Source organism: Pteropus medius, unplaced genomic scaffold (genome assembly GCF_902729225.1).
Source record: "Pteropus medius unplaced genomic scaffold, Ma_sr-lr_union100, whole genome shotgun sequence".
Lineage (NCBI taxonomy): Eukaryota > Metazoa > Chordata > Mammalia > Chiroptera > Pteropodidae > Pteropus > Pteropus medius.
Genome location: NW_024349803.1, coordinates 9,472,993 through 9,545,081, shown reverse-complemented (window position 1 = coordinate 9,545,081; position 72,089 = coordinate 9,472,993). Strand labels below are relative to the sequence as shown.

At 42.1% G+C, this 72,089-nt stretch overlaps 1 protein-coding gene and 3 pseudogenes across 1 annotated transcript; 1 reads left to right on the top strand and 3 right to left on the bottom strand.

Annotated features, from left to right (window-relative positions):
• The first annotated feature begins 8,745 nt into the window (after nucleotides 1-8,745).
• Nucleotides 8,746-8,864, top strand: LOC120582564 (uncharacterized; annotated as a pseudogene).
• A 15,343-nt stretch (nucleotides 8,865-24,207) lies between these two features.
• LOC120582644 (uncharacterized) lies at nucleotides 24,208-24,323 on the bottom strand (annotated as a pseudogene).
• A 1,057-nt stretch (nucleotides 24,324-25,380) lies between these two features.
• Nucleotides 25,381-25,496, bottom strand: LOC120582612 (uncharacterized; annotated as a pseudogene).
• A 9,877-nt stretch (nucleotides 25,497-35,373) lies between these two features.
• Nucleotides 35,374-70,418, bottom strand: IL20RB (interleukin 20 receptor subunit beta). The gene is given in 9 exon segments (XM_039837238.1): nucleotides 35,374-37,034; nucleotides 42,116-42,258; nucleotides 42,776-42,805; nucleotides 42,808-42,858; nucleotides 47,961-48,111; nucleotides 50,221-50,345; nucleotides 54,217-54,407; nucleotides 55,965-56,091; nucleotides 69,562-70,418. Coding segments are annotated over 9 exon segments (1,233 nt in total). The 5' UTR covers nucleotides 69,632-70,418; the 3' UTR covers nucleotides 35,374-36,689.
• Between the last annotated feature and the right edge of the window lie 1,671 nt (nucleotides 70,419-72,089).

Sequence of the window (72,089 nt, the reverse complement as noted above, 5' to 3'; positions counted from 1 at the left end):
CAGTGTTCTGAAATTTCATAATGTGTCTTAGAGTCAGTTATTTTCCCTCATTGCACTTAACGTTCAGTGGAACCTCTCAGTTTGGATACTTATTTTTAATTCTTCAAAATTCTCTTTTGTTTATTTAATGATATTTTCCTCTCTATTGTATCTTTTCCTTCATTCAGAGACTTTTATTTGGATGTCGGACCTCCAATATTGGTTCTCTTTCTTACATTATTCCTCCTATTTTCTATCACTAGAATTTTTTCTTCTACCCTTTGAGAAATATCTTCCAATTTTTCTTCTAACCTTCTATTGAGTTTATAATTTTACCTCTCATTTTTAATTATAATACTTCTTTATTTCATAGTAATCTTTTCTTATTTTGTAGATGTAATACCTTCTTTTAGTTCTCTGAGGATATTAATGGTAGTTTTTCATACTTGTTTTGCAGACTGTTTACTCAAAAATGCTTGTATCTATTTGTTTTTTTCTCTATCTCTTACAGGTAAGATTTCTTCATAGGGTGGTTATCCTAACTATCTGCTCCTAAGATTTTTAAAAAGTAACTGGAAGTCCCAAGTGCGTGATGGAATTTATGAGCCATCACCTTCACAATTGGATAATCTGGCTGGGCTGTTTGTCAGGGGACTTCTGGTATCAACGTCTTTAAGTCTTTCCTCTTATTGCAAGATTATATCCTGAGGTTTTGTGTATTTCTAACACACTATTTTATAGTACCCTATTTGAGACAGCCCTGACTGAATGCAGAGGGCTGAGATTAATGCCTGTGATGCTCTCTCCCTTCTATGTATCTGTAAGAATATGTTATTCTATCAATGCCAAATCCCAGAGGTGATGAGGGACATGAGAGCTGCATCTCATTTTTGTAGAGTCATATCACATGGCAACACAAGCCTAAAAAAAGGAAAGATGGAGCCTCCAATGCAGCTGTCATTAGGAATCAAGTCTGCTTTGAACTCTAGTTCACTCATGCTCTCCCTCCAGAGGCAACATGGAGTAGCGGAGGGAAACATGAGCTTTAACTCCACAGACCAAAGATGATTCCTATTTCTGACACATCCCAGACATGTGAGCCAATACTAATTACCTAGCCTCTCTAAGCGCTAATTTTTTCTTTGGAAATCTAGCTTCAGAGTCAATCCAATTGTCCCTCAGGATTCTGGACTTCCTCTGCCATTAGCTTAAGCTACACCATAATTGTCTGCTTGTTTGCCTCTCACTCAATCCTGATCATCAACTCCTGGATGACAAGGGCTAGGTCATTTATCACTGAGCTGCATAGGCATCCCAAGACCTACAACTCAGTGAATATTGGATCAGTGTTCCTTCTCTTCCTTCTCATGTTCCCTATGAACTAGGGACCAGAATCTCTTTGGAAGACTTGATATTTTCAGTTTGCTCATAGGTAAAGAATGAGCACAGGGGGAGAAATAAGAAGAAAGAGGGAGAGAAAGTGATGGACTTAGAGGCAGAGGCAACCAACTGGAAGAAACTTGAGAAGAGAAGGAAAAATATTACAGCACATATTTTTTTTAAATGAAGGAGCATTGATTTTAAAAAAAATAAAGGAGGATTTTGGAAAAGGAAAGCCAGATGATACAAGTAAATTTGGATTCCAGAGAAGAAAATATAAAACTTCACAGTAAAGTTATGTGATTAAAAGTCTATACCATCTTAAGGTGGGTAAGAGTAAGCTTCCTTTTTATACTGACTCTTATATTGGTTTTGCCCAAAATCCTCCCTTCCAGGTAACTGCTTTTACTCCCCTCGCACCCACCCCATTCACGTGGTTTTCTCAGTTGGGCAGGTAGAGTCAGCCATTTTCTGCCATGACTCTACCTGCCCATCTTTGCTGCAGCTAATTGGGCTAGTGGTGGGCATCCAACATGGTCTGGGCCAATCAGAGCCCTTCTTCAGAACTTTTTTCATTAGTGTAGACTTAAAAAAAGATAGATGCAGGTGCTTCCAGAAGCTGTTTCTCACCATGTAGAGAAAGCCCATCTGCAGACAGAAGCAGAGAAGAAGTACTGGCCATGTCCAAGACCATGGATCAAATTGTTGCTGACGTCCCACTGTTCCCCTTTTCAAGGTATGGTAGTTCAATCTTAATTGATGTCCATGAGCCAATAAATTCCTCCTTTTGCCAAATTCTGTTAAAGATAAGTTCCTGTCACTTGCAACCAAAATGGTCCTAGCTAACATAAAAAAAAAAATACTGCGATAAAAGAATATATTGTTCACATACTTAGAAACATTTATATATATGCAAAATATCTTTAGTTGTGCCAAATCAGGCCTAAGAGGAGGATGTTACTTACCTGTGTTTGTTCCCAGTGACACCTGGGAAATTTAACATAGCAAAATCCTTTCTCTAAAAGTCCATGTTCTAATTTCCGACTGCCTTTCCTTGCCATTGATTTCCATTTTGGTCTCTTTATCACCAGTTCAAACCTTAGAGAGATATTTTCTTTCCTTCTTCTTTGACATCATGTCTAAAATATCATCACGTCCATACTGTACAAGTTTGGAAAGAATATTCATTCTCATGGACTTGTACCCATCCTCTGTCTTCCAAATATTGAAAATTAAAAAAGGATAAGTTTCCAAGTATAGTCAAAATAGAGTAAGTGTACTTTGTCCTCTCTCTCTCACTGAATGAAATTAAAAATCCTGGACAGAATGCATAGAGCAACTATCTGAAGACTGAAGAGTAAGTGGTGGCAAGTAGATAGGGGAAGGAAAGCAGAACTCATAGAACCACTAAAAAAAAAAAAAGTGAGTTTTCAGGTTTTATTTTTCTGTATCTGAGCCTAGATTCAAAGGCAGTCTGAAATCTGGGACTGTGTACCAGATGAGGACAGAGAGAGCTCAAAGAGAAACCACCCGTTTCTGATCTGAGGTATTCGAAAGCCCTTACAGGTGTGGGAGAGTGGGAGAAATTTTCTGGGTTGGTTGGTTTGTTGATTTTTCCATTCTCTCACTCCTGAGGCCCCAGGCAACTTCATTACAATGCTACATGAAGGCTACAGTAGCCAAGTAGGCACCTAAAACTTCAAGAGAGGAGTACCCTTCTCTCTGCTCAGAGAAATTGGGTTCTATATAGCGTGGGGAGAATCCCTATTGCTTTTTCCTCTATGTATTCATTCATCTCATGGCTCTAGATACGCAGTGGCAGGAAGTGCATGGCAAAGTGGGGAAACTAAAGGCCCAGCTTTCTAGCCAGAGGACCGGGAAGGGAAGACCTTGGGGACCAGAAAGTGTCAAGGAAGGAAGATCCAATCTCCATCTCCAGTGACAGGTCCTGTCAGGTCTAACCTTAGCAAATCATTGTGGCCTCATTCTCCTTGACAGTGATTGGTTTGGATATGACCTGGAATGTGATTCTGGCCATCGAGAAATGAAAGGAAGGCTGCTGGGGCAGGAGCAAAAGGCAGATTTTAATATAGATTTCTCTGCTCTTCAAGGGAGAGAGAATGTCAGGCATCGTATCTGTGTACTAGAACCAAAACAGCTGTATTGGAAACACGATCAGAGCTGGAAGAGGACAAAGCTGACATTCTGAGATTGGCAGAATGGAAAAATGGAAAGAATCTGGAGCTGTGGAATTATCTAGTCTAGAGCTGTCTGATCCATGGGCTTCTTGTTGTGAGAGATAATTTTTTCCTGGTATTTTTTTGGTTGGTTGGTTGGTTGGTTTGTTTTGAGTGAATTGAGGCAGGAATTTCTGGAAACTGCAGTCAAGTTACCTAAGAGTAATACTTTATAAGGTACATAGTAATCAAAAAAAAGATTGCTAGACCAAGGTCAGATCCTCACCCACCCAACCTCGCCCTCATTTTATATTTTTTTAGGTCCATTCTCTGAACCCTGGGGTGGAGCATTACTTAAATCTTTCTCAATGTTCAGAGGATGTATTAACTTCAAGGAAAAGTAAGAATACTATATCTGGAAGGGGGAGGGAGAGATGACTCCCACTCTTTCAGGCCATCCACAGCTACTTACAGCATCCCTATAATGGCTCCCTGTGCAGGAAACAGGCCCTGTCACAGGTGACAACTCAACTGCAGTAATAATAATAGTACAGAAATAGTGAGATCAGCTCTCCAGGGGAAACTGAAAACATCTTATGTGTTAGAAAAAAATTCACTGTCTGGATTACACATATCATAAAGTTTTAACCACCATTTCATTATCTTGTGAAATAGTAGATGTTTGACAAATATTTAAATAAATAATTTTATAGTAAACGTATCCCATTCATTTAAAACTCACAGCTATTTACATCTATCTACATTTTTTTGAGACTCATCAGAGTACAGACACCATTTATATGAAGTTGTAAGAGCAGTGATTCTATTCTGAATTCTACTTTCCTTGAGTTTAGCATCTTGATGTAAACATATGTTCACATATGAACACAATTCACATCCTTTTCAGTTTCAGTGGTCATGAAGAATTCTGATACATCATGGTTCCCACCTTCTGGACATTTTGTTCACTTTCCATCTTCTCCTATTATGAACACATGCCATGAGCATCTTTGTATAAATGACTTTTTTTTTCATTTGAACTATTGCTTTAGGGTATATTCCCAAAAGTGGAATTACCAGGTCAAAGGGTATGCACTTGATCTTAGCCAAAAGGCCGAGGAGTGGTAAGTCAAAGGGTATGAATGCTTTCATAGTTTCTACTACAAATTGCCAACTTGCACTTCAGAAAAATAAAAACAAATTACAGAGTGGCCAGTAATGTGTGTGGGTTTTCCATGTAGAACCTAATATGAGAGATGTTATTGATTTTATTGATTTTTACTAATTTAATGTTGGCACTCTATACCTATTCTAATCTGTATTTCTTTAATTATTATTCAGGCTGAACATATTTTCATCTTAGTTTACTATTTGTAAAAATAAAAAAAGACATTTTGATAGAGGAAAAAATATATTCGCTATGACAATATGGCAACATTATCACCTGTAAAGACGATACTAATGAAAGATGTTACGTGTCATTCTTTATATGTAAACAATACCTTCAGATCCTTTTATAAATTGTCAAGTAGAGTCCAAGTCTTAACCAAAAAAATTGCATTATTTGGTATCTATAAGCCTTATTCATAATAATTAAGATAATTTTCTAATTTCTTCATTTAGTTTAGTATTTTTTTGCTACCAAAAGTTAAAATTCTTTTATAATTGATTTGATTCACCTTGTTTCTGATGATATCTTCTATTGCTTTAAATATTGCAAATATATTTCTCCTCCATTGTAGGAAAAAATGTGCTATTTCATCCTCCTTTGATTTTTTTATGGCTGTTTCATGGTCATTTGTAAGGTGCAAACCTGAGGTAAATTTCATTACTGCCTGGACTTCTGACATATGTGGCCAAATTCTTCCCTTATAACAGTAACTGAAGATAAGAACACACAGTCATTTAGTTCTGTGAGTGGTGAGTTGGTGCAGAGCAATTCGAGTTCAAGATGCTATAGTACCATGCTTCACCCTCCTGCAGGTTTCCTTACAAAGCAGAAACACAAAGTAGAAGGGTGTTTGTAAGTATCATGAAATGAAGAAAATGTACACACGTGCTCACACACACACACACACACACACAAATTTTAATGCATATCTTTCTGTATTCTTACAACTGCATGTAAATCTATAATTACCTCAAAACAAAAAAGTGTAATTGGAAAAAATTTTTAAATGCATAGAAAGTTAGTAAGATATTTCTTTTAAATATATAAATTTCCAAATTCACACCCTGACTCTCAACACAAGTCCAGAAGCATGGAGGATTGTTATTCTTTATCATTAATTACGATATTCAGGACAAGGGCCACTAGGTGGTGATGTCTTTATTCTCAACCTCCCATTGTTTGAAGATTCAGCTTCCAAACACTACAGAGTTAAGGCCAAAGGCAGGTTTAGAAGTGCTGGTTTTTAACCAAATTGCCAAATATTTATTAAGGGTCACAAGCAATCTTGCTTGAAAGTGGAGCACCAGCTGTCAAGTAAACAACTTGTAGCAGAGAAAATTAATATTTTAAAGCTGCCAACAGCTTCTTTCCATGCTACAGTTTAATTTTTGAAGCTAGGAAACTGTCACTTTGGTAATCAAGTAGGTTTTGCATCCTAGAGTTTAAGCTGGAATTTGTCTTTAGACAGGTATTCCCTTTCTTCTGAAAGTGCCTCTGTGGTGACCTTTTTAGTCATGCAGACAGAGCTAAAGCCATTTCTTACCCTTTTTTTTCTGTGGACAGCACTGAACCAGTCAGGGCTTTGGATGTTAAATATTCTGTTCACTAATGAAAATTTGGTTTATATTTTAGCAGGACTGTGCCTTTGCAAATAAATTATTTTAAAATATGAATTTAAACTGTCCAGTCCCTGAAAATCATTGCTTGTTCTTGAGAAGTATTTCCTTTTTATCTATCTCCAGTGTTTATTCCCAATAGATGCCCAGTCCAGTCCCTGCCAGGAGAAAATTCAGGCCTGATAGTCTTCTCACAGTGAGGAAGAAGGACCTGGGCTAGGTTTGGCAGGTGCTCCCTGCAAACCACCTGCCCAAGTGCACAGGGTTGCAGCTGGTGCCAAGGCTGACCTTGGTCTGCCTCACTTCCTGGCCAAGGAGACATGAAGACCCCTGGAGGGCAAACAGGCTCTGCCCAATGGGTCACCTTCTCTGAGCCACCTGTTCCACCTCTGCTCCATTGGCCTTCCTCAGCCTGGACCAACACCCTGGCTCTGCTGCTCCTCACATTCCTGGATCATCTCTCTCGAAAGAAATTTCTTGTAAGAAATCTCCCTACACCCAGAGCCCCCTGCATTTCCATGAACACACACACACACACACACACACACACACACACACACACTACCCCACCCAGATCCTCTCAGCTTCCTTTTACCAGTCCCATGTGTCATTCCCTAGATGCCTTCCCATGTGCTTTGCAAGGGATCTCACTCTGCAGACTTCAGAGGATGCCTCCCTGGGCTGTTAGAGATTTTACCTAGACACGATGATAGACAGAAGTGCCTGGGAGTTCATGGCCCTGGGCTACCAGCAGCCAATGCACGACTGGTGCAGAAGTATAAAAGCCAGCCCCTCTGCCTGGATGAGAGACAAAAAGAGGGGTACTTTGTGCTCCAGAGAGCCCCAAAGGATCAGGCTGATGCCGCACCTTCACCTAAAATCACTTTCTTATCTAACTTCCTCCTCTTCCCTATCCAGCTTGTCCTCCCCTAGGAGCATCTCCTTAATAAGTCACTTGCATACTCTCTCCCATCTTAGAACCTAGGGCACTGTCACACACTCTGATGACACACAGGACCACTGGTCTGAGCCCACTTGACCATGTGTGCGTTCTCAGGTTTGTGTACACACACGCACATTCAACAGGCATGTAGGTGTATAAGTATGTAAGCGTACAGGTATGTTACTTGAGAATGAGTATATGTATATTCTTGAGAACAAGTGTGCTTACCTGTGTTTGCATGTATGTCCAGATATACGTGTGTGTTTCTGTTTGTAAATGTGTGTATAGGTGAGGAATATGTGTGTACTAATATGTGGGCATACAAGAAGCAGTGGGTGTGTGTACACACACAAGCACATTTGTGTCTAGCCCTCATCCTTGGGGGTTAAGGGCAGAAGTAACTCGAAGCATCTGAACATCTATCTCTATAGCCAGCAGAGTTTACGTCCTTCTGACAGGCCAGAAAACAGCTAGGTCCTGGGTCACTGTGAAATGTCCATAAACAGCTTCATTTCTCAGTTAAGCAAACATCAGATCCACCTCCATACAAAGCCCACTAACACATAAATGAAAGACTTGGGAAAAAGAGAAATCCTGTGGTAAATGACACCTGGGCCACCAGGACTGAAGACACCCATTCCACTTGACTATTTTCAGCACATTTAAGTGCCTGTCAAGCTAAAATCCCTTCCACTCTCACCCAAAGGGGGTGGCTCACAATCTTCCACTTAGCTTTACAGACTTAGTCAAGTTGCTCATTCTCTCTGCCTCAGCTCCCTTGTCTGACCGTGAGGATGATTATAGCATCACTAGGTAATAATAGTATACTTACTCTGTTAGTTTTGTAGGGCTACCAGAACAATGTACCACAAACTGAATGTTTTAAATGACAGAAACCTATTGTCTCATAGTTCTAGAAGCTGAAAGTCTGAAATTAAGGTGTTGGCAGGGTTGGTTTCTTCTGAGGCCTCTCTCTTTGGCTTATAGATGGTTGTCTTCTCCCTATGTCTCTTCACATCATCTTCCCTGTATGCATACCTGTGTGTCCAAATGCTCCCTTTTAATCAGGACACCAGTCCTTATCGATTAGGACCCACTCAAATAATTTTGCAACCACTTTTACATCTTATTATTACAAGACATGAAAGGTCTGAAGTTGATATAATTCTTCTTCCTCCTCTATCATCATCATCATCATCATCATCATCATCATAGCAAAAATAGGGCTTACTATATGCCAGTACCAATCTAAGCACTTTACAAAAACTAACTCATTTTAAACCTTATGACACCCTATAGGTAAGTGTTAGTGTTTGGATTGTGTGTCCCCAGTACTAACCTCCAGTAGCTCAGAATGTGACCTTATTTGGAGATGGGTTCTTTACAGAGATATTGTAAGACAAAATATAAAAAGCTTTATAATAGAACACACAAAAGGTGAAAGAAAAGGTAAAAATTCATCTAAAAACATTTACTCTTGTCTACGGCCATGTTATCCTGAACAAGCCTGATCCTGTCTGATCTCAGAAGCTAAGCAGGGTCGGGCCTGTTTAGTATTTGGATGGGAGACCACCTAGGAAGACCAGGTGCTGTAAGTGTAAAAAATAAAAAAAAAATAAGGGATTGTAAACTGACAAGTTCCTTGCAATCTGTGAGGTCAACCAACGGTTGCTTCACTTAAATAAATAAAAAAAAATTAAAAATAAATAAAAATATTTACTCTCTGGTTGTCGTGAGACCAATTTCTGCCACTTTATGGAGTATTTGAGCCTAGTTTGTATATTGCAAAACTTAGCATACTAGGTGGGCAAAATGAACCCACTGTTAAACATCTCTTAAAACAAATGTTTGTACTATCACGCCTACAAGATACACTTTTTCCACTGCTGCTCATGATAAACAAGCAAAACCCACCCAGTCTGAAATTATCAGGAAAGAGACAGAAAATGAAGCCTTCCTTGCCTCTAGGCATCTCTTTTTCCATTACCTCGCAGCTCTGAGATCAGAGAACCCAAGAGAAAGGAGATCTTTGAATGCTTTGTTGAGTTTCAGGCTCAGGGAAGCTTCCAGGATAAATACTATAATTGCGTATATATATTGTGTGAGCCAATCAGAAAGCCCTGTGTCCACTGCTGGCCAGAGGAAATGGAAATTACTTCCTCCAGGACCTGGGTAAGAACCCAGAGGCTGGGCTGGCCAAATGAACAACACAATGGTGGCATCTGGTGAGAGACCCTGGCACTGATTCCAGTGCGCTTCATCCCCAGCTCTTCTTCTGATCACTGACCAGCACCTCCAATTTGCCTCTGTGGCCCTGGGGTGGCATCTGCACCCACAGGCCAGGACTAGCAGTCACTGTGGCCTCAGGCAGCCGGCTATTGCTTCGAAGGGTTAGGTGAACATAAATGCACATACTTAATAGAAATGGCTTATTTAGGACTTGGATAAATATTACATCAGATCTATTTGGGGATAAGTCACAGAAAATCTAATAGATTCAAATAAATAGAGGCATTTATTATTTGCTAACAAGAAAATGGGAAAAAGATGATCCTAGGGTTAGTTTGGTATCTTAATGATACCACCAAGGAACCAAGAGTGTCTATTTTTCCACACTCTCATCTTTGGCTTGTTGGCTTTTTGCCCTCATGCTTGCAGCCTCATGGTTGCAAGATGGCTGTTCCTGGTAACATCACCTCCTCCTTAAGGGTGGAAGAAGCTTCCTACTATTGCTAATTTCTTGGTTGTTTTATCCATCTGCTGTATGTTTTTTAAGTAACTCTACCACCTGCTTAAACAATTTCCTGCATTAAATTCCTTCTGTTGCAATAACAAAGCGATTTTGTTTTCTCAGTTGAAATTTGACTGGTCATGTAGCTGACACAGTAATAAACTCATATCCTTAGGGAACAATGCTTTAAAAAACGCATACTTAAGGAGAACATGAAGATAATTTTTGGTATTACTTATTACTCAAAGTAGGTAATAAGAAAATAATATTGAAAATTACTTGTGTGATCACATGGCAGTGGTAGTACCCTTGACAAGTTAGAAGGCAGAAAAGCCCAGCACCCCTTCCAGTTTGTTCTGTACAGGACACCTGCACGAGGGGATATGTGGGGGCTCAAATTGAACCTGTGCTTCATTCACCACACTATGCACCCTGCATGGAACGATTCTCTCAAGGAAAGGGCAATTTTTATAACTTGCACAAAGATTACTCAAAGGTTTCTCTAATTCCCATTGGCTAGCCTCAGTCGTGTCTAGAGTTACCAAAATTCATGGCAGGCAGCAGGATGAAGAGGAACACAAAGAAATACCAACAGAGCATAAAATGAGTCCCACTTAAACCCTGAAGAGTTTTGTTTAAGGTTTTTAATGTTCCAAGAACACAAGGGGAAGGGACTTTTAAGAGGGAGCCCCCTTGTCCAGAGGCAAGGCTGAGGTATAACGTGTGGGGAGCCCATCCTCTGGAGGAGCAGACAGAGGTAGTGCCTGAGGCAGCCCTGCTAGGAGATGCCTCATTAGAAGGGGACCCACACTTTTGACAAGTGGCCTAGTTCTCATAGCAGCAGCCTTCTTTTTTTCCTTTTCTCTGTCATTTGAGAACATGGCCTGAGAACTTAAAAAGTTAACTTTTACCTCTGATGAGCTTAATAATCCCCGCTACAAAACGGAAAGACGCTAGACCCCCAGACATACCTAAAGTACACCCAGTTATTTCTGGGGTCCACAAAGGGAAGACTATCATATATTCACAAATGGATCTATGTGGTTGCCACCAAGCTTCAGCTTTCCCTTCCTCTCAAACCCACATCTCAATGTCCATCTCCTCTGCCCATAAAGCCTCTTGCAGGAGCCTCACCTTCAGTGCATAAAGGAATGCTTCAATCAATGCCACAGGTGCTCTGATGGGTGCTCCCAAAACCACCATCCTTGGGTGCCCTCACAGTATTGGGCCTCATGCAGAAGTAGGGAAGTGGTCTCCTTCCCAAATCTGTGCCTCATTTCATCACCTAGACCCCAAAGTAGCTCTGGCAGCACCCAGAGTCTCACCAATTGGCCCCATCAAGTCCTAGAACACACCCCACCCTGACCTGGGCAACCTGGAGAAACCTGGGTGCTTGCAGGAATCTCTGTGTATTCTAGGGTCCCTCAGCCCCCCAGCCCATAGGGCCTCACACCCAGTCTGTTGAGCTGAACCTTGAGTGGACACCATACCACCCAGCTGATCTCCTCCTCTTCTTTCTTACCCACTTCTACAACCAGAAAATCCTCAATGCTCTTCCAATTGCAAAGCAAAAACTCCCAGATACTGATGTGTCTGAGAGAGAGAAACAGAGAGTGCTGTCTACATCAGCAGCCAACCGAAGACCCTCTGGTATATTTGGGAGGGAGGGCTCTCTTCATCAGGGGAGGGCACGACATAGGGGCTGTGCAGAGTTAAAGGGAATATAGGTGGAGCTGGCAGAGACATGCAGCCTCCGGTTTGACCTTCAGGCTTCTAGGTGGCACAGCAGCAATGTGCTAGGCTGGTTCTAGAGAGGCAGATACAGCCTCCTTCCCAAGACCGGGATATCCCTCTCCTCTTTGCTCTCATCTCTCCTCTCATTTCTCCCTTCTCCGTTCCTTTCTCTTCATTTTCACTGGCCTCTTGCTTCTGCTCCTTAGCTTCCAATTCCTTGTTTCCCCTCTACCTACCCCCTTGTTCCTCTTTCTCTCTAATACCACTCTAGGACAGAGCTCTTTTCTATGTGCTATTAGAGACGAAAAAAAGAAATGTGCGATGCTAGCTACACCCTTAAAAGTTAGTGACATAAAAATATTTGCTTGCAGAGACAAGCAAAAGAGTAGGGTTGAGTCAAAGCTGGGTTTGACTCTCCAAAATGCTCTTTCTGCATTCGCCTGTTAAGGCAGCCTTGGGGGAGGACATGGTTCAAAGAGATAACCCCATGAGATGATTTGGATCTGTTCAGAAGACAAAGGAAGGGTTTTGGAAACTTGGCTGATGTCTGCTCAGTAACACAACTGAATTTATGTAACAAAAAATAAAAAGCAAAGAATTTTCTATAAGGAATCCATCCATTTCTTTTTTAAAATATTATAATGTTCTGTTTGACAATGTTTTTAAAGGAAAGTCCTTTTAAAAGTCTCACACAAGTCTTACTGTTAAAAAAAAAACAAACTATCAAATACAAGGCCAGAAAACTATAAGGAGGACCATAAAAACTATAAATAGTTTAAAAATTCTTCCAACAAATGTGATAAACTCAAGTTCTGTATTCAGACAGAAGGGAGTTAGACAAGAGAAAATTCCTTCTTTGTAATTGGGGAAAGTCCATTCTAAGGCTTTCCGGGGTTGACATGCAAGAGTGTTTCTCTTTTTGTGCCAGTAAAGACAGACTTGGGCCTATGGAGTATAATCGTTTTCTCCCTCATACAAAGAGGCAGGGAACTGGGCTCTTGGGGAAAGCCAGCCACTGTCAAAGAGCATGAAACTTCCCCAGCTGTCTAAGCGCTACTGCAACCAATGTTCGAGCACATCCCAGACAAGCCAAGCAAGAGTCCGTGTCATCTATTCCAGTCTGGGAGGAGGTACTAGGGATGGGTAAGCAGAAGCTAATTGGTTCTTTCTGTTTTTGTTTCTTTAAATCTTACCCAAAACACAGCAATCTATCTAACATATATCTTATTAATAAGAGTCAACTCTATAGTGTTTTGGATTTTAATAGCGCTGAGGAAAAGGAAGCTAAATTCTCTTTCAGCTTCCTCTGGTTGTGGGAAGCCTAGCTGTGGACCCCTGTAACCCCTAGCAGGTACCTGAATTGGAAGCACTCTGCTTAGAAAAACACCTAGAATCACCCAGCTAACCCAAGAGATAACAGCGGATAGCACAACTCCTACTTAATCAAGGAATGAGGGGCAGGGGGGAGGTTGTCAAGAAAATATCTATCTAATCAGACCAATGACTTAGACAAAGCCAAGGGAAAATGGAAAACAGCCCACGTTTTCCTGTTGCTATCCCATAGCTGCTTCCACCACACCTTTGGATTAAGAATGATGGACAGGAGAACTACCTTCTGTCAATTAATTCCAGAGTATAATTTGTAGCCTGGGCCCATCCTGGAAGATCCTCGGCTGCTAACAAACCATGACACTGCTTTAATTTCTCCTTTGCCCCCACACTTTATTAAAACCTAGAGTGGGTTCCATCAAATATCCCTTCAAGGGAAAAACAGAGAGAGGCAGAGAAATGGAGCAACATTTGTCTCAATGCAATATGAAAGATTAGAATTTGCTGGATAAAGAAGGAGAAAGGAGGGGGGTAGGAATTCTTGTGAAACACACACGCACAGGGACACACACCCACACAATTTCTCTTTTGCAATGACCTCCTTCTGCCCCATCCATCAGCCTGGGGTTGGCTTATTCTAACTAGCAGTTTCCTTTATTCTGTATAACAGGCCCATCAGACACTATCTGCATGCCAATTATTGGCACAGACCCCTTGATACCAAAAAATGGAAATTAGCTGTCAAGGAAAGGCTTCAGCCAGCCAGGTCTCTTTCTCGCTCTCTATTTCCAGCTCATATCCACACTCACTCTGCTCAGCATCTGGCTCTCACCAGGGAGTCCCCAGTGGAAAAAGTCATCTAAAAAATACAAACATATTTTATTGTTATTAGTATTAGTTGCTGACTTTCTCAGTACAATGTGAAATTCACCGGTGGGCAAAAGCTGCTTAGGGCAGAAACGGGTGAGAGAGGTTGATTTCTGATAATTGCATTTCTTTGGGAGCAGATCAAGGCGTCCCATGAAAGGACATTCAAAGAAATGTGAGGATAAGGGCAAAAGAAAACAGACAAGGAATGGGATTCTGTAACCAAGATAACAATCAGAACTTTCGCACTTAGGCAAGGGCCTAGGCAGAGTTGAAGGGACAGAGGTGAGACAAGCTTTATGAACAAGCCTGCATTCTGCTTTGCATCCTAATCAGCTCTCACAAAGCCAGGCTGTGGCCAACCTGGAGGGCTTCCTATGGACACAGAAACACTCTAGTGTGTTTTCAACCCAACCCAAGCATGCTACCCACAAGGTTTCTTTCCTGCTGCTCCCAGAATCTCCAAAAGAGCACATTGTATTCTATAACTGCTCTTCTCTTCTTTCCAAAAAAACTCATAGAAAGAGGGAGTTTATTTTCCACCGTCAAAAGTCCAGGGTTCATGTTAAATTTGGTGGGATGAAGGATTCCATATGGATCACTGTGACTTCAGAGTGGTGCCCTGAAAATTCAGGGCATCTTCTTTATTCAGAGACACATCTAACCCAACATCAGAGAGGCCCTTATCTTTAAATTTTTTAGTGACAGATATCTCTGCATTAACAATTTTAATTGTATGTATCCATCCAACAACAATTTTTTTCATTAAATATTTTCATTATCACACAAAACAGTATCTGCTTAAAATCTGGATTCCTTCATTGGCAAGTAAAAAATACTTTTACCTTTAAATAAACTGTCTCTTCTTCCCATGCATTCTGGGAGTTAAAATGGTCAGTGAGGCAAATCTGGGATTTTTCAGATGCACAATTTTTGAAACATGATATAAAATAGCTTACTCATCCAACAGAATGCCTACTATGTTCCTGGCACCTAAATGTGCAACAAAGACTTGTGAGACGAATGAATGAATGCCACAGGTGAAGTTAGGTTCTGCAAATAGGTTGGTGAATAAGACACACACCTTGACCTTGAGGAGCTCAAGGTCAGATCTTTTGTAGTTGTCTTTCCCTAGAGGATGGCTTATGTGTTCCCTCACCCAAATGCTCTTCCTTAAGCTCCCAGTTTTGAGTTACTGGATTTCTGAAAAGATATTTATTTTGTCATCACCTAGAACTGCTCCTGATGTCAAAACAAAAGCAACTCGGTTTAGGATCTGATGACATTTCATGCTTCTAACCGCTCCCTCCCTTTGCTTCAGGGATATTTCAAGATGCATTCCTGGTTTTTCTCCTACTCCTCCAACTTCTTCTTGTCCTCCTTTGAAGATTCTTCTTCCTCTCCTTAAATATTGATATTCCTCAAGGTCTGTCCCAGGTTCTCCTCCTTCTTATATATTCAAGCTCCAGAGAAGGCAAGGAGAGTCAAAGCTGACCTCCAGGTTTCTGGCTTAAGCAACTGGACAAATATAGATCATTCTAGTTAGGCATCTTTGAAAGGAACAGAAATCAACTCGACCTATCTCAAGTAAAACAGGAAATTTATGAGGACACAAAGTATCTTAGAGAAATGTAAAGAACTCCTAGGCTTAGGGAAAGGGAACACCAAGTCCATCCCAAGACACAGACACTCTCACATCCTCCCCTTCCCTGACTACCTCTGCTCCATTTCCATCTTCCAATCAGCTGCACCTGAGTTTACCTTCTTCCTGTCACCTAGCCCTTAACCACCACCTAGACACAACTTGACCACAGTCTTTCCATTCTAGAGCCTACTATGAACTTAAACTTTCTTTGGTATCACTTAGACTCCCCAGAGTGGGCCTCTGATCAGCCCAACTCACCTTTTCTTCACCAGGCCAGCTTATCAGTGAGCTCCTCTTAGATGAGGTGCATGCCCTTGTGTCAATCAGCTATGACTGGGGCGGAAAGAGGTGGCCTGCTATCTATGAGACAGGGGCAGTGGATGAAGGAAGGTTCTGTGAGGAGAGAGTATAGGTGAGGTAGGTATCTCCAAATGTGTCAAATACAGTGATAATATTAAACAGAGACTAGTTCTACAAATATTCATTGTGAAAATGCTAAATCATGACAATAGAAAAGATGGAGGTTTAAATCTCCCCCATTTTGAAGGAAATAGAATGAAAAAGACCAGCAGAAGCAGCAGATGTTTCCATGACTTTGGACATGACAATTCAGGGAGAAAAGAGTTTTGAGACATACAATAGTTTCCTATTTCTGCTGTCACAAATCATCACAAACTTAGTGGCTTAAAGCAAAAATGTAAATTTATTCTCTCTGTCCTAGAGGCCAGAAGTCTGAAATGGGTATTATGGGGCTAAAATTAAGGTATTGGCAGAGCTGTATTTTCTCTGCAGGAAAATCCATTCCCTGCCTTTTCTGGCTTCTAGAGGCTGCCAGCATTCCTTGGCTCATGGCCCCATATCACTCTGACCTCTGATTCCATCATCACGGCTCCCTCCCTGAACTGGACTCTCCTGTCTCCCTCTTTATCTTGAAAGGATCCTTTTAATTACATTGGACCTACCCCTATAGCCCAAGATAATCTTTCCAGCTCAAGATTCTTAATTTAATCACATCTGTAAAGTTCTTTTTGCCGTGTAAGGTAACATATTCACAGGTTCCGGCAATTAGGACACACATATCTTTGAAGGGTCATTATTCTGTCTACAATAAGAAGGATATGATGGTCACACAGGACGAACCCTGACACAAGTCGGAGGAAAAGCTACTGAGTCTAGTGGCTTTACCTAGCCTTACTGATGTCTTTCAAAAAAAAAAAAATCATTTTAACAAAGTGGAAGGAGTAGAAATTAAATGTCAAGAGATTAGAAGTATGTAGGTGGTAAAGAAAAGGAGGCAGAACAACAAAAAAAAGGAAGCAGAAATGTTGCCCACCCCTTGGAAAAGACCAGCAACGGAAGAAGAAGAGAGGACTGGTAGTCCAAGGGGTCACCAGGCCGGTGGAGGATAAGGAACGACAGAGGCACTGGAGTACAACGTCGGAGGGGAAGACCCCCACCTTGGCCACGGGAGGCAGAAACGGACCGAGCCTTGAGGTGTCCAGTTTTGAAGGCACCATGGAAATGCCATGGAGGGACCCCCAAGAGGAAGGAAGGTTCAACACAACCCTCAGTGTTTATTTGTAACTGAGATTAAATATTAACTCAACTTCCACGACTTTCCTGAGCACCCACGAAGCCTGGATAACGAGAAAGAAGACAAACAGTGGAATCGTTTGGGTTGGAGGTTCGGCAGGATGGTTTCATGGAAGCTCTGGGATTGAGCGATGCTGGGCTGCTAGAGAAGTAATGTCAAAAAGGCTGAGCAGGCAGAGAAATCAGGGAAGGCTGAGGAATGGAGAATTGAAGTGGGGTGAGGCAGGGGGACACAGAAGCATGGAATAATGAACAGTCAATCCATGGTCGCAATACTGCTGGCCTACTGGGTGTGATGCAGGGTGTGGGGTTAAAGAGGGAGCAGTTGTGATCCGAGGATGGAGATGAACAGTGTCACATGACTAAGCATGCCACATCCCTATGGCTCACAGAGTTGCACGGATGAAAGTTACTAGCTTTCTTAGATGATCCGTTTGGTTACCACAGTCTAGTGAGCCCCTGGCCACCAGGAAGGAAAGAACTACCGGTTATTTCATCAGCTTCGACCAAGTTTTCTATCATTATTTAGCCCTATATCTTTTTATTGGGGTGGGAGGGAGTAATGGCTATACTCAAGTAAACCTTAAATACGTGGTCTCCGCTTGCCATGCAAATGTCTATCCAGGCTTGTCAGATGGACACTGGCAGAAAGTTCACTTCTCCCACAGAGAAAAGAAAAATGTCACTGAAATTATCTTGGGTTCCATAGGTGACACTAATACAGCCAGACCACGGAGCATCAAGTGCCAATTTACATGCTAGCTTCTGTTGGGCTAAATGGAAATCCTACCCTATTGTGTCAATTATGTGGGTGAGACAACTCCCTTTGCCTTAGGCCCGCACTAGGCTGCATGTGGGCCCGGGGGGCCACTTATCTGCTTGTGTAGGTGGATTCTTTGCCGCTTGGCTCTAGAGGAAAATGCATCTTACATAAGGTGCTGCTCCACAGATAAGTCTGTTGTTAATATGCCTCAGACTGCCTTTGCCATGGCTATTATCACAGATACATGCAACGTACATCTTTTTTATCGGTGTGTATTGTACTTGTGGTAAAAAAAAAAAAAAAACAGACTACAGGATGTCATTTGTTATTTTTTTTTTAATTTTTTTTGCTACAGATTCAACCCATATCACATATTATCCCCAATGAATAAAATTGAAACATCAAACAAGCATTAGTCAAACTTGTGGGTTTTTCCAAATAGACTTTTCCATAGTTTAGTGTGATTCAGCGGTACTTCCCAAGAATTAGGCCTGAGCTGAATAAACCTGTTAAATACTGCCTGCTATGATTCATCATTACTGTATTAAAACATATGAAGTATTTCCCCACCCCCAAAAAAGAAGAGGATTTTATAATAAGCTGAGGGAATGGAGAAGTGGGGGCCCAGTGTGAACCTGGGCCATTTATTCTTTAATATCCAGGAACTGATTGGTCTAGGGAAACTGAGGCAGCTCAACTTGACATTTGTCCCAATAGAAGCCAACTATGCAGCAGAGTGAGCCCTTGTCGTATTAGTGGGGAACTCCTGTCCTGCCTTTCAAGACACTCACCTGCCTAGGGAGTGAAGAGTTGTGGGAAACAATTCGGGATGTTCAGGCAGTGATAAGACAAGAATATATTTCCTCATGTTCCTGGACCCAGGAAGGCAGAAACTTGAATGACCAGTGTTGAAATCAGACCCAGGAACCCATGGGGCTGAAGAAGCCCAGGTGTCTCTGTATCCCCATCTGTGAGAGGTCCGAAGTTGACTAAATGACCAATGGTATCCTCTGGTTAACTGTATGTGTGCAAACCTAACAGACAGGCTCAACCATCATATTAGTCTGTCCTCTGCACACACTTCCAGGCTTCTTTCCTCATTGGGGAGCAGCTGAGGCACTGACTGGGGATCCCACTTGAGCTCTGGCTGAGCCCCCATCCCTGAGAAAAAGCCCAGTTCCCAGACTAGAGTTGGTATTGAGAGGAAGGGATCTTCTATGAGGCATAGAAAGGTGGGTCTGAGCACATGGATGGAGACGCCAAATAGAATGAGAATCCTCAGTGAAGACTAGCGAGAGTTTTGTTCATCTTCCGCCCCTAAGAGGGCATGTGCTGACAGCTCCAATTTTAAACAACACACACAAAAGCTGAGAAAGCACTTATGAAGGAGATCCCCTTGTATCTCTTTCGTGATTTCTTTGTGCTCCTCTCCTGGCTTCTCTAAGCTTTCACCCACTTCTGGAATTCATACCCTTCAAATAGAGGTCAGTTTATGATTCCTGAACAGCACTAGATGCTAGGAAAGTCTTAGATACTTTCCAGAGCATGATCCAGACCACCAAAATTCTCTCCCACCTAAAACTATTGTATTCCTATTACTCCTTAGCCCCTCTCACTTCTTTGCTGATACTATACCCCAAGGGACCACCTGTCAATCAGCACCCCATATTTATGTTGTCTTCGACATGGCTCTGAGCACAAAATGGTTAAGTCAGGAACCCCAATTTCTTCTCCACACACACACACACACACACACACACACACACACACCCTCTTTCTTACCCTCAGCTGCTAGAGGCTGGAGGCAGGTATCACACAGGAAGTAGCAGGGTGCCTGCCATTTTGTCCCAGACCCAAGAAGAAGACTCTTCTACTCAGCATAGTTTAAAATGCTCTCCCATTGTAGAGTGTAGCAGCCAAGAACACTAAGCAAGGCAGGAAGCCAAATATCCAGGCCCCCAACCCCCAGAAACAGGTTGAGTGCTCAGGTTCAGGGAGGAGACACAAGAGAATGAGAGAGAGCAAGAGAGCAAGAGGAGACAGAGAGTGAGCACAGCGCACATAGCTCCTCCACCCATCGGCCCTGGCAAACTTGCGACCAGTCATTCCACTGAGTCCAGAAGAGCCCTGCATTTGCTCATTCGAAAATAGGGAGTAATTGCCTATGTGATCATCCATAGAAATCAAGGAACAAAGAGTCAGTATTTACAGAGTATCTACAGGTACAAAGGTGAAGAGCTTTCTGTCAACAATAAAAGTAACTAGGTCCAAAGTGAATCCGAAACTGAACAAATTACGCCGGCTGCTTCTTAGTCTGTTGGGTAAGGATAGCAAGTCATCTTGGGGCCCTCGAGGGACACTTCTAAGTTATGCAAATTAAGGCCTTATATTATATTCTATATATTTTATTTATACTACTATGTAATGTGTCTTTATATTTTAGGAGAGGCTAAGGCCCCGTGGGGATGTAAGTAAGGCATGTAATGCACTGTCGTTGATGCTTTGGAAGACTGGAACAGGAGTGTGTGGTGCTATGAAATCATACCCCTGCCTGAGATCCCTGGATCTGCAGAGCTCAAATAAAAGGTGGGTAATCTGCAGTGGGAGCCAGGATCTTCTGGGAATAAAGGGTCTAAGATCCAAACCTGAGGCTGAAAGAAGCCGTCAGAGTGGACAGGTCTATGAAATGAGAAGCTTAATGTGGAGTGGAGACTCAGGCTGTAACCGAAGGTCTGAGGTCAGGGGTCTGAGGGTCTATGAGGGGAGACTAGATGTGGCAGAGTACTTGGCTGGGGCCTGTACTGAGCTCTGACAGTAACAGCTGAGCAGATGAGCAAAGACTGAGTAGATAACTCTGATGTCAGGGTGGGAACTCACTCTGCAGAAGACAGACATCCATCCCTCTAGAACCAGACTTTGGCAGGGATGCCCTGCAGCAGTGACCATAGTTTGATGCCTGTCTGTGGTCCTGGAACAGCATGGGGATGGGATGTGGAGGCCGTAAGAGGGTATTCTCATCACCCTTAGGAAGAGCCTATGGGGACTCACCAGGGTAAGTAGAAAAATAAAGCAAGAGCATAGAATTTCTATTTCAAGTTGATGATGTAGCTCAAACATAAGAATCTTAAAACAAACAAAAAACATTCCAGTCTAACTGGAGTAAGCTGTAGAAGGGACTTGCCACAAGCTGGAAGAAGAGAAGAAAGACTATTTTATTGGCAACCCTGTCTAGGGGGCTACCAACTCCCTAAGGACCCTCCTGTCAGCCCCACCCCCACTGTCCTTGGAGGTCAACTGTGGAGGGACCTCTACTGAGACCTCACTTCAGAGTGCCAGCCCACTCCTCCTTTTACTCTTTGGTAACCTGCATCAAGTTCTGGATTAAGAGCTCCTCAGGTATGTTTAACACTAATTCGTCAAGATTCTGGAGACCAGAAAAATGACCACGTGGCAGCCCCTCTGGCTATCTCCCCAAGGAACTGACTGCCTGGGGGTGCCCTCTGCCTGACACCGGAGGAGGACCGCGGGGAAATGCTCATTAAATCTGGCCTCCCTTTGCACCCTGAGAAGGAGGCCCAACCAGCTGCTGCTGAGAACAAACTGAGAGAGTGCCTGGCCCTCCATGGCACTCTCGGGTCCCTGGAGGTCCCCGGAGGTCCCCATCGCACCTCTCCTCTCCCCTCCATTGTAGCTGCGAAGCCACCATCTCTGCTGCACCGAGCCTCACAATTCACATAGGAATCCACTTGCACAGCCTACCATACAGCATCACTTGGCCTGCATTACCTCTCCATAATAATCTCATATATCAAAACTGGGAGGCCCCCCCACTGCCTGTGAGCGACTCCGTTAGAAGTTGAATATCATTATCAGAAGCCCTTCGCTCCCCCGGCTTCATATGCAAACTCCTGAGCTCCCTGGAGTCCTTTCCGAAGAAAGTGCCCTGCACAACGGACATTTGTTATTTTGCGGGAGAGGACTCTAAAGCTCCACAGGGACTGAACCAAATTAAAGGCAGCTCTGACTTGGCACCAACCAAGACCGATATTGACACCTAGTGGCGTCACTGGGAACTACAGCTATCTAGGCGGGTTCCTTGGGAAGTCATACTCAGAAAAGCAAAATAAAGCCAGTGATCTAATCATTTATAGCTATCTGGAAGGAGACAAAATAGGAAACAAATATTCACTTTTTAACATTTCTTTGGTGATAGACAAACCCACACTTCATGTTTAAATATCTTAACTTGACAGAGAAAGGGAGAAATTGAAACCATAACTCTTCCATCCCGTTTCAGGATAAAGCCAGGTGGTGGAAAGAGGGAAATGGGGGAATAGAATCAACAGCCTACGTGGAACCCAACTTTACAGCACACCTGCCCTCTGACTTAGGAATATGTCCTATATGGAAACAACCAAAAAGTTGTGATATATCAGGTGTACGTGATATGACTTTTGCTAGTATTGCACAATTCAATTTTACTTTATTTGTCTTCATTCTTCCTATAGCAGAAAATGTAATCACGGTGGATCCTAAATAAAGTCGAGCATTTTTATATTTAAATTTAGTGCAGAAGTTTTCTCTCCTTATCTTGGCCAGTAGGTTTAGCAGCCTACATTGAATCACATTTTAAGGGAAAGGTATCTGTTCCCCAAATCTCCAAATGGAAGTTTATCACTGACTCCTCTGCTCCTGAGTCCCCAGGCTTTATCTGGAGCGTTCTATAACACTCTCATATGATATATCTAACCCCCAGGGGAAGACTCCGACTGTTTCTCCATTACTTTATCCTCCTCTGCCTTCTTCCTCCTCTTCAGCCTGATGCAGTCTGGGGTTGGGAAGAGGAGGGGAAACTACCAATACATAATCTTCTCTTTTCTACCTTATATCTGGGATGAGAACTCAACAATTTAGCACAGTTTGTCTCTGATTCCACTGTGACAGCTTCCTTAAAGATACGAGTATCTCTCATTTACCTTCCCAAATAAAGAGCAGAAGAGGAATCCAGAGTAAAGGGCGTGCGGGATATTTCACATTTTATCCCATCCAAGAGAGGGAGAAGGATCCGGAAGGAGATACACCAAATATTAACAGAGCTTACGCCTAGGGTGAAGGAGGAAGGAAAGAAGGGAGGTGTTTTTTGTATATCCTTCCATGGTGCTTGAACTTTTTACAATAAGTATGTATTCCTCTTGGAGATCAATTTAATTAGTCTAAAGATTAAGGGTTGAGAAGCTAGCCAGATCTTAAGTTATTTCCTTTTCTCTTCTTCGCAGCCTTTGAAAATATTGCCTGTGAAAGCTATGTAATAGAATAGCAATTAGAGTGTGTCACAGGAGATGAGGCACTGCTGTTTTCACGCTTGCCAACCCTGTTCCCATCATTGCCTCTTCAAGATCTGAATCAGCAGGGACCCAATCACAGAGCCAAATTTCAACACTTAGAAAAATTTCTGAAGTGAGTCCCTACTGTGTGCTGTACCATAAGTATGAGCCCTAAATAACAGGTGCCTCAAGCTCATCGAAAGCTATATGTGCACCAGAAGCAGCAGAAAGTTTCTCTCTCACTCTCTTTTGGTGTGTGTGTGTGTGTGTGTGTGTGTGGTGTGTGTGTGTGTGTGTGAATAAAATTTCTGTTTATTCAGTTTATGGAGAAAGAAGAAAGTAGTAGAAAACTGTGGAGACTCCAGTCACACGCCTCCTAGTCTCCTTCCCTGGGCCAGGGGAAAGCAGGGGACACTCAGCTCAGGTATTTCCTTTCATGAGAACATGATCTAGATGACACTGGCTCACAACTTCATTGATGCCAGATCTCTTTTTTCTGTTCCCAGGGAGGCATGGTGGTGTTCAGGAGAGATTGTCTAGTTTTCTATTGCTTTACCCGCATCACAATCAATGTACTTTCCTGAACTGGAATTTTATTTCAATTCTGGAAATTTTTCAGCCATTCCCTCTCCTATTTTCTCACTAGTTTTCTCATTCGGGAATTCCTCTTGGATGTGTATTGTAATTTCTCAGACTATCTTCCTTGACTCTCAACCTCTTACTCATATTTTTCATTTCTTTATCTTTTGGTGCTGTATTATATGTAATTTCTTTTTCTCTTTTAATTCACTCATCTATCATTAGCTATTCTAATCTACTATTTATCTTACTTATTGTAGTCCTTTTATTTCCAACAGCAATTTTTTTTTAGGTGAGGCAACCCTTGGTTGACCTCGCAGAGTACAAGGACCTTGTCAGCTTACAATTCCTCATTTATTTATTTATTTGTTTTTTACACTTACAGCACCTGGTCTTCCTAGGTGGTCTCCCATCCAAGTACTAACCAGGCCCAACTCTGCTTAGCTTCTGAGATCAGACATCAGGCTTGTTCAGGGTACCATGGCCGTAGGCAATATTTTTCATATCTGTTCATGGTTAATAATTTCCTGGTCTCATTGCAAAGATGCTATTTCCTTCTTACCTCTTCAGTATGTAACATGATATTAAACCTAAAAATAATTCCCAAATATTATACTTATCACTCATTAAGAGGGTACAAAAAGGATTGAGTCATTGGACATTTGAAAGGATTTGTGAAAAGGATATCTTTAGAGAGAGAGCTGTTGGAGTGCCCTGAGTTTCACTGTCCCCGGGAAGGAGTGGAAGGGGCACAATTTATCTCTAAACCCCAACCTTAGGACTCCATACAGAGAGCCTGATGTGTGTTCAGTACTGTTGGGGAACAAAGAGGGTGGGTCCTGGCTCACTTTGAGGAGGCCAAAGGGACAGTGAATGCAGAGTAGACAGCAGCGTCTGGAAAACCCAGAAGCTAAGGAAGAAAGCTGCAGCTGTGTTTTCACTTGGGTTCTATAGAGAAATAGAAAATTATACACACACACACACACACACACACACACACACACACACACACACACACATGGAGAGGGGATTATAAGGAATTGGTTCATGTGATTTTGGAGATTAAGACATCCCAAGATCTGCAGTTATCAAACTGGAGTCTCAGGAAGATGAACAAGTGGGTCCTAGAGTAAATTAAGCTGAAACATCACTAGAGGTAAAAATGACAAAACCGAAGTTGTCCTACTTCAGGCACATCATGAGAAGGCAGGGTTCTTTGGAAAAGGCAATAATGTTGACTCCATAAAAGAAGCCATAGGCATGAGTCTACAGGAGCTGAGCAGGGCTGTTGAGGACAGGACATGGTGGATATCACCCACTCGTAAGGTCACCCGGAGTTGGAGTTGAATCATTGGCATGTAACACACACACCGGGGTCCTTTCTAAAGGAGACCTAGCCTCCCTTCATTCAAGGGGCTCTGGGTCTGTAAACTGGCTCAAGTCTGGGAATTGATTGAAGGGCCATGACTCTCTGTTTTTATGATTCGTTATACTTGTGTTCACTTGATCTAGAATTTTTCTTTTTTTTTTAATGTATTATTATTATTTATGCCTACAGCACCTGGTCTTCCTAGGCGGTCTCCCAACCAAGTACTAACCAGGCCCAACCCTGCTTAGCTTCCGAGATCAGACATCAGGCTTGTTCAAGATGCCATGGCCGTAGACCATGGACCGTGGCTCCAGTGGGGTGCGAACCCAGGACCTATGTGTAAAGCAGACATGCTAAGTGCTACACTATGGAACCACGTCCTAGAAATTTTCTGCTTACACAGATCAAGTAAAAATTTAGTAGGCTTCTAGGAACGCCATGACCAAGTAGCCAGTGCCATAGGTCTGCATGAGTCAGACTATTCTGACTACTGCTTTGACTCAGCCATCCATTATGCTAAACATATCCACCTTGTCTGTGGTGGCTGAATGCCACCACTTAGCCCCTGCTACCCCAGATCCAATTGCTTCCACTTCATTTGGATTTCTCAATTCAGTGACTGCATCTCCCACTATAAATTCTAGCCTGCAGAGAAGAGTAACTACAGAGCTCTTCAAGGATGTTTAAGCTCCCTTCATAAACCTATTTTTTACAGTACTGGTGAAAAGTATGGGCGAGTATGTCTTAAATGACAAATCCACTCTAACATTCCAATCTCCCTCAGCCTTTAAATCCCTTCCTCTACATTAAGCCAAGGCAGGCCATTTTTAATTTGCTCGCTGTGGGCTGCCTTTTGGTCTATGTTTAAGTCAATCAGTTAGAACACTTCCTAACTCTTAAGCTGTGACATAAATGCAGAGTCTCTGCTTAGTATTGATATCAATAAATGTATTGATAAATTCGACCCAATCTAACGTTGTTTCTGTTCCTATTATTTCACACCCTCCATATCCATTCCCATACATGCTTCCCAGATTTCTGTCTGTATAAATTAGAAAACTCAAGTCATTCTTTTGGAGTGTACTGCACCTCTTCATGGATAACATTTTGTGCCTCACTTTTAGGGGCCTGCTGGGACATGAGTCTAGTTATAGGTCTAGAAGCAAAGAGGGATGGTAGGGATGGGTCCTGAGGAGGGTCAGCATTGTCTTGCATGACAACTGCCTCAGAGGACACTGTCACAGATTCCTCAGTCAAGGCAGGGTTAACCCTCTCAGTGACGAATTGCTACCACTGAGGGCGGGACGACTGCTTCCACTGGGGGTGGGAATGCCTTCTACACTAACAAAGAAGACTCAGCAGAATTTAAGGGCTCAATGGCCCCAGCTTCATCAGGGTCCTCCCACAATTCCCCGTGCCAACGTACAAGATCCCATTCTTTTCCAATCAATGCCCTCACTCTAACAGTACACACCCCGTGATGCTGGGAGTTCAGTTTGCAATGTTTTTCAGTCAATCACAGGATGAGATTCTGCACTTGATTTTCAGCAATCTGAACCTTACTATTACAGAAGATAAAAGTTTTCTTCATAGACACGTTCAGGTCATTTATGCAGCATTTTGAGCTGGGAATTTAAATCCCGAGTTCATCCTTTTCTTTTGCCACTTTATCCAGCCATATTAGGAGCAACCAGCCAATCTCATTATATTCGTTAGTTTCCAAAAAAAAAATGTTTGAAAGAACCATATACACCCAGCTCCTTACTTTTTATAAGTGGTTGATTAGAAGTGTCTAATGTCAGTTTGGTTCAAATAAACTATAGTCAAAAAAAAAAAAAAAAAGAGTATCTAATGGAGATATTTTGCATATCTATCTATATTACCAAATCACACGATGGAATATCAGTGCTCTTTTTAATACGGGAAATGGAGTCTTTAGCATCTTTAAATCTAATCCGATTAGAAAACCAATTCCAGAAACCTCAGAACCAATTCAGAAAACTCATTCTTAAAATTCTGTTCCTCTCGAACCGCTCTCAGTACCCAAATTTGTATTAATCTGATTTACATATATATATATATATATACACACACATATATATGTGTGAACAGGATGGAGAAACAGAATGGAGAGAGAGATTTATTATAAGAAATTGGCTCATGTGATTATGAAGACATTTCTCCAGTGTTTTTAATCCTGAGATCTGCAGTTAGCAAGTTGAAACCCAGGAGAGTCAATGATATAGTTCCAGTCTGAGCCTAAAGGCCTGAGAACCAGAAGAGCTAATAGTGTAAGTTCTAGTGCAAGCCCAAGTCTGAAGGCTGGAGAAGACTGATGTCCCAGCTCAGAGACAGTCAGGCCTTTATGTGGTTGGATGAGGCCCACTCACATTGAGGAAGGCAATCTGGTTTACTCAGTCTACCAATTCAAATGTTACTCTCATTTAGAAACACCCTCCCAGACACACCCAGATAATGTTTATCCAAATATCTGGGCACCTGTGGCCCAGTCAAGCAGATATATAAACCATCCCACACTGGAAAAATAAAATTTGTTGCCTACATGGGAGTTACAGCCTGAGAGTTTCAGCATGAAAACTTACAAAGAACTCACAAAAGTGCCCATAGGAGAAAGGATCAGCTTTAAAACTCAACTCATCCCAAGGAGCCTGAAACCAGACTTCAACCGTTCCAATCCTGTAAGATCTTTCCTGACCCCCATTCCCCTCATCCCTTCCTGAACTCCAATTTCAGATGGATCTCAATGGCAACAGGTGAAAAGGAAGGAAGTAAAATAAAAAAAAAAGGAGAGATAGAAACTGATCACACCCTTCACTGAAGTAAGGAAGCCCACCTGCTAAAGACAAAAAAAAAAAAAGCTTTATCTCTCATAAGAGTTCAAAGTTGTTATTACTATCTGGAAATAGGTAATCCTGGTTATAAATTGAAACTCTGAGTTAAAGTGACTATAGAGCTTTCTATTATCCAGAAGTAACCAAAAAAGTCATCAATTGGCAGGGGAGGAGTTGCCTCTCCCTACTAGGTAAATTTTAAGGGAGGAGAGAGACATTCCATGAGTCAGTAGATTTTCAAATTATCCATTATTTCCATCTCTTCTGTTTTGAATTCTTCTGTTTGTTGAGTCTGTGAAATATGCCTTAGGATGAATTTTGTCATGTCCTTTGTCATTTTTGTTTTACAATTCATTCTGCATGGGAGTATTTTCTATTAACGAGTCCTTTGCAGCTGCCTTAGCCCATTCTTCCTGGCTTGCATATCCTGGACCAGGTCTCACAGTATGGAGTTTGAGGTGTTTGCTCTCAGACAACAAAATTCCTGATGTTGCTCTCCTGTGCAAGACCAGCCCAGTTTCCATTTCTTACAAAGATGCCCCTTTTTTTTCTGCACCATGGGCAAACAGCACATTTCTGGAGTGTTTTCACCCCCCATTCACAAAACAACTGGCCCCAACTCCAGCTTCATGTTGTGAGCATGGGTCTACTCTCTGACCAAGCATGGGATGTGCTCATCCCTCTTCCCACATGAGTTTTGAAGCTCAACCTATGTATACCCAGTTCCTTCCACATCTGGGCTACACTTCATCAGCTTACTCTGTCAGCTTATTCTTCATTATTGATTCACAAATATTGTGTGTGTGTGTGTGTGCATGTGTGTGTGTGTGTGTGTGTGTGTGTGTGTTTCATGTATCATTCCTCTGTGTTTGGAGTAGGTTACAAAGAGGGTTTGATGTGTGCTCATTCTACTATTTGATCAGATGTCTTCCGGTCATGTCTCTGACACTTTGGAGCTAGACGAGCAAGAGATATGCCTACGCTTCAGCCCCAGGTCATTTTACTCAGTCTTCCAATAAAGTGGACAAGCTCATTTCCAAAGAGACAATATTTAGAGGTCCAAGATGGCTGCTGTGTAGGAGGACGTTGAACTCGCCTCTTCCCATGACCAAACTCAACTATACACATATATAAAGAGCAGTTACTCCTGTAAGACAACTGAAGGCTGAATGAACAGCTTCTGGACAAACAAGAGAAAGAGACTGAGTAGAGAATGCTGGAAAGCCACAGGAGCCTTCTAGGAGCTGTGGGAACTCTTCAGGCCAAGGGTCTGCTGAGCTCCAGTGCTTACATCCCCCTCCACTTTGATGGGGCAGGCGGGAGCTCAATGTATGTGCTTTGGCCACCTGCAAGATCACCACAACATGTTCACAGCTACATTGCCCAGAGTCTTTTGCCTTCATCACAGGGAGCAAACAGGAACAATAGGGCATTACCACACTCTCCCGGCCTCCCTGCCTGGAGCCTCCCCAGCCTAACAAGCCAGTGCCATTGACACAAAGTACCTGCACAGTTCCATTCTGCTTCCCCAAACTACCCAGCATATGAAGCCTACGCAGAAGTCATTTTTTCACAAGACCACTTTCTGAACAACAAACAAGAGAAAGACTGTATAGAGAAGGCTGGGGAGCCAAGGGATCTCTCTGGGAACTGCTGGAATTCTCCGGGGTCCCAATTTACAACCCCTTCCACCCCCACAGGGTGGGAGGGGGCTCTTATTCAGGTGCTCTGACCTACCTCTGAGGTCGCTGCAGCAGGCGTTCTTGGACACATCACTCAAGCCCATTTCAGCCCCAAACAAAGGGAGCAAGCAGAATCAACAGAGCATTACTACAGGCACCTGGCCTCCCCACCTGAAGCTAATACAGCTTGGTATAGCTGTATTACCCCCCAGATGCCTGAGGAACCTGCTCAGCTCCTGCCAGCCTGCCAAAACTACCAGCACACACAGCCTACTGTCGATGTAAGAAATGTCCAAACTTGTAGAGAATTTTTCTAAGAGTTCGTTTGAGCCCAAACTGATGACATATGCTATGGAGCAAGATCTCAAATGCTCTGGAGAATAAGTTTGTGATTTATTTTATACATTTGAGATTAAGGAGACAGCAGGAAGAAAATTACACGAAAGGAAAATTACATGAAGGTGGGAGAAAGCAAGGCAGGTATGGGATCACGACCTAGTTAAGACTATGTGCTCTCTTGAGGGTGGTTGCCCTGTAGAAGGAGGGGTACGAAAGTGTGGTCATGTATTAGGAGGGGTCTTAAAGGGGGCATTTCAAAAGTGTGTTAACCTAGATGCACAGAAACAATGACAGGGCTTGCTTAAGGCAAAGATAAGCCTTTTAGCAAAAAAGTTACATGCCTGGGGCATAACTACCCACCAGGACCTGCCCAGTTATGAATTTACAATCAGATCACCGTGTGAGGTTACTCTCCATAGAACCCTTTCTTTTCATCCACACTACACAGAGGCCACTTGTAGATAAGGCCATTTTTCTAAGACTGGGAGAGAGAACTATTTTGCATCGTTCATACAAAGAAACATAGAAAGTCGAACAAAATGAAAAGACAGAAGAATATCTCTCAAATGAAGAAACAAGAAAAATATTCAGAAAAAAAAAAACCTTAAGGAAATGGAGATAAGTAATTTGCCTGATAAATAATTTAAAGAAATAGTCGTAAGGAAGCTCTCAAACTTGAGAGTAGAGTAGAGGAACTTAGAGAGAACTTCAACAAAGAGTTATAAGTTTATAATAAAGAACCAAGCAGACCTGAAGAATACAATAATTGAAATGAAAAATACTTTAGAAGGAATCAACAACAACTTAGCTAGCACAGAAGAATAGATCAATGACTTGGAAGACAGACTAGTGGCAATCAATGAATCAGAGCCACAAAAAGAAAAAGAATTTTAAAAAGTGAAGATAGTTTAAGGGACCTGTGGGAATACATCAAGTGTTCAAATATTTATATTGTAAAAATCCCAGAAGAAGAAGACAGAAAGAAACAGAAACTTTATTTAAAGAAATAATGGATGAAAACTTTCCTAACCTGGGAAAGGAAACAGACATCCAGGGTCCAGGGGCGCAATGAGTTCCAGACAGATGAACCCAAAGGGAGTCATACCAAGACATATGGTAATTAAAATGGCAAAAGTTAAAGAGACAATCTTGAAGGAAGCAAAGGGAAACAATGAATGACATACAAAGGAAACCTCATACGGCTATCAGCTCATTTCTCAGCAGCAAATTTACAAGCTAGAAGGGAATGACAGGATGTCTTTAAATTGCTGAAAGAAAAGACTACAACCTAGAATAATTTACCCAGCAAGACTCTCATTCAGAATTGAAGGAGAGATAAAGAGTTTCCCAGGCAAGCAAAAACTAAAGGAATTCATCATCTCAGAGCAGCTTTACAAGAAATGTTAAAGGGTCTTCTTTAAACAGAAAAAGGAAGGTCACAACCAGAAGTCAGAAAATATGAGAAAAGGAAAAATCTCACAGGTAAAGACAAATATTTAATAAATATAGCAAATGAGACATTTAGAAAGCTACCACAAAGATCATAAAAAAAGTATCAAGCTCAACTCAAACTATAACAAGTAGTTAGGAGATGCATAACACAAAAAAATCTAAAACAAGACATCAAGAACATAAAGCATGGCGTGAGGAGTAAAAATGTAGTCCTTATAGAATATATTCAAACTCAAACACCTATCGGCTTAAAATAGACTGCTATAGATAGATTAATGATATACATGATAACCTCATAATAACCAAAAACTGAAAACCTACAAAAGATATACAAAGAATAAAGAGAAAAGAACCCAAACTAAAGAGAACTGATTGGCAACGTTTTCCCTCTCCGATGGGAAGAATTTGTTTATTAGTGGCTTTGGTAGAAACCCTGCCTCTCCTCTCCTGTCCTGCCCACAAGAGTGGACACCTCTCCATGAGAGCCAACATAGGACAGACGGTTCAACAACCTAGAGAACCACAGTGCCAGAGGCTTCCCCAAGTCCTGAGAGGGGGCTCAGGACTTTCAGATAAAATCTCAGATGCAGACGCTGTTATCAATAGGCCAGACTGCTACTCCATCAGGCTCAGAAGGCCTCCTGTTCTCTCCTAGGGCTGCCCTATTAGCCCAGCCCAGTCTTGGCTGGTCAGCTCAAGCATTGAAGCTTCAACCACCAATTAGGGTAAAAGGGACAAGAAGAGGAGCAGGAAGAGCGCCGCCCAGTGGGGCAGGTGGGGAGTCCAGACCCAGCTCCTTCATGTACCTATTGCCACCAACAACATCTGCATCTCCAGAAACTGGGCTTTTTGTTTCGAGGCAACATGTTTAGAACCACACTTCAGACCCAAGCTTCTTATCAGTTCTTCAACCCGAGGCTTGTCTGCCAACACAAAGTTAAATTTCTCCTTCAGAGTTTAAAACTCTGTTAGAAAAAGAAAGAAGTAAGAAGGAGGGGCCATGGAGAGAGAAAGAAATAGAAGGGAGGAGACATATCCTGTTATCTGACAAAGAAATTATCTCATAAATTAAAACTGAGCGGTTTACGGTTATACAGTATATTTAAATTTCAGCACCTACTTTCTGCCATCCGCTAAATTAAAAGTCTTTATTAAAATACAGTAATTCTTCCACCCCATTGGTCCTCCATAATCGGGGCTTAATCTGAGGAGAGGGAGCTATTCCATTAACTATTTCCAATTGCAAGACTCAAAAGTGAAAGTGAGACAGCTGTGAGTTAACGTCAATGAAATAGGCCTCACCTGAGAAAGCCTTTCGATGTCGTTAATGAAGGTTGAGGTGACATCAGAAGGCCCTAAATTCTGGAGTATGGATGATCTCTTAAGGCTAGAAACCCAAGTTGATGTTTGTAGGCTTCATCTTATACTGAGGCAGTTTGGCAGACACATGGGACATGCGGAGGGAAACACCACTTTTTTTAAGAGGTAGGGAAGGGCAACATAGAGGAAGGAAGGACGGACAGGGCAGTGAGTCAGAGGCTAAGGGCCCAGCAGGGAGGGAGAGCCACGGGAGCAGAGTGAAGCCCCTAGCTATGAGCTAGACACAGACAGAGCACGAGTAAGGAGATGATGGCCACTAAACTCTAAATCCGCTTATGACAGTAAAGGTTTGTGAGAGGTCGAGCCCGTGGAAGTTTTGTAATTGAGTTCTCATTCTAGGAAACTTGTCTGAGCTTTTCCTTTATCCTAGAAGCCCAGGGCGTTTCTCAGCGAGTGGGAACAGAAGAAGGAATTTCCCAGCACTGAACACAAGGTGGCGCCAGATACCCGTGGACGTAATGCAATTCTCCCCTTTAGGTGGGCTCCAGAAGCAGCGGAAGTTCCCTGAGTGAGGCAGGCCAGATTCAAAGGAAACTGAGAGATCTGCACCCACGGAAAGTTAGCCTAAGGAAAAATAGGGCACACGGAAAATAAAGGGGAAAAAAAAATTTAAGAGATGGGAGTAGCGCAGAGGCTAGACAGAGTCTACAATCCTTCTGTAAAAGGATCTTTAAAAAACTTTGCCATGAAATCCCTAGTAGAACAGGAGATGGGCAAGTTGGAAAGATTGCAAGTGGAGCAGCCCATGAGAAGCCGCTGCAGGAGCTCAGATGGGCTTGGGTGGTGGCTTGGGCCAAGGAATGGTGATGGTGAAGAAAAATGCTTTCTGACTGGTGTACTTACATTAACTAATTTACATTTACTAGTATTCTTCATTGATCTAGTAAGTGAGTCAATAAGCCCAACACGATTAACAAGACTCAGTAGAAATGCATTCTATTCATCTTTGAGAATTCATTATGTTAGCATTTGCTCTTTTCGTGTATCATTCTGGACTCATGACTTCAAATTTATTGTGTTAGTCGATGTCAGCCAAGATTCTCCTTGTGGGTGCTCACGTTGCCCCAGCTTTGGCCAGTGGGAGCCTTTTTAGGTTGATCATTGTGTAATTTTGAATGATCCGATTATTTAAAGCTTTGCTTCTGGCCCAACAAGGTGTAGATGTTCTGAGACTGCTTTGTACCTTTTAGCCCAAGAGCAGACATGGAATCTGATATCGATCCAAGAAAGCCTGGCCACTTTCGAGAGAAAAGTAGCATTAGAAACCAAATTCTGGACATCAGCGTGCATTATGAGGTAACATTGCTACCCGGCCATTTGGGTGGGGAAAAAAGCCAAAAAGAAAATATATTTTTGATTTAACATTTTATAAAGACATGACTTCATATGATAAGTTCAGTTCCATTCAAACAGTACTCTGCTCTTACCCAAGTTTTTGAGTCTACCCGATCACTATTTTGGCCCTCCCTTTCATTAATCATGAAATCTAGGTTCCTATCAAAATAAACATAATTATTTACTTATTCTGACAACTTAGAGAGAATAGCTCCAAAAAAATATACACCATCAATTCAAACATATCGGTACTGAATAAAGTTTTTGTTTTAGACTACATACACATTCCTAAGGATTTGTTGCCAAATTACTTTGTTCTAGAGTCTCTCCTAATCTCTCACTCTGCGTGGCTATGTAAGGACTTCTCTGAAAAACAGTGGTGGTTCACTTGTTCCCATTCATTTTCATTTTAAGGAGGCTGCAGCCTGCCTCCACCCCACCCACATTTTCTGCTTTACCTTTTCATTTTTCATAGGATTTATAAATTCCCAATATACCAAATAATTCACTTAATAATAAGTTACTTTATTTTATTTTGAATCGTTTTATTATTATAATTTCCCATTTTCCCCCTCTGGGATGCAGCCTCCTGGAGCAGGGGTTTTCGTTCATTGGACACTGGCAGTTGTGCCCTGAAGGCAGGACTAAGAAAACTGGGCTTCATTCTGTGGTCAAGGGCACTCACTCTATCAGGTGGAGCAATTGCAAGGCCTGAAAGACATGGTCAGTCTTCACTGTTGTCCTATTACACTTATTACAGTTATTATTTTTTTATTGTTAAAGTATCTCAGAAGAGAGGAGGTTTGGGAGTCAGGACATAAGTTCTCCAGGAGAGAGGAGGACATAACCAGCTACAGAGGTGACAGCCCCTCTGCTACTGGGGACTAGCTTGTCTGGTGTGTGGTTGGGCCCCCATGAATGCATGTTAGGGACATGAGAAGACAACAGAATAATCGAGAGAACTTTCTATATACCTGTACATGCCAGAAAGAACAAATGGGCACTGGGACTAATTATGAGACTCACCAGAGGGAAAGTTTGGGTCATTTCTGGGTTCTGGGCTTGGACAGGTGACAGAGGGACAGTGGCCCCAGGATGGAGGGGCCAGAAAGAGGGAAGAGGGAGAGTGATGATCATAGTGATAGTACAGTCTTTATTGTTGCAAACTAAAAATATGTTTCCAGTTTAGGCCAAATATAAAATTAACAAACACTCTTCATGAAAGAGTCACAACACAGAAGCATACAAAATGGTACAAAGGAGAAGATCTTCAGCAATCTCACCTTCCTAGATAGAGCCCATCCTTTGACTACCTGAAACCCCACCCGGTGGAGAGAGGGTTATGGGCCTCTGTCTAATAGAGGCAAACATCTGACTGAGGCAGTTAGATTGTCCCCACCAATGGGCTGACTGGAAGAGGCCCAGAAAGTGAGCATGGAGACAAACCACCTCAGAAGCTCCAGACCTGGGAAGGGTGGGGGCTCAGAAGGGAGGCACAGGCCTTGCCCATCGATCCCTTCACCCCTCAAGAAACTTCCACCCTCCGTTCCTTCTCTGACTCTCTTTTGCTCTCCTGGTGGAAGTGAGTGGCCTGAAAAGGCTTCCAGGAGCTGAGGATGCCCTGAACGAGTTGTGTTAAAGAAAAGAGGTCCCCAAAGGGATTTCCTATGGAGTGAGGAAAGACCAGGTGACCAGGAAGACCAGGTGAGGCCTTGGCCAGCTGCCTCAGTCAGAGTTCTCATGTGGCCAGAGGCTGCTCCCGACTCTTTCTCTGCTCCATTCCCTACCTAGGGCTGCCCCACACCTCCTGACCAAAGGTTGTCTTCAGGGGCCTCTCTGGACCCAAGGTTTTTGAGATAACTTTTTGGAAGAAACCAAAAAGATCACCCAAGGTGACCTTTTTTATTTTTAATTCTATACTTTAACAACTCTACAGGAAAAAGGAACGCAGCAAACATCACACTTATTCTTGACATCCTTCTGCATTGTCGTCTCATTATACACATACATTTTAGCTGCTGTCCTCAGTGTGCTCACACTATTTACCCTTTACAGTATCCACAGCACCCGTGCACATCCCATTTCCAGTGGAGCTGTGGCCTCCCTCCAGGTCATGTATTGGAGAGCAGCTGAGTCATTCACCTCTATGCAGGCACTTGGCATGAAGTAAAATCAACACCAGTGTACCCATCCCTCCTTTCCTCTTCAAGCCTTTCTCTAGGAAAGTGGGATCTCCAAGCCAGCTGGTATATAGAGTCTCTGTTATACATGTATATACTGCTCTTCAGAAAAGATGAACCAATCGCAATGCACAGTGTCACCAATTTCCCTACAGCTCTGCCAGTGCTGGAGATATATATATGGTATAACAGTTGCATAGTTAATCCACCCATTTTATGGATGAGAAAACTGAGGGCCAGAGAGATGAAATCACTTTCCCTAGGGTGATTCAGCTAGTAGATGCAGATAGATTCAGTTCTAGAGACACATCTCCTGACCCCATCAGTGCTCTGTCTGCCAGACAACTCTGCCTCTGACAGTTGCTTCTACACATGGACATAGCAGGCTCTTCTGACTTCTCCTGTCCTTTGTCCATGGAAGAAAACAGAAACACAGCCTTTCCCGTCATGACTCCTATGTCATGCAGACCAGGTTCCTCAGCTTCAGCTGGGCACTTCTCCAAGACTGCTAGATCCAGGCCCTGAAGAGTTTCAGAAGACAGCACAGTCATGGCACAGGCTGCCACCTCTTCCCTTTGGCAGCTGATTAACTTCTGGGGTGAATCGGTGATTTTCTGAAAAATAATTTTCATTAATATTCATTAGATGAATAGTAATTGTAAAGTAGTACTAGTCGTAGAGCCTATCACAAAATCCCAATTATTCCATTAATTAAATCTCAAACAACAAAAAAGCCTGAAGACAATTGTAACTCCTAGATCGGGGGCTTCCAACAGTTTCTGAGATCATCTCCCAGTTCACTGCCCAGCAGATCTGTTGGGGCCCTGCTCCATCAGCTCTCCTCTCTGTGGGACCCTACCCCACAAAAGCCCAGAACGTAATTCTTGTCAAAAAAATCTAACATTCTTCTACCAGAGAGCTCTGAAAATAATGATCTGATAGGAGATGCTCTACATACATCACCTAATTGGGTGCCCAGTCCAGAGATGATGCTTCAGAAACACGAGTCCTTTTCCAGCTCATATTTTATGTTCCTGACATCTTCTCCCAATGTCCTCAATACTTTATCATGACTGATGATAAAACTCCAGGTATCAACTTTTCAGAGAGACCCTCCCCAACCATTACTAGCTTGCTCACTTCCACCATTTGGAGGTTCTTCTGCAGTTATCTCTCATGGCCCTTCCTGTCATCACTCCAAAGAGTGGCACATGAGCACAGATAAGTAGGCACAATGGTTTCCTCCACCTCCGTCCGCAGAAGACATCAGCTTCATCGAGTCAGTTGCCTTTGATCCTTGTTTGTAAAGAAGCAGCTTCAGGGGCTCACTCTTAGTGTCCACATGCAAATAATGGGAAAGGACAATGTACAAGCAGGGCTCACTGAGTGGGGGTGTCTTTGCGAAACCCACCACCAATTCACTGCTGCCGGTCCAGTCAGATTCTCAGGACACTGGCTACCTAAATCTGCAGTGGTTATACTTGATTATTTTTTTTAATTCTGGAGCAGCACTATCCAAGAGAAATATAATATGAGCCACACAGGCAATTTAAAATTCTCTAGCAGTACATTTTAAAAAGTAAAAAGAAACAGGTAAAATTAATTTTAATACTATGTTTTATTTAAAAATCTGTCCACATGTAATTAATGTAATATATTCCTATAATGCTTTACATTCTTTTTTTGTACTGAGTCTTCATATCCACTGTGTATGTTATATATACAGCACATCTTAATCGGCACTAGCCACATTTCAAGTGTCTAACAGTCACCCGTGGCTAGTGACAACAATATTGGAGAGCGTAGTTGTAGAACACTGAAGTAAAACAACATAATCTCAGAATTTCAGAAGCTACAAAACTGCTGTCCCACAGGTTAGAACAAACTTTCAAGCAAGGTTCAGTGGATATATACATTTTCAGTTTGAATTAGTTTTCACCGTTTAAAACCCAGGAGATCTCTCATGAAAGTCTAGATTTTTTGGTTTCTCATTTAAAACTTGAGAATCTGGTAGAACTGGCTCACATCCATTCTCTGTTGGCAGCAACCTGCTGCAATTGAGAAGCAGCTGCCTTCTTTAGCTGGAATATGTTTCTCATGGTCCCCGTTGAATTACATTAATTGTACTGCATACTCTTTTTTGTTGTTGTTCCTATCTGGGCCCCAGAGGCATCTGAGCTCACAAACTCCACTTTCTATGAAGCACAAAAAGTCATACTTGGAATGGTTTATTGACAAATGAACAACTGGGGGTCATCTTTATGCTGGCTACTCACATTACAGTGGATGTGACAGCAAGAAGAGAAAGAATAAAGTGAGTCATGGAAAGGAAAGGAAGACCCTTTAGCACCGAAGCCTCCACTCCCACGAAGAAATTATGGATGAAAGATAAGAAAAAGAAATTATATTTTCAAACAGGGAATATACACTGAGCGGTCTTAATATAATTTTCCTTGCATATATATTTCTGCTTTAGACTGTTACTCGGTGGTATCGACTTGAATGGAAAGGCATTCTTAATGGTATATTTCAGACTACAGCCAACACCAACTACAAAATTATAGATGTAGACATGAAATATTTAATCCAAGCAGATAAATTAAACACTTACAAACTCAATAGGGCGTTTTAAAGAATTGTCAAAGATTTCTGCCTGATAATTTTCTATGGTTTAATTGGAAAAATGCATAGATTTTGCAAGAGTTGTTGGAAGTTGCTTTTTAATAATTTAGAGGATTATCCAGAACTAATGCAAATGTGAAAGTGCAGCCAGACTGTACTAAAGTCGAGGCTGAGAGAGGGAGAGACGGCGGTGGTGATGGACAGCTTCAGCATCTGTTTGAGATTTAATGAACACCAGTGATCTATTTCTTACACAGCACTGTGAGAAAGTCACATACTCAGAGAAATTGTCCACTTAAAATGTCTGGGGATAAACAGAATACAAATGAAAAGCCTTATGGAAAGAAATGCATTTAGGAACAGACAATGAAATGACGTCGGGAGGATAGTAAGGGGAACAGAGAAGCAAAGTTCATCGGAAGTAGTGGTATCGTCTTCCCCGGGTGAAAGTGGTTGTACCCGCGTAGTCCCCTTGTCTCTGGCCTCATTTAAGTTATCTGTTTTTCTCCAAAAGCTCTTTTAGGGTGTGGCTCATAACACATTAGAATCCCTAGTTGTTGTCATTTGAGGGCTCTTCATGGCACCTGAAATTCTGTAAGGAACTGGCCCTTTACATGGTTCTATCCCTGGCCCTTTACTCTGTTGCTCACTAACAAGACACAGGGTCTTGGAAGGGATCGTAGTACCCCTGATCCTGAAGCAGGGAGGCAATTCTGCTGGGCCGACGAATGTAGGACCAGAAGGGGAATAATGAGAGAGGGCGTTAGAAATGGCATGACCTGTGACTAGGGTGTGGGCATGGGCAACAGGATTAAGAGAGAACCCACAAAGGGTGACTACTTGATGGAGTCCAGCTGAGGAAGGCAGAGCTTTCCACCATGTGTGGGAAAGAAGAGCCAGTGACCTGCTTGAGCCAGGAATGCTCCCCTTATATTATTATCATTTTGGATTAGTTCAGGCAGTCCTCTTTCACTGCAGGGTTCTGCTTCTATTTATGGCAGAGGAACACCAATCCTCCTATAGACAATTCCTTCAAAAACTGATCAAAATAGGAAACCAGCTTCCTTAATTCATCGGAGAGCAACAAAAAGTTGGCACTTGGAAGAACGGAATGTCACTCGGTTTCCCATTTGTTGCAGTTCCTTGTCTGAGGATAGGTTTTTCTTGGTGCCATGAACGATGAGAGTCTTATTGGCCTGAAGGACCAGAAAGCACATATGAATACTAACACAAAAGCCAGAAAATGAGAGGCGCAGAGTTCAGTGTTAATGGACTAAACATTCCAATTAAATGGAAGAGATTGTTGAAATAGATTTGTTTCTTATAAAAGAACCACTATATGCTGCTAGAAGAGCCACACGTTAAATATAAGGACACAGATAAGTTTAAAGTAAGAATATGGAAAGAAGATATACCACACAAACAGAAAACCCAAATACATAAATAAATAAAGGCTATATTGATATCAGGATAAGGACTATTGGCAGTGATGAAATCATGATGATAAAAGACACAATTACTCAGGAAGATGCATCCCTCATAAATATGTATGCGCCTAAAACAGAGCTTCAAAATATGTGAGGGAAAAATTGACATAAAAGATGAAACAGACACATCTGTACTCATAGTTAGAGATTTTGTTGTCTCTCTCTCAATAACTGATAGAACTATACAAAAAAATCTGAATAGCATTATCAAATATTTGACCCAATTTATATTTATAAAACACTACCCCAACCACTGCAGAATGCACATTGTTTTATGCTTTAGGGAACTTAGCCCCTCCAGTTCTTGCTGAAGGGGAATGAGGCCCGCCCTGCCTCCTGTGTTTGACACACCACACTGCCTTCATGTTTAGCAGTAAACCATGTAGTCATTCAGAGAGGGCTGAAGAGGGAACTGATGAAAAGCATATTGGTAAATATTATGAAAAGGGAAAAATGAAATGAGTCTAATATGTAAAGCCTTAGAACAGTGCCTGGTGCTTACCCCTGTACTAATGTCAGCTAAAGTTATGACCACCTAGACGTTCTGGAGAGAAAAAGAGAGCTGGCATTAGGATGACAAGGTAGAGGAATGTCATGAAAACTAGATTGCACAGAGAATCATCCCTCTCGTGTCGGGAGAGCATGGCCCTCACTCTCAGGGACATGCAGAGAGCACAAGAGTGGCTCCCTCCAGAGCGACTCCAGGCTGATGCAGAACTACAGGAATGTGTAGGTTGCAGGCAGGTCCCGCTCTAGTTGCTTCTGAGAAGCTGACTAGTAACTCCTTCCTCCCAGGAGAGAACTGTGAGAAATCCCTAAGGTGGCAGAAATGGGTTCGTTTTTGTTTGTTGTTGTTTTTCTTTGTTTTTGAGCTGCTTCATGTGTTGAGGTCTGGAGGGAGCTGGGGAGGGGACAGGAAGCAGCCAGATGGAACAATGAGGAGAGATGCTAGAGGCCTGCTTTTGCTTCTCTCCCACCCTGGTGTGGGCACACAAGTCCTATCCCCACTGGGAAGCCTTGGTGGTCAAGTGTCCTCAGGAGTAAGAGTAGAACACTGGGCTTGCGAGGAGCTGAGAAAACAGGTGGATATCCTAAGTCATCAGGCAGGTCCAGATTGTTCCCCTGTTCGCAGCCAAAGGCAAAGTACAGTCCATGCCTCTCACATTCACACACATGCACTTCACCCTGAGAACCAATGAGGCTTTTGGCATGTGAACTGATTATGTTGTGTGGAACAAGTAACTGGATGAAGCTGCTCTTATAATCATGGGAAGGGGCCAAGAATGCTTGGCAGGCTAGTCCAGAATGGTAAGACTATGCGTGATTCCTGAAATGCTGAGCATCCTGGGCTGGGCAACACAGCTGTTCCTTTGGCCTGCCAGGTTCTGAGGGCAAGTGGCAGTGGCCTCATGGGACTGAGAAAGGTCCCTACTCCCTGGAGAAGGGAAGTCTTTCCCAGCTCCTCTAATTAAAAGTGACATCCTGCACAAATGCTTGTCGACCCAGGAAATGTGTGCCCATGCCCAACTACAGCCCAAACTACCCTGGTCAGTGTCATGCTGAAAGGAAAAACAGAGCACTCTTACCAAGGTGTCAGGAAGCACCACCACAGGGCAACAGGAGGACTGGAGCAGCCGGCCCATCTTCCAGATAAACAGTGGCACCACCACCAGGATCAGCATGAAACCAACAAACATAAACAGGGCCAGCACCAGGGGGAGGGTCTCTCCTGGCAATGAAAAGATAAGAACAGGCTTAGGAGACACGGTGAAGATGAAATCTCCAGTCCTGGGCCTCCCTCACTTTCCTGGAGTTAGCTCTGTACACTGGCCAAGATATCCTGAGATTTGATGGATGCCCTAGTGACTAAAATTACCACCATTAAAAACATTTTATTCTAGAATCCAGATTAAGGCTTGGTTTCCAGAAAGCCCCAGGGAAGATTAAAATCTTTTTCTTAGGAAGGGAAAGGGAGGAGCATTAACAGTTAAGCCACTAGCCGTGTTAGCACGTACCTTGGCGCCACTGCCAGGAGGAAGGCAGAGTGCCAGGCCCCGGGCCGGATAAGGGGGAGGTGCCAAAAGAGAACAGCACAGAAGGGAGCTGGGCGGTAACTGAAAACAAAGTGTGTTTCACAATTTGCTCTTGGCATAGATTCATATTATGTAGGAAAATACTGAGTTCAGAAAACAGTCACACAATAACTGATATATCATGGCCTTGTTATGTATGGTTAAGTGACTTACCCCCTGTCACACAGGTAGGGCTGGCTCCAAGCCTGTGGTCATTCTACTAAGTAAATGGATCAGGAAGTACCAAGTGGGAGCATCTGAAGACACAGAAGGGATGGGTTATTTTCCCATCACTCTGTTCTATATACCTCGAGCAACTCATTTAGCCCCGCTAGCTGGACCCCCAGTGTAAAGGGTGGAACAGCCAGTGAGGCTGCAGAGAAGCTGGTGGTCTTACATATGTGTTTGGGGACACTGTACTTTGTTTCTATGCTTTTGGAAAATATTTTGGCAATATATACAAATGTTCATACTCTTTCATCTACTCCTGTGAGTGGATTCCAAAAAAATAATTTTAAGAAAGGAAACAATCATATGCATAAAGCAGTTTCATAGCAACATCTGGACTAGAGCAACAGCCTATGCACAACCAGTCTTTCTCTCTCTGCTCAAAGTAGACTATCTACACCCCCCACCACCTCCAAGCGTCCCCTGTGCATTTTCTTCATAGCACGTACCACAAGGGAAACTATCTCATTTGTTTGTCTGTAGCCTGTCTCTCCAACTAGAAGGTAAGCTTCATGAGAGCAGGGACTTCCCTGCTGTATCCCAGGGACTAGGCCAGCACTTGGCACATAGTCAATGCCCAATAAATACTCACTGAGTGAATGAATGAATCAGTCATTGAACATCATTTTCAAAAGCAAATGGAAATGACTTAACACATGGAAATAACCTAACCCTTCCTCCACAAATAGGGGAAGATTTAATATACTATGGAACATCAGCATGGTAGGTTAGGAATTTAGCTATTAAAATGAGAATTAGGATATATACAAGCTTGTTCGCTACAGCATGGTTTGTAGTGGCAAAAGACTGGAAAACACAAAATATACCTATTAATAGGGGACAGTTACACATATTTTGGCACATCCATATATTGGCTTATTGTGCATCTTCTTTAAAAATGAGGTAAAAATGATGTAGATCCAGATCTGTATTTGCAGCCACTCCCCAGCACTAGCATCACCGCCTCAGCTCCACCTCAGATCATCAGGCATTAGATTCTCATAGGAGCACCAGTCCCTGGTTCTAAAAGTTTGGGGACCATTGGCTGAAAAATCTGAGAGACTGGGCAAAATGGCATAGATGATAGAAACTTTGTTCATCTGCTCTTGCGAACACAACAAAAGTATGACAAAAACAGAGCACACAGCAAGCAGAGTCATCTGGCATCTAGATGAACAGAAGCTCTACAACTAGGGAGAGAAATGAGAAATCACCCTGCAATGGCAGAAGGTAGAAGGGCACGAAGATGCAAGGCTGCCAACCCCAGCAGCTGAGTGAAACAGAGGCTTTAACAGAGCAGCCAGCACCTGCAGATCCTCTTAAAGGGGCCGTGACAGCAACTGGACTTTCTCGCAGAGACGGACTCACTCGCTCTGAGCTCAAGCGCCGGGTCGGGTGCTCTAGGGAGCATCAGGGACTTACAGGAGGACAGTGAGTTGTTGGAGTGAGGACAAGAGATTAGTCTTTCTCCCGAGCAGAAGTGCTAGTGGTACCCATTGTTCCTCTGTTGAACCCTCTCTCCTCTCAGTGTGGGGACTCAGTGCCACCACAGTCGAGACATCATCAGACTGGATAACAGAGGTCGCTCTACCCAGAGGATTCCCTGAAACTCTTCTTCCCCCAACTCATGGCCCCACCCAAGCCACATCCAGATGAATTCTCAGCAAGTCCTGTGCCCTTTGCTGAGTAGCTCCAAGACCCACACTGGTGGCAGCTGATCTCGGTTACTGGCATGGCTTCTTGAGACAACTATAAGCACAGCTTCTGTGGATTGCTTGCTAAATCTTAACAGGTAGCCCTAGAGAGGTACAGGCTAGGGCTGAATTGGCCTGCAGCTGAACCCCTCTCAACTGTGCCACTGGACACCTACTACACGAAGCCACAATAATAAAACCGGGAGACTTAGAAGCTTTGCTTAGTACATAGAAATAGACACAGAAAGGCAGCCAAAATGGGAAGACAAAGATGCAGAAACCATATGAGAGAACAGAACAGAGATCCAGAAATAATGGAGTCAAGCAATCTATCAGATGCAGAGTTCAAAACACTGGTTATAAAGATGCCCAATGAACTTAGGGGAAGTGTAGAAGAATTCAGTGAGAACTTTAACAAAGAGATTTAAAAAAAAAACATTAAAATGGAAATGGAAATTATAAAAGAGAACCAGTCAGAAATGAAGAATACATTGTCTGAGATGAAGAGTATATTAGAGGGAATCAACAAAGTGAATGAAGAGGATCGAACCACCAAGATAGAGGATAGGGAAGCCAAGGACACTCAATCAGAACGGCAAGAAAAAAGAAGCCAGATTATAATAATAATTTAAGGAGGCTATGGGACAAAATTAAATGTAAAAACATCTAAGTCATAGGGGTACCTGAAGGAGAAGAGGGAGAACAAGAAGTTGAAAACCTATTTGAAGAAATAATGATGGAAACCTTCTCTAATCTGGTGACGGAAATAGACATACAACCCTAAGAAGCGCAGAGTCCCCAAAAAGAGGAATCCAAAGAGGACCACACCAAGACACATTATAATTAAAATGCCAAAGGTTAAAGGCAAAGAGAGAATCTCAAAAGCAGCAAGAGAAAAGCAATTAGTTACCTACAAAGAAGCACTCATAAGAATGGCAGCTGATTTCTCAAAAGAAACTTTGCAGGCCAAAAGGGATTGGCACAAAATATTCAACATGATGAAAACCCAGGATCTACAACCAAGAATACTTTATCCAGCAAAGCTATCATTTAGAGTCAAAGGACAGATAAAGAGCTTCCCGGACAAAAATAAAGTAATTCATCAACACCAAGCCAGTATTACAGGAAATGTTGGAGGGACTTCTTTAAGAAGAAAAAGACATATATCAAAAACATGAATAAAGATTGGTAATAACTACATACCTATCAACAGTTACCTCAAATGAGAAACACGTAAGTGCTCCAACCAAAAGATAGGATGGCTGAATGGATAAGGAAACAAGACCCCTACATATGCTGCCTACAAGAGACTCACTCCAGATTAGATGACACACAGATTAAAAGGAAGGGGATGGAAAAAGATATTGCCTTGATGGACCCAGAGGGTATTGAAGTAAATAGATAAAGACAAATACCACATGATTTCACATGCATGTAGAATCTAAAGAACAAAATAAACCATAGCGATGACAAAAAAAGAAGTGGAAACAAACTCATAGATACAGAGAATATTTTGAGGGCTACTAGATGGGAGAGGGTTGGGGGGAACAGTGAAAAAGGGCGAAGGGATTAAGAAGTACAAATAGATAGTCACAAAATGGTCATGGATATATAAAATATAGCGTAAGGAAAATAATCAGCAATGTTGTAATAAATATGTAAGGGAGAAGAGGGGTACTAGATTTACTGGGGTGATCACCTTGTGAGTTAACAGATCTCTGATCACTATGCCGTACAACTGAAACTAATATATTATTGTATGCGAATTATAATTGAAAAAAACTCATTGAATTGTACAATGTAAATACGAGCAACTAATTGTCTATTATATTTCAATAAAGCTGGGGGGGAAATGAGGTAGATCCATGTGTAATGACATGACGTTCACAATACACTACGAACTGAAGACAAGCAAGCTACAGAACAGTCAGCATAGTACAGTCCTATTTGTGCCTATGAGCATTGGTATCACAATGACTGGAAGATTAAATGCCAAATTTGCCAAAATAAATTCCTGAGTGGAAAACATGTACATTTTACTTTACATACTTCTGTTTTGTTTGAATTTTTTAAAAAGCTTGACCTATATAGTTTTAAAAACTAGTATAAAATGGTAATCAGAAAATTTACATGGGAATGTTATGGATATTTGTGAAGAAACAGGTGCAAAGCAAATGTGCAATATGACTGCATGTGTCTACAAAGGCATTGATGAAAGGATAATACCGCTTCGGAGGGCAATTTGGGAACAGCGGTCAAAATTTAAATGCATATACCTCTTTAACCAGGCAACTCTACTTCCAGGAATTTAACTTTCAAATATACCAGCAAAACGATCTATGTACAAAGTAATTATTAAAGCATTGTCTGTGATAGCAAAATACTGGGGGGAAAACTAAATGCCCATAAATAGGTGGCTAGTTAAATTAGTTATATATGCACGCAATGGAATACTATGTGTAGCCCTAAAGAAGGATGAGGAAGTTCTGTATAGACACGGAAAAATCTACAAGATATATAAAGGAAAAAAAGACAAGATTCAGAATAGTGCATAGAGTATGCTAACATTTGTGCTAAAAAGAAGGGAAATATATAGAAATATACTGATTTACTTGTACATGCATTTAAAAGTCTTTAGAAGAATATACAAGAAGCTAGTACCTGGGGGGGATGGGGGTGGGAAAGAATGGTAAAGATGAGTAGGAAGGAGAGTTTCTATGTATATCATCATATTTTTTTAACCTTATGAATGTACTAAACATTCAAAATAATAATTACTTTTTTTAAAGGGTAAAAATTTATACACAAAAATGTCACTAGTGGTATGTTTGTGTGGCAGAATGGTGGGGTGTGTGGTTTTGTTTGGTTTTGTTTCTTTTCAAAGGGTTTTTAAACATTGTGGGTTTTTAGACCATAAAAAATGCAAAGGGAAAATTTAAGTCAAACAAGAGTCTATAGACTTCCCATACGGTCCCTTCTAGCTAAAAGCAGCAATGATATATAATGGGCTGCCTCCTCATAAGGTCTGACTCTCAAGTTTCTGGCTGCCTCTCCTGCACCCCGCCTCTGATTCACAGGCAGTTCTCCCTGGGTTCCTGTGGTATTTTGCTATCACAGACAATGCTTTAATAATTACTTTGTACATAGATCTGTACAAACCAGCCTTGCAACATATTGTCCCAGGCCTAGGGAGCTTTCAGGGAGAAAGTATTCCAAATAGCTGCTCAGATGACCCCCATCCAGCCCCAGGGTGGATTCCTGCCTCTAGGGGAATTAGAGCGAAGCACACTGTCACCACAGGAACCCACCCGCCCTGGGAAGAAGATCAGTGAGACCAAGGGGAGACTCAGAACCAAAGGACCCAACAGGCAGGCAAGTGTCCACTAGAGGGGCTGTCACCTGTGCAGGACTGCAGGGAATAGACAGGCCACCCTTACCTTGCACCTTGACACATTCTGCCTGGCTGAAGGCACTCTGCCTCCCAATGGCCTTCACGAATGTCTGGGCCTTTATACAGTAAGTAGCCCCTGGTTCCATGGTTTCCAAGTGCACTGGAATACCCCCGCTCCTCACCATTTTGACATGTTCCTTTAAGAGACAAGAAAACAGTTATGTGCTGAAGGAAGCCAGACAGGAAAGGGAGAGAAGAGCCAGGGAAGGAAAGCGGTAGATACTTTCTTTCTGGGATGTATACAGAATGTTTTCTTTCATTCCTTCCTTCCTTCATTCATTCATATTTGTTTATTTGTTAAACACCTTCTATGTGCCAAGCAGTGTTGTAAGCACTGGGACATAGCATTTAACAAAAAAAGTCCCTGCTCTCATGGAGCTTATGTGGGGGAAGAGAGACATATAATTGTCGAGTGGTGATAAGAAAAATAAAGCAGGGCAAGAAGGTAGAGTGATGAGGAAGCACTAAACAGAATGGTTAGGGAAGACCTCTCTGATAAGATAACATGTGGGCAGAGATCTGAAGGTCAGAAATATGACTGAGCCAGGGCCCTGGCATGGCCACTGCTGCCGGAGGGGATCAGTGCACAGAAGCAATGGAACTGGTGGGCAATGCCTCCTCATACATCCACGCATCCACCCATCCACCCCTCTATTTATCCATCTATACATCCCTCCCCTTCCATCCACTCCATGAGGCCTGTGCTCCACATCTGAACCAGTGGATGCTTGTCTGGGCAAAGCCCAGATGACTCAGGGACATGCTCCTCTCTCAGCACTGGCCCTCCCAGTTTCCACGGGTGGGGAGTGGGCTCCATCCCAAAGAATCTGAGGTAGCTGCATGCTCCCTCTTGCCCAGGCTCTGATCTGTCCCCCACACCACTCCATCTGCCTGGCTGACAATGCCATATCTTATCACTGGGCCCTGATCCAGCAGAAGTAAATATTGGAAACCATTGTTAATGGCTGTCTACATATGCATACTGCCTCTCAGGGGAAGCTATCCAACCTACAGCCCCTGTTGAGTGGGTGCTGGGGCACATGCCCTGCTCCTTAAGTTACCACTATGAGGTCAGGGGTACCTGGCCTGAGAAAGTCTATCAGAGCCAGCCAGCAGCCTATGACCCCTAAGTTTGGCCTGATAATATAAGCAGGACCAATCAAATTTCCTATCCTAGGAATTAGTCTTGGGAAACTGAATATACCTAGAGCTAGAAGCAAGGGCAAAGAGGAGAGGCTACAGTGAGGGGGAATCAGGCCAGAGAGGTCTTGCGGGGCTAGTGAAGCACAGCCACAGGAATGTGTAGGAAGGAGTGATAAGGAATCAAGGCCTGGGTAAGCTCGGAGAAGGCCGCACAAAAAGTACAATGGAGAGGACCTATTAGAGGACTCCACAGGTGAGGGTTCCTGGATAAGGGAGTCTGGGCCAGCTCTGTTCAGAGATTCTGTGAGAGGCCCTTATTGCATCATAGTAACCCTTATGATCAAGTCTATTTTTGTTTGTATTGGCTGGAGTGGGCCTTGTCACCACATCAGCTTGGACAGGGCTTCCACAGGTTTGACTGTCTCCTGGTTTCTGCTCAAGTTCCACCCCTTCTGCTGCTGTGGCTGCTGCCATTTGACCATTCCCTCTGGGAAAGCTGACCTCACATTCATTCCAGCCTGCAGCAGCCATCTCACAGGAAGGGGTAGCACCCCATCTAGGCATCTGGGTGACCCACCAGCTCATAATTAGACAGGTTTATCCATAAGCCAGCTGCTGGCTCTCTGCCCCAACTTCTGTACCCTGCCCAGATACACACCCTCGAAAGGCTTGTGCCAGCTTCATACGCTTTTGAAATCATGCAGTTGATCTGGAACACACTGGTGTCTGCTGCCCCTAAACATGCCAGAGAGAATGACTGCGAAAGACAAGCCAACAAGGGAGAAGAAATGCTTGAAAAGGGATTGTGCATCCAACTATGTTAGAGTTTAGAGCAAGGAGGCAGTCTCCCTACTTTAGCAAATCTGGCCTGAGAAGGATCCCCACCAAGGCCTGGGTTGGACCAAGGCAGTCCTTGAAGAGGAGGGTACTGGGATTGTCAGCCTACTCACATTTTTCCTTTCCCACACTTCACTCAGGCCTTCTTATCCTCGGGCCACCTCAGACAGTGAACACTGCAGGGTCTGGCCTTTCACACTCACCTCTCAGAGGTCTGTGACTCTTTCCTCAAAGCCTGACTCAAAGGCCAAGGTCAGAAATCTCACCTTGGCACCAGGTTCCCTTTTCCAGTAGGCAACGAGGAACTCAAACTGGGGCCCCAGGTCTTCCAGGTTAATAACCAGGTGGAAGCCATCCTTGGTAATTTCCATTTCAGGTGGAGTTAGGATAGCTGTTGGCAAGATAGGAGGAGAATCAAAGCCAGCCCTAGATAGGACTGATTTCTGTCCCAGTAGACCATGACCAAGTTATCAGTGGAAACACGCCCAGCTTGGGGGAAGGGAGGGTGTTGAATGTAGCTTCACAGCGTGCAGAAGCATGTGTGCCAATACTCTCCTGTACTCAGCAGGTGCTCAGTAAATACTTTTTGAATAACAAACAAATGAAAAACAAACAAACAAATGACAAAGACTTATCTGCAGTTCATATGGATCAGTGATATGTACTGGCTGCTGCTGACTTTCAAGCATCAGCCAATCAGCAGCCTGTGGATGGGCCGGCCATTCTATACTCGGCCCAAGGATTCTTCATCTCATGTCCTTAATGGGGATGTTGGAAAATCAGAAGGCTTTACAAATTTCAATAATCAACTCTACAAATTACAGCATAAGCATAAACACTATCTTTCACATTGCTGGATTCCAAATAGATTGGCCAGCAGCCCCCATGGATACTTTCCCATTAGCAGACCAAGAACAGAAGGGCCCACACAGGCCATCTCTAGTCTCTGGCTAGTGACGATGGATCCATGCTTGCCTCTCAGATCCAGACACTGCAGGACCAGAAGGGCCACCCTTGGTTTGGGAAGTAGAATGGAGTGTGTTCTGGGCTAAATCCTCCTGTACTGGGGTCAGTGGACACTCAAAAGAAAAAGAAAGTCAGTTCCTACAGGGAGTTTTCAGAGAGCAGAGCAATTCCTGGCATTTGAAGAGCTGCCTGGACAAACAACAGGAAGACTTGGGGAATCGTCCAATTGTGCAAAACATCCAGTTCAGAGACTTCATATAAGCACACAGTACCATTAGAACTACCTCTGAAATACCTCCAGAAAGAAGAGAGATGTTTGACTCCTCCAGTTTTAGGTCAAACATGATTAGAATTGGATCCTCCGATCTTCATCTCTATTGAGAATAGAGTTCGAAAAAATGACTTAAAGTCATTTCAGTTCAGAGAGTGTTTTGATAATGTTGAGGCAGGAACCTCTGTACTGTGTATTCTGCAGACTATTTTAATCTATCCAAAAGAAAGTAAATACTATTCCTGCTGTACAGCTGATGTAACTGAGCCTCAGAGAGGTTAAGCGACTTGCCCAAAGTCACAACAGTTAACGGCCAGAAATTAAGCCCGTATCTTTCCCAAGTTTCTAGACTCTACTATATGAGGTATTTAGCCTCTGTACCAGTGGATCCTAACTCCGGCTCTGCACTGAGAATAGCCTGGGGAGAATGTTAAACTCCCATGAACAGGATGCACGAAGATCATTTAAATCAGACTCCCCAGAGATGGGCCCCAGACATAAGTAGTTCTAAAGCTCCCCTGTGACTTGAATGGGCAATCGAGGTTCAGAACCTCTGCTCTCAAAAAGGCTTCCTTGTAATAGTAGATCTTTTCTCAGGGTGGCCTTGAAACAAAATTTTTCACATGGTTGGGGAAGAAGTCAGGGTGATCTTTTCCAGAGGCAAAAGAACACTTAATGCCCTTAAGAGTCACGATTGCATCCCAGCTCTGTAGCTAACTCCACCTGCACAGGGGTCTCACAGGCTCACGTCTTCTACCTTTCGGTGCAGGTACAGACACTCCTGTTCCTGTTTACATTGGCCTTCTCAAGCACAAGTTGCTACTGCACACACACCCATCCACATAGTTTTGTAGGCATTTCTTATCTCTCTCTGACCCATGCCTTCCTTTCCAACAACAGCTGCCGGCCCCCAGCCATAGTCTTGGCTGGAGCCCCATGCTCTCAGGAGCCAGAGGGAGGTGATGCTGGGTGCTGCCTGGGCACTGCAGGCAGAGGCAGTGTGGCACCACCCTCCAGTGTCACTCAGCCTCCCCTAGTGCCTGGCACGGAAATCCCACAACTTCCATCATATCATCCCAGTGCCTGGGCAGAACAGCCCACATTCCGCACAAAAATTCCTATTGGTATCACATTCCAATGTCCCCACCTCTTCTTCCCAGTAGCAGAATGCTATAATAGGAGAGCACTGCACTGAGGATTTATACATTTCATCTTATATGGTCACCACAACTACACAGGGAAGCAGTCCGTTGCCCTTCTTACAGATGAAGAGTCAGGGACCCAGCTATCAATGGCTGAGCTGGGATTTGAATCACATCCATCTGACTCTAGAGGGTTAACTTCCCCTTCAAATTTATCTTTGCCTTCCTCAGCCCCTTCCAGCTTGGGCTTCCCCACCTTCTAAACTCTCCTGATTTTTACCCAATCTCATGCACTCCTCAGCAACCTTTCACTCATCCCATTATTGTCGATGCTGCACCTAACCTTCCTTTATCCTCACTCGCAACAGAGGACCTCTGCCACATCAAGAAAACAGACCTCACCGAAGGCCTTTCCCTTACTTCTCCTGCAGCTCACATTATTGTCCACATCTGTCTCAGAGAAGGAGCCGCCTTTCTCCTCCCCACCTCCACTCGATCCTCCACCCAGCAACCTAACCACCATCCCCATCATTCCATGAAGCCACTTTCTCAAGAACTCATTTCAGGGTCTCCTTCAGGCTTTTCAGCAGCTCTTCTATTCTCCCATCCATGACCCTCTACCTGCCCAGCCTGAGGTTTCCCAAGATCTTGTCCTGAGTTCTCTTTGTCCTCATATCTTGTGCCTAGACAACCACATCCACTCCCAAGCCTTTAGCTATTAACTTCATGTTGTGTGTCAGGCCTCGACCTGTCTGAGCCCCAGGGCCTGATTTCCAGCTGCCACTCAGAGACATCTGGATGTGATATCTTGTAGGAACCTCAGTCCCAAAGCTAGGAGTCTCTCCCATTCCTCCAGAGCTGTTGTCCCTCCTGAGTTCCCTGACTTGAATGACATTCTCACAACCCCAACTGGAAGCTGGATACCATCATTGTCTCTTCCCACTCCATCTCCCAACAACTTGCGTCCAAACTCTATCCTAACTCAGCCATGTCTTGAATTTGTCCTCTCCTCCCTATCCCCTCCCCCACATCTGGGATCAGGACCCACTTTGGTTCAGCTGAAGTGTTACAGCTCCCTCATCACTCTTCCTCTGCCTTAGAGTCTTATCCCACCCCAGGCTCCCTTTCCACACAGTAGCCAGAGTGATAGCTTTGTAAAGTAGACCTGTCTTAGACCTTCTCTTCTTCCCTGACTTCCTCTACTGATTCGATCAAGCTTCATTCATGTCAAAGCCCTTAACCATGTTACCAGCTGCTTCCTCATGCCCTGGCCATTCAGTCCTTGCTCCTGCTGTTCCTCAAACATGAATGCCTTTTTATACACTGGCCATTGCTTGTGTTCTACTGTATTTGGCCACCTATCTGTATTCTTCTCTTTCTCAATCATTTTTCAGGTACTATTGCTAAAGAAAAGTTATTTCCCAGTGACCATAGAAGGGCAACTGTTTCCGGTGGCTCTGTTAAATCCTATTACACAAAGAAGGTGCTCACACAAGGCAACAAACATGGGGTTCGTGAGGCACCAGATGGGAGTCAGTGTAAGATTTATTGAGGCACTGTCAGGGTAGAAAGAAGCAGTCCTAGCCCCATTCCTCACTTTCAGAGCAGCTTTCCTTCTGGGTTCTTGATGTCATTGTCCCCATCACCTGCAAACTCTGACAGAGATAGGGAATGACTTCAAAGACTCTTTCAAAATGAGAAATAGGGCATGTAGAAAGTAATTGGCAATTTTTTAAATGGATCAGTTAGGGTTCTTTGAGTTCACAGTACTCTGGCTTTGCAAGACTAATTTGATGCTAAAAAGAAACCTGAAAGTCTCAGAGAATATGGTTCCTGAAAGGGAGGCTGGTGGGGGTAGGGGAATAAAGAGAGAAATATCTTACTTGAGTTTCGATTAAAGGGGTACTCCAGGATGCTCCAGGCTGAGCTCTGTGAGCCCAGGGTGGCCCTGACGCGGAGGTTATATGGCACGGTTGCAGTGATGTCATCAGTGATGTCGCACTCAGGATCTTTGGTGGGTGAGCAACAGTTGCTGGGAATCCAGATGTGGCTCACGTACAGGGTCTCATACTCTCTGGCCAAGGAGAGAAAAGCACAGCATCACAACTGCCCCTTCTACCCAGGCTCAGTGATGGTTGCAAGTAACTGCCTCATTCACCTACATTTTATGGGTCAGCAAAATAAGCAGTTGCTCCATACTCCAATTCCTACACTCTTCTCTGTGACCAACCATCCATTCTTTCTTATTCCTTTTGTCACCAGACAAAGGAAACTTAGGCATAAACCCCAATGTATCCAGGTCTCTCCATCTCCAGGGTCACCATCCCAATCTCAGCCACTGCCATCCCTTGCACTGCTATCATCTCCTGATTTCCCAATTTCCACTCCTGATGTTCTTCAAACCATTCAGCAAATCACAACATTTGTATCCCTAATGGCTTCCAAAGCACTTAGAAGGGAAGCCAAACTCTTCCCCATGGCCTACGACTCTCTGGCCTCTCTCTCACTCCACCCCTATACATGCTGTTTCTTCCGCAGTGACCTCCACGCTGAGCTCTTTTTATCTTAGGAGCTCTGACTAGCTATTAGTCACTGTGTCTCAAATGCTCTGCCCCTGCTGTTTACATTAGCTGGTTCCTGTCCCTCAGATATGGGCTTAAATATCACTTCCTCAGACAGATCTTCCCTGACCACCTAATGAAAGGAAGCCAGAGTCAACTCTACTGCATCAGCCTTTTAGCTTTCTCCTAGCACTGATTACTACCTCAAATTACCTAGAGCAGTGCTGCCCAGTAGAACTTTCTGAGATGATGGAAATGTTCTATATTGGTGCTATTCCTATGGTAGCTACAACCACATGTGGCTGTTGAGAACTTGAAATGTGACTAGTGTGGCTGGGACACAGACATTTTCTTTTAATTTTAATTAAATTTAAATGGCTATCTATTTCTAGTGGCTGCCACACTGGACAGTGCAAACCTAGGTTTTTTATTTTCTTTACTGTCGGTCTCCTTCTCTAAATGTAAGCTCCCTATATCCAGAACCTTGTTGACTGGACCCTGAGCCTAGAAGAATGTCTACCCATGTAGGTGCTGAGTTCGTATTTATTGTTAATAAAATATATTGAGCACCTTCTATGTCTCTGTTGCTCCTCAATGATTCCAAGGGCCTGAACACCTGCAGAAGAGTAGAGCCTGCTTGGCCCCAGGGCCAGCTGACCCTGAGGGTCACAATTTGTTTTAGCTCCTAATGACAAGAACATAGACAGAAAAACTAAGGCCTCCCTCACTTCCAAAGGATCTGAGTCTCCAATAACTTATCCTTTTCAAGTCAGAATCAAACTCATTTCTTGAGATTTTCTTCAGCATTAGACAGTTGACTCACTGTTGAAAAGAAGCTCCATCAAAATGTGTTTATACACATTTGAGTTCCCAGAGAGTTCATATCCTCAGGACAATATCCCTTGCTTTTTCAACTCTCCCAATGCCCACGCAAAAAAGGCAGGTCACTGGAGATAATCCATCCGTGGGCTCACAAAGCCTCCTTGAGCTCTGGAATGAGGGCTGTGCCTCTAGCAATCAACTACTGTCTAAGAGAGAAAAACTGAAAGAAAGAAAAAAAAAAAACTCACCCCTGGTACTCCACAGAATAGTCGATTACTTCTCCAGGCACAGTCACTGGGTTCCACATCAAAAGATGCTTCATGTTGGTTGACTGTACAGAGAGGTTCTGAGGGGCAGGCAGAATGGCGACTCCATCTGGGATCAAGGCAGATAGACAGGCTGACAGGTGGGCTTATATTAAGGAAATGCCACAGCTTTAAATTAGTTCCTAATGAAAGTCTTCGTATATTTATGAAGAAGAAACACCTCTAATTTCATCATACTTGTATCAATGCTAAATTTTTTCTATCTTTATTATAATGATAGAAAATTATAATTTTCTATTATAATGATGAAATATTTAATTATTATATAATTTGTTGAAATATTATTATTAATAATTTTAATAATAATAATGGCTAATATTATTGAGCGTTTACCATGTTCTAGCTACACCATGTGTTAGATTGTTACATGATTATCTCACTTAATCCTCATGACCATACTGGGAGGTAAGGACTATTAGTTTCTCCATTGCACGAATGGCAAATCTGAGGCACGTTGTTTACAACTCTTACGTCAGTCAAATCAACCTCGATGCGGGCCTTGACGTTGCCACTTATGATGTGACCTTAAGCAAGTTGCAAAAACCTAAGCCTCCCATCTCTATGTGATAAACCTATGCAGGCTCCTGCCACCTTCTCATCACCTCCTTCTCCTGCTACTGCCATCTATATTGCACCCCTTCATGTCCCCCAACAAGACTGAATGGTGCATCAGCTGCCAGCTGGGAGGTGGAGAATGTCCAGTCTAGAAAGGCACCAAACCAGCTTGGACACTCTGCACCAGGCAGACTGCAGGCCCCTGAGGCAGCCTGGGACACAAGCATCTGTTCATACAGGTGTATGTGGTACGCCCAGAGTATGTACACAGTTGGTATACAGTCTGCATACAGAATAAAAAAGGCTTGGGTAGCTGAACCTATATACTCATAAGGACTTTGGGCATGCCCCGGTCTCAACCTTGTGTGTAACCCAGGGTGCAATGTGGACCCTCTGCCATGGTCCTTCTCTTCCCAGTTTCAAATGCTCTCCTTTTCAAGCCCAACACCTGCCACTCTTTGCTCAGTGATAACATCTGAGGGCACAGTGGGAAGGGGGAGGGAGGCCTTCACCCAGAATTTTTTCTCTATGTCTGTCTCCAGATTGGCACCTGTTGTTCGTTATCAAGCCCTGTGACCACAAGGGGATAGGGGTTGTCGGGGACACGCCACCTGGTTCCCTCGCTTCTTCTCTAATATAGGACCTTAGTGATGCACTTCCATCCTACTCTCAGCATCTGTGGCCCTGTCCTGTGAGGAAACACCTGGGGTACCCACAAGCGGGGCTTCCTGTCCTTCCCACCCTTAACCTTGCAATCACCCAAGGGATGAAAAGAGAAGAGCCAGCTGCAGTAGGCTGGCACGGTAGAGCAAGGGATTGTCCTCTCTAACGTCCTTCCTCAGGCAAAGTATACAAAACATTTCTCTAGTCAGCTATGTGGGGAATATAAAACTATAATTCATAATGTAATAGCTCTGAAAATGAAATCTCCAGGCCCATGGAGATTTCTACTAAATACTTTTTTAATTAACACCAATTTTACACGATCTCTTCCAAAAAAAATAGAAGAGGAAAGAACACTTTCCAACTTATTTTATGAGGCCAATATTACCCTAATACCCAAATTAGACAAAGGTAGTAGTATATATTTTAAAAAACAAAACAAAATACTAGAGACCAATATATCTCATGCTCTTAGATGCAAAAATTATCAATAAAATATTAGCAATCCAAATCCAATAATGCATAAAAAGGATTCTACACCATGACCAAGTGAAATTTATTCCAGGTATGCAAATGTGGTTCAACATTTGAAAATCCGTTAATAATCTACCATATCAACATGCTAAAGAAGAAAAATCATACGATCACATTAATTGACACATAAAAAGCATTTACATAATTCGACAACCATTTATGATTTTCAAAAAAATTCTCTTCAAGTTAAGAACAGCAGGGAGTTATCTCAACTTGAGAAAGACCATTTACAAAAAATCTACAGCTAACATCTCACTTAATGTTGAAAGACTGAATGCTTTCCACCTTAACATCGGAAATAAAGAACTTCCGCTGTCAGCACTTTTTATCAACATAGTACTGGAAGGTCTAGCAACTGCAATAAGGCAAACAAAACAAGTAAAAGCATACAAATTGGAATGGAAGTAAGAAAACTCCCCCTATTTGCAGATGACATGATATGGCTATGTAGAAAATTCCAAAGAATCTATAAAATAAAACCCCTAAAACTAATAAGTGAGTTCAGCAAGTTCATAGGATATAAGATAAACATAAAAAATTAATTGTATTTCTATATACTAGCAATGAACACTTAAACATTAAAAATAAAAATACAGTTGTCCTTTGGTATGTGTGGGGGATTGATTTCAGGACTCCTTCGGGTACTATACTCCTTGGATGCTCAAGTCCCTTATATAAAACGGCGTATCATTGGCATATAACCTATGTACATCCTCCCGTAAATTTTAAATCATGTCTACATTACTTACAATAACCTAATATAATGTAAATGTATTTAAATAGTTGTTATAATGTATTGTTTAGGGAATAATGACAGGAAAAATAAGCTTGCACATACATGTTCAATAGAGACACAATCATAATAGGCCTAACTAAATACTACACATCAGCAATAATTATTGGCAATAATTGAATATTTTCAATCCATGATTAGTTGAATCCACAGATGCAGAACCAGTGGATACAGAAGGCTGACTGTGCTATTTACAACCACTTGAAAAAAGGAAGGAAGGAAGGAAGGAAGGAAGGAAGGAAGGAAGGAAGGAAGGAAGGAAGGGAAGGAAGGAAGGAAGGAAGGAAGGAAGGAAGAAGGAAGGAAGGAAGGAAGGAAGGAAGGAAGGAAGGAAGGAAGGAAGGAAGGAAGGAAGGAAGGAAGGAAGGAAGGAAGGATACTTAGGTATAAATCTAGCAAAATATATTTAGAATTTGTATGGGGGAAACTCCACAATGCTGGTGAAAGATATCAAAGAAGATCTAAAAAACAAAAGGAGAGACATATCGTATTCATGAATTGGAAGATTCAATATAGTTAACATAATAATTCTCCCCAAATTGATATACAGACTTAATACAATTTCTATCAAAAGTTCAGCAAGATTTCAGCACCAAGATGTCAGCACCAAGCTGATCGAGAAGGGAAGGTTTCAGTGGTGAGATGCCCAGTTGGAAGAATACACGAGGGGCCAACATGAGAATGAAAAAGCAGGCACCAACTTATTGTGGGGAGTGCACTTCTGCTTCTGCACTGCTTCTGCTCCCCTTCTTGTGTTCCCCTTTTGCTCCACAGGGGACCACATGGCTCCACTTATATCAGAATACAATAGTGGCATTCAGCCACACATGCGTGATACAATAAGCTGAATTATGTTTACATATTTTAGGCGCAGGTGCCCTACTACACTAATGTAATATTCTAAATCCAGGGGGCTATTCCTAGCCACAAGCCTAGATCACAGCCAGACCTGGGACCAGCCAGGCCTGGGACACACAGTAGACTTAGACAAAATTTTTCTAAAATTTTTAGGAAAAGGCAAAGGAGCTAGAATAACTAAAACAATTTTTTAAAAGCATAGAGTGGAGGTAATCAAACTACCCAATTTTAAGACTTAGAATAATTAAGATTGTGTAGTATTCACAAAGCAATAGACACATAGATTGATGAAATAGAATACAGATCTCAGAAAAAGAACCATACAAATACACTCAACCGATTTTTGGTAAATGTACAAAAGCAATTCAGTGAAGGAAAAATAGCCTTTTCAACAAGTAATACTAGATCAACTGGATCAACATCTGCAGGCAAAAAAAAAAAAAAAAGAGCCCAAGCTTAATCTCACGCCTTATGTAAAAATTAATTCAAAATGGATCATAGATCCATTACATGGATCAATGTAAAACTCTAAAACTTTTAGGAAAAAACGTAAGAGAAAATCTTCAGGATTAGGCAAAGAGTCCTCAGATTTGAAGTCAAAAGCAAGATCTATAAAAGGAATATTTTATAATTGGACATCGTCAAAATTAAAATCTTTTGCTCTGCAAAAGACCCTGTTAAGAAGATGAGAAGACAAACTACAGAATGGGAGAAAATATTTGCAAAGTTATAGCTCACAAAAAATTCATATCTAGAATATATAAAGAACTCTCAAAACCCAACAGTAGAAAAGCAAACAATCCAATTTAAAAATGGGCAAAAAACATTCAGAAATATTTTACCAAAGAGCACATACAGATTGCAAATAAACACGTAAGAAGATGTTCAACATCATTAGCAAATTAAAACCACAACATGATAGCCCTACACAGGTATCTGAATAACTAAAATTTTTAAAAGTGACAAAAGCGAGGATGCAGAGAAAGCGAATCACTCATACATTGCTGGTGGGAATGTAAAATGGGACAGCCGCTCTGGAAAATAGACAGTTTCTTATAAAATTAAATATGTAATTACTATTCGACTCAGCAATTTTACTGTTGGGCATTTATCCCAAAGAAATGAAAACTTACATCACCCAAGATCTTCACACAAATGTCCATAGCCAAACTGGAATCAGACCAGATATCCTTCGACAGGTGAATGGTTAAATGAACTTTGGTACATACATCCATGGAACACCACTCAGCAATAAAAGGAACAAACTATTGATACACACAACAATTTGGATGAATCTCCAGGGAATTATGCTGAGTGAAAAAAAAAAAGCCACTCCCTGAAACTTACATACTGTATGATATTTATAAAACATTTTAGAAATGACAATATTTTAGAAATGGAGAACAGATTATTGGTTGTCAAGGATTAGGAAAGGTGAGGAAATGGAGGAGGGAGGTGAGTGTGGTTATAAAACGGGAAGTATTGTCGTGATGTTGGAACTGCTCAGTATCTTGACTGTAGTGGTGAACACACAAACCTATACACACACGTGTATATGCACACACGCACAGATGAGTACAAGTAAAACTGGGGAAATCTGAATAAAATAGATGGATTGTATCAATAATGTCAATATCCTGATTGTGGAACTATACTAACTGGCAAAGTACTATTGGGGGAAACTGGGCTCTGTATATTTCTTATAACTGCATATGAATATAAAATTATCTCAAAAAATTTTTAATTAAATAATACAACCATAATGCCATCACACCTTAAAAAAATAGCATTACTTCTGATTATCAATGATTGATAGGATACCTTGTAAAAGATCATGATGCAATAAACTCAAGATAAATGCACAGAGAAAAAATGCAAAGTTCTACAATTAGATCCAGTCAATTAAATTAGTTAGGGGGACCTGTTTGGGAAGGGAGAACTGATGATTAGGGCACTTATCAAAGCTTTAAGCGATACACTATGAAGCTGAATTAATGTAGAGAGGAAGCAAGGGAACTAAAATGTTAAATCAAGCTACATTCAGAGACTACAATATGCTGATCAGCCCTGCAGCCAGACCAGGAAGAAACCTGCAGAACAAAGGAAGATGTCTGCTGGAATTGCTAATAAACAACCCATGTCCCAACACCATGAAGGGAAAACAGAAAAAACAGAGTCTTTAAAATAGAGTCTTTGGTGCCCAGCACAAAATAAAAACATTCATTCTTTACGGCTAAAACCATGGGGAACCTATGGATCAGAGGCTGGAAATTGCCAGCAGGCTTTTCACTCGACACATCCTTACCTTTTCATGCTACATACTCTGCTCCTTCCTCACTGTATGTCCATATCAAAGGAAAATGGGTAAACATAGCCTTTAAACTGTAACTCACAGGAACTAAAGAATGGTATGTAAACTGAATTCCCCGAACACTCCGGGATGCCTCTCAGTGCCTTTACTCTCTCTCCTTGTTCTCATCTCTTTCTCTTGTCTCTGTCCCTCTGAGTCTCTCTTAGGTTCTCTCAATCTGCCTCTGAGAGGAGACCATGCTCTGTCTATGAAGTGTTACCTCTTCTCTAATAAACTTTCCTTTGACTCTAACTCTGGCATGTGTTTGAATGCTTTCTTACATTCTGCCAAGAACTCTCCTCTCTCAGTGCAGTGCTTGCGACTTCCCCCACTCAGGGGAATTTGCCCTGTCCTGCATCAGAATTACTGAGTATGTTTTTCTTCATGAGGGGGCATACAGGCAGGAAAATAGCAAGGGATGTCCCAACTTTCTGATGGCTCCATTATGTTAATGCAAAAATTTGCATGTGTGACCCTTTTCTCCTACCTGTGAAGTTCCAAATCTAACTCCATTATGGGCAAAATATTCAGTCTCATTCCTTTACTAGAAAACTGCTGCTTCTTTCTGAGCCCTACTGGCGACATATTCAATATTCTTATGCTATTTGTATAGTACATTCCAAATTTCATTGTTTTGCCCATATTTAAGTAGCACACACATTGGGTATGAGATGGAAAAACCATACTGCCCATGAACTGCTGATGCCAGGAGGCATTGAACCGTTTTCCTGTTTGCCTTGAGAATACTCTCTGGCGACACTTGCAGCTGCAGCATTTACCCGGAGATAACTCGCTAATAACCTTACTCCCAAGGTTTGCCATAAAATATCTCGCTCTTATTTTCATTTTCGCATCCGTCTAGTATATCGATAGTCTTTGAAAACAAATGACATCATTCCATTTATAGCATTGTTTTTAGTTGTCCAATTGCTGAAAATGTCAAATCCTAGAAAACATAGCCTGGTGGCAAGCTGCACTATTTTTTTTCCAAATGAGAAAATGGTTAATAGGGTTATGTAGAAAGTGTTATGACATTGCATCAGAAGCAGCCCATTTTATGCTAGGACACCAAATAGAAAATGACTCTACAAGATGGGAACTATATTTCAGCTCAGATTCCAAGCTGAAAGTGACTACTTACAAAAAGTTTTAAAATCCCCTTCGATTGTTAGTGAAGGCTGATTGCGGTCTTGAAAACACAACTAAGGCAGAAAAAGAAAACTTTGTTATCCACACAGTACTCTCATTAACAAGAAATGTTGTCAGTCAGCCAGGATCATGAAGCCAAGTCTCTGAAGAAACCAGTTAATATTCTACCAAATGTAAACATCAAATGCAAAATAAATAAATAAATAAATAGATAGATAAATAAATAAATAATAATAATAATATACTCAAGGGAAAGGGGAGAGTAAGCTTGACATGTAGACAGGAAAAACATATTGTTCACAGAGAGGAGAGTACAAAATCTGGAAGAATTATTTCCTCAGCCACACAGGATAAGGGTTCTCATCAGAGCTAGAGAACAATACAAGAATCCCCTGTACAATCTTTCGGTTCCTTGTGTATAATTATGCTTTTGTTACTGCCTACTTGTGTTATTTTCATTCTAGCAGGTATCTCAAGACCCACTGGATGGAGCCTCTTTGGTGGTGTTTCCAATAGAGACTTGAGCTATGTGACTGTGACCTGACTATTAAGAGTCTGGTGCTCAGTTTGGACAAAATCAGCTAAGCAACATCTTTTGCACAGAGCTGCATTCACAACATTTTCTCTTTCTCTTTCTCTCTTTCTCTCTTTCTCTCTTTCTCTCTCTCTCTCTCTCTGTCTCTCTCTGTCTCTCTCTCTCTTTCTCTCTGTCTCTGCCTCTCTCTGTCTCTCTCTGTCTCTCTCTCTCTATCTCTCTCTGCCTCAGTTTTCTATTGCTCTTGTAACAAATTACTACAGATTTAACTTCTTAAAACAACACAGATTTATTATCTTATAATTCTATAGTTCAGAAGTCTGACACTGATCTCACTGGGCTAAAATCAAGGTATTGATAGGGCTGTATTCCTTCTGGACACTCTAGGAAAGAATCTGTTTCCTTACCATCCTCAGCTTCTACCGGCCACCTGCATTCCTTCCTTGTTCATGACCCTTCCTCCATCTCCAAAGCCAGCAATAGCTGGTCGAGTCCTTTTCATGCTTCAAATTTCTCCTTCCTCTTCTTCTGTCCTCCTATCTCTCTCTCACTGCATCCGGGAAAGGTTCTCAGCTTTCAAGGACTCATGTGATTAGATTGGGCACACCCAGATAATCCAGGATAATCTCCCAATCTCAAGGTCCCATAACATTAATCACAGTTTTAAAATCTCTTTTTTCATGGAAGGTAACATATTCACAGGTTCCAGGGATTGGAGTATGCACACCTTTGGGGGACCATTATTCTGCCCACCACATGGGGCTTGCACTGCAGGGGATATGAACTGACATTATGCCCTAAAATTTCTCCCTCCGATACATAAATTATTTCAAGAGAATTACCTTGTGTATGATCACAAGAAGAAAAGAGCAAGGTTGACCCAGGTCTTGGCTGCTAAGCAGGCTGCTGGCATTACTCACTGCCTAAGTACCTAGTGCCTACGCCCAGCTTCAAAAGCAAATTCACGCCTCAGAAAAGTGATAGATTACTTCATGGTTTTAAAGTACAGGTCTTAGGATCAGCAGCACCACATTCCCCAGTTTATTAGAAATGCAGACTCTCAGACTGCACCCTACAACCTATTGAACCAGAATCTGCATTTTAACAAGATTCCTTAGGTAATTCATATGCATATTAAAACTTGAGAAGCACTTTTCTAAAGACTACAATTGCGGTTCTCATCATCCTTGGCCTATTAGAATCACCGGGGAGGTTGATTGCTGTTGTTAAATTTGATTTTAAACTAAGTCTCAGACTTACTGAAGAGTTGCAAAATTAGTACAGAGAGCTCCCATATGAAGCCAAGGGCCTTCATGATTTGGATTTGATTTGTGACTACAGCTTTAGAAATTATTTTTTTCCCCTCTCTCTCTCTCTACACATCTCATAGACCTAGGCTTTCTTCCTGATAATCATTAATCCCTGAGGCAGCAGAAGACAATAGCCTGGACCTGACTAGTGGTCATAAGGTCCAGACCTCTGGCAGGCTAAAGATAACATCTTGACCTAAATGATGTTACAGCTCCTGAGCCCTAAAGTGGAATGACTCCCCAGCTACTTTTCCCTGGAACCAAACAGAAAGACACTGCAGCAAACCTCAGAGCTGTCCTTAAGATCTGAAGAAATGATTTATTGCCCTTACCTCACCTCCAATCAGTCAGTTTCTAACATAACCCTGAACCCCTAACCCACTTTGCCCTATATAATCTGTAACTTACATGGCGCTGGAGAGTCGGGTCTTTTAGAGCATGAGCTTGCCCATACTCCAGATTGGCCAATCCTATAATAATAAATTATTTCCTTTCTCCATTACAAATCCCTGCTTCTTCATTTCTTTCCGCCAGTGCGTGCAGGCAGACGGACCACATATTGGGGTTCAATGACATATACCCTCCACTCAGCCTTCCATATGTAGATAACCATAGTACAATTATGAAAATTAAGATATTAACATTGGCACAATATCATTAATTTAGCTTCGGTTTATTTGAATTTTGCCAATTTTTCCCCTAAAGTTCATTTTTTGTCTTTCCAGGAATCAATCCAGGATTCTACATTTAGTTGTCACATCTAGTTAGTCTCCTCCAGTCTGTTCTCAGTCTTTGTCTTTTATGACCTTGACATTTTTGAAGAGTACTTACTGGTCAGTTGTTTTGTAGAATATTCCTCAGGTTGGATTTGTCTGACATTTTTGCATGAGTTGATTGAGGTTATACATTTGGGGCACATACTCTCAGGGAGTGCAAGATGTTAATATGTCTTATGACTAGCAATGTTAACCTTGATCACTTGGTTAAGGCAGTGTCTCCACCGCGAAGTTAGCATTTTCTCCTGTATAGTTTCTTGAATCACTTAGGGAACATACTTTAACAATACGCAAATATTCTGTTTCTTCTCAGACTTTTATGCATTGCTTTTATCTATTGGTGGATTATTTGCAACGATTATTTCTGTGCTATTCTAATATTATCTATTAATTAATTGAAATTCTGTAAGAAAAAGCTATTCCTTCTCTACCATTCATTTATTGAATTATTCATTTATATCAGTATGGACTCATGGAAATTTATTTTAGTCTATTGTTATTTACTTTGTTACTCAAACTGTTCCAGCTTTGGCTCTTTCAGACTGGCTCCTTTTGACTTACCTCATAAGTTTATAGACTTAACGGACTTTATTTTTGGAATAATTCTATGTTTACAGAAAAAAAATTGTGGACAGTAAGTACAAAGAGTTCCTTTATACCTTTCACTCAGTTTCCCCTAATGCTAACACCTTATATAGCCATGACGTATTTGTCAAAACTAAGAAATCAACATTGATACATTACTCCCAACTTTATTTGGTTTTTGCTCATTTTTCCACTGTCCTTTTTCCATTCCAGGATCCAATCCAGGATACTTGTTGCATTTAGACCTCCATCCTTTCTTAAGCACTTTCTTATATGCTCCAGATTTGTTTTATATTTTCTCTGTCCAGTCCTGGAATAAACCATGTCTCTAAGAAGCTCCACCCAGGGAGTTTTGAAAAACCTAATATTCAGGCCGCACCCTGGATTAATTAAGTCCGAATCTCTGACTGTGAAATCCCGACATTTAGAGTTTTAAAAGCTCCTCAGGTGATTCCAATGTGCATTTGAGACTGAGAACCATTGAGCTAGACCTTACTTCTGCTGGCCAAGAAAAATTAAAACTGAACGGTAAATCTGCAAATGCCAGAGACTTAAGTATATTCCCCAGCAAGCTCTTATGTTCCCTGAAGACAAGGGACTTGGTTTTGATCATCTCTAATGAGCACCTGGCCCAGAATCCGGCACATAGGAGGTCCTCAGAAATGCAGAATGAATGAAAACTAAACAAGTGAAACAAGTCTTGGCTCTCTTAGTAAAATTAACCTTGGCCTGACTTCTTTTTTCCTAATCCGTATCCATCCCAAATTAGATTTTTGAGCTGCCTTGAGGTTTATGCTGAACACCTCAAGATTTCCTAAAATTTCAAGTGAGGGATAGAGAAAGCAGCAAGGCTGCCCTTGGGCAAACTCTCCGGCAGAAATCCCCTCCCTGGAATAATAGGCTATGCTGGCTTCCCCTCTCTGGGTCTTCTGTCAACTGCCCTTATTTGAGTCCTCTTCTGCCACCTTTACTTCGAACAGCCCTTATGGCAAATGCATCAAAAAAAAGGAGCACCATCTTCTTTATTCCCTTTACTTTTCCTTCCTCCCTTTTTTCTGGCCTACTTTAATGTCTCAGCTTCTTCTGCAGAGAAGTACAAAGGGCACAGGCTCTGGAGCCAGCCAAACCTGGGTCAAAGCCAAATTCTCCCATTTACTAGATGTAATAACGGAACCTCTCCTAGGTCTCTGTTTTGTAGTGCGTAAAATGGGGGTAATAGCGCCTACCTTGAAGGATTGATGTGAGAAGTCAAGAGAATATTTTTGCTCACCTACAAGCACAGCTTGTGCTCAGAAATGACCGTTGCGATCATCGTTGTTTTATTATTATTGTTGGTGGTGGTGGTGGTAGTAGCAGTAGTAGTAGTAATAGTGGGGATCAGTTTCCTGAATCATTTGGAAGGGACAGGGCAAGGCAAATTAATTCTATAAAAGAGAGTAAGAACTCTACCCATCTGTCAGGGATCTGGAGTAACTAATGGAATTTCATTCAGAATTTGCAGAATTCATCTATACAATCCAGAAGAAATGGTTTAAACTGCACAAAGGCAGTCTCAGCTAAAGCAATTATCTGCTGACACCACCATCTGGTTACATAACCAACCAATATTACACAACCAATATTATATTATTATTAATATAATAAGTAACATGGGGGTGCACACTGACATCTCCAAGTGCTTTTGTTTGCATCATCTCATTTAACCTCTCCCAACCTCAAGGTGGCTATTTTGACCATTTCACAGGTGAGAAAACTGAAGTTATATGTTATAGTAACTGAGCTAGCAAGTAATAGAGTCAAAACACATACACAAGTCTTTCTGGCTCTGACATCCCTGTGGTTTCTACAATTGTTTTTTTGTTCTGTATAAGTTCATAGCTGTCAAAAGAACGCACTCACTTCCAGGTCTGTTAGAAACAGAAGTTTTTAGGAAAAGGCTTGGAAAAACTGGACTGCCTCATTAAAGAAAACGTCAAAATGAAAAATGCTGGCCTTTCCCCTTCTAATTTGGCCACCTCATCTTCTCCCTTTGTCTTAGTGGAAAAATGTTTCCCTGGCAACTTGTTTGTCCCACCAGCTAATCAATCAGTCTACTACTAACTATCCAATCAGCCAACATGCTTAGCCTATGCTGGGGGCTCTGAGGACACCAGAAAAAATGCCCAGGCCCTGCCCTCAGACCAATGCAGAAAACAGAACCCACCAAAGCAGAGTACATGGGGTCAAGGGTCAAAGGAGAAAGAAGCCTGGGAAGGAACTGCAGGAGGAGGGAGCCACCGGGAATGATGAGAGGATAGGCTTGGGATGGGGAAAGAAACTGGAGATGGTGCTTCTGGTGGGAAATTATAACAATAAAGGCCAGAAGGAGGAAACGAGAGTATAATATGCCAACTGTGAAGACAGCAGCCACCTGTGGTCCATATTTGTTTTCAAAGAGTAGTGAGAAATAGGGTCAGGGCCTGACTATGCTGGATAATGAAACAAGCAGCAGATTTGAATACCACGTGCTGAGCAATTGGAAGCTGTGAAGATTTTTAAACTAGGAACACCATAGATTTGATGCTTAAGCCAGTTCTAAACATTTGCCAATTGCCTTAGCACTGATTTGTTGCCTGATTTAAACTAACTAGAATAATTAGTTCTTAGTGTTAAAAAATAAAAATAAAAAAGACAGAAAGTACTCGAGGCTCCCACTGACGCCACAAAATGCCCAATACCTTGGAGTATTAAAATTAGAAATTTCTATTAAATACGATTTGACATGATGAAACATCAAAGGCAATACAGAACCACAATTTTGGAACAATAAAGCATGTAGGTACAAGCATCCAGGAGTGAAGCAGAGAAAATTATGTAATATTACTGGCAGGGAAAATACTCCAAACCAAATATTATTTTTAAATACTATGGAGTACCTGACTATCTTTTCTGCAGTGACCAAGAGAGAACCAATTTTTATAAATCTTGTACCCAATATTAAGGTTGAAAATTGTCATTTTATTCATGTGTATGTTTTAAGAATCTTTATTTTACTTTATTTCTTTTCCTTACAGTTAACAACTCCCAGGCACATTTAAAAAGACTAAGTAACTATGTTGTACCTTTTAAAATCAGACAATGAGATACATGGCAAAATGCATAGAGCTCTGCTAACCTTTAGATGATTTGTTTTGATGCTTTATCTTTCTAAATTGTTCTGTGGACATTAGAAGAAAATTTTCCAAATAGAATACAGGCTTTTCTTTTCTTTAGGATGTGGGGATAAAGGTTTAGGAAGTGAAAAACATTTTTAAAAACAGACATAAGATATTCTATGAATATATTGTGACCCCAAACCCTGGGAAAGTATTTTTCGCCTTCTAACCTGTATTCAAGTCCCAGACTATTGGCTGTATTCTAATTCATACTTACCTACGAGCAAACATGGAATCAAGGCGTAGAAAAACCACATAAGACTTGGCAAGATTTCTTCTAGAACCATCACGAAGGTCTGTGTTTGGCAGACTCAGCTTGACCTGGAACATCGTTTCCTTACACAATGAAACATTCTGTCCATCCTGGTCATTTTGCTTCAGAACGCAGATGTTGGAGCTGAGTCGCTGTGAAGCCTGACTTGCTCTGGAAAGAGGAGCTGGGCCCAGACAGCTCAGAAGGGGCGGGGCATGCAGCACCCTCCTTTCTGCCCAAACCCAGATATTGTATCAGGGGGTGTGGCCTAGGAGAGTTCCAGAGAAAATGTAACTCGGGGGAGCTTGAGAATCTGCCTGGGGGAGATACCTAGACCATAGGCTCTCTCCTGGGGGGAACCTGGTTGTCCCTAGAAACTCCATTGGCAGTGAGCAGGCAGGATTACCTTAGCCTCTCATCAAATAGCTGTGCTTTTCCATGTCTCCATCTTGCAAGTACTTTTAAGCTGGACACTGATTAGCCCTTTTTACATATCCACTTCAGAAAAAAAGTAGATAAGTTTTAAAAAAATGTTTTAATACTTTTTAGTAAGTCAGGAATTGAAGAACATATAGTTTAATATTCGCTTGCATTTGCAAAAAGAAAACCTGTTAGGAGATACAGAAACTAATGTTTCGTTACCTTGGGGCAGATGGAGTGGAAATTGAGAAGATGGAGGAGAAAAATGGGAATGAGACTCTTTGTGGTATCTTTTTTTTTCCTTTGTTTTGGGGTTTAAAAAAATTTTTTTTTATTGTGGTAAAATACACATTACAGAAAATTTACCATCTTAACCATTTTTAAGTATACAGTTCAGTGGTATTAAATACATTCACATTGTTGTGTAACCATCACCATCATCTATCTGTCCACGTAACTCTTCATCTTGTAAAACTGAAACTCTATGCCCATTAAACAATAACTTCCCATTCTCCCCTCCCCACTGCCCCTGGCAACCACCATTATACTTTCTGTTGCTATGAACTTGACTATTCTAAGTACCTCATGTAAGTGGAATTATATATAGTATTTGTTTTTCTGTGACTGGCTTATTTTCACTTAGCATAATGTCCTCAAGTTTCAATCATGTTTAATCATTCTGCACATTGCAGAATTTCCTTCCTTTTTAAGGCTAAATAATATTGCATTGATGTATATACCACATTTTGCTCATCCATTCATTCATCCATGAACACTTGGGTTGCTTCCACGTTTTAGCTATTGTGAATAATACTGCTATGAACATGAATATACAAATATCTCTTTGAGACACTGCTTTCAATTCTCTTGGGTGTTGTGTATCTTTTTATACTGTTTAACGAATTGTGAATATATTATTGAAAAATTAAAAACAATTTTAAAAATTGGAAGGAAAACCTTATGATAGAGTTTGGTCCCTTAAAATGCCAGCTTTTTAAACACTACTCTACACATGCGAATGCATTATTGGAAAAACATGGGTTTTAGAGTACAACAGATTTTGGTTCTGGTTTAAAACTTATTTGAAATGCAAACTTGACAAAGTTAATCACTTATTTATTCATTCAATATTCACTAAGGGCCTACTATGTGCTGATCCTGGGGATTCAATAGTTCCTGACCTCAACCAAGAACTTCCCAGCTAATGGAGATGGACATGGGAATAAATCATTACTGAAAAGAAAGCGACAGAAATATTAACAAGAGAATAAGAGAGCATTAAGGAGAAACACCTAATGCGGCCTAGGGGATCAGAGGCGGCTTCCTGGAGGAGGTGACTTCGGGGCTGAGTACTAAATGCTGGAAAAAATTAACCAGGCATGGTGTGTTTAGGAAACCACAAGAAGTTTGGTGCCACTGGAGAGCAAGGTTGGAGTGGCAAGAAATGAGGTCCAAAGGCAGATAGAAACAGGATTACATAGAATCTTGAATGCCTAATTGAACAGCTTAGAGTTTATCCTGAGAGGAAAGGAGGGGTTAAAAAGCTCAGATCTGATTATGTCATTCCCTGTATTTGAGCTTTAAAGTTTATGACTAGGATGGAGAAAACAGTACGAGGGGCCAAACTGGAGGAAGGAGGGCCAGGAGGGAGCTTTGTCACTCTGCTAGGTGGGAGTTGTTGGCTAGCAGTAGGTTTTCCCATGTCTGTAGAAAGAAGTGACTAACAACAAAAGATGGAGGTAGAATTGACAGCTCCTAGATACTGAGTGGATTGGGAGGGTGGAGGGGGAGGAGGCAAACATGACTTTCAGGTTCTAGGTTTGAGTAATTGGGTGGATGGCAGCACCCCAACCGAAATAATGCAAAGGAGGAGGGTGGGGTGGGGTAGGGTCAGGATAGGCGGAGTTGATGGTGGTACAGAAAAAGGTTGCATATGTCTAGCTTGATACACTTGAATTTAGGATGCTTATACAGGGAGGTCTCCAGTATGTAAAAGCTTTGTCACAAGTTTATGGGTATCCAGAGTATTGGCACCATTCCCTACCTTTAGGATTTCAGTGGTAGCTGAGACC